General features: G+C 31.8%; 1 protein-coding gene and 1 pseudogene across 1 annotated transcript; one reads left to right on the top strand and one right to left on the bottom strand.

Annotated features, from left to right (window-relative positions):
* The first annotated feature begins 48,562 nt into the window (after window positions 1-48,562).
* LOC121391654 (DNA-directed RNA polymerases I, II, and III subunit RPABC2-like) lies at window positions 48,563-54,651 on the top strand. The gene is made up of 6 exons (XM_041523208.1): window positions 48,563-48,673; window positions 49,054-49,108; window positions 52,542-52,644; window positions 53,881-53,905; window positions 54,310-54,380; window positions 54,564-54,651. Exons 1-6 carry the CDS (start codon window positions 48,563-48,565, stop codon window positions 54,649-54,651), a joined length of 453 nt encoding a protein of 150 aa, XP_041379142.1.
* A 1,887-nt stretch (window positions 54,652-56,538) lies between these two features.
* On the bottom strand, window positions 56,539-61,683 carry LOC121391655 (annotated as a pseudogene).
* Between the last annotated feature and the right edge of the window lie 299 nt (window positions 61,684-61,982).

Raw genomic sequence — 61,982 nt, 5'->3', positions numbered from 1 at the left:
GGAAAAAAATATTTTTGTCTTTTGTTATACCTTCCATTTGATTAGTTTTGCTAAAAACTGTCAATGTTTGTCTCTCCTCTTAATTGTGAAGAATAGGTCATGATCGTATTTTGTTGCTGATCAAAGATTTCAGTAAATATTAAAACTCATTAGTAATAAATCGACATGATTGTAAACAGGGACCACTTCTGTCAAAACATTTGTGACCTGATTTGTGTATAAAAAAACAATGTTAAAAAATACTAAAACACACAGTTTGTACATAATGTAGATAGTCTTATAACATCTATAACAACTGTATGTCATCACAAAACTGTTTTTTGAGATGTTTGAAAGGTTCACAAAGTTTTTGACAGAAGTGGTCCATTTTTGCAAATCAGGTCACAAATACCTTTTATAATACAACCTACATTTACTAGTAAATGACAAGGAGATATCATGATCATTATCAAAGGGATCCTCTAACTCATCCTTCAATTCTGATAATACACTAGTTTATGTTTGTGTTTCCTCTGCAGTCCTTCATTAGTTAATAAATCCTTAATCTTGGTGTAACTGTGTAGATCTAATGCTAGTAACAATACCATATATGAGAAGTACTAATGTATAATGATACCAGTTACCTTTCAAAAGAATGCTCCTGTTGTAAATCCTCACTCGATTGTGTAGACTCTTCTTCTTGTAAATAACAGCATTCATTTGTGTTTTCTCATTTCCTTGATCAGTTGACAAATCCTGAGTCTTTGGTATGACTTCTATTTCTAATCTAGTGCTAGTAATATTACAATGTAAAGTACCAATTATTAATGTATTATATATATAGACGCAAAATCAGTTACCTCTCAAATGTAAGCTTTGTTGTAACTCTCATTCAGTTTGTCTCTCTCATTTAGTTGTAAAATGAAAGATGTAGTTACTGTCTTCTGTAGTGTCTCTATTTCTGACGCTAAACTCCTCTTCTCCAGAAGCAGCTAATGTTTACTTTCTATGTCATTCTCTCTAGTCTTATTTTTGAGTGTATCTTGTCATCTTTAAGACCTTTAAAAAATTAAGATGTTAGGCAGGGAAGAGTGACAGATAAGTCACATGTATGCTAGTATTACCTCAGGTGCACACTTAAAATACCATTTTGTAATTTCAACCATGTTGTTACCAGAAATTCATCATATGATGTAAGCCAATATTTAGTTACCACAAAGCCAAACCTGATTGAATTTAGTATGTATAAAGTCAAACTAGAAGCCAAAAAGTATTCTTTGTACTTGATGTCCAATAGTATATGAGTGAGAAATAGATACTACTTCACCTAATTAACTGAAGTGGGTGTTAAAAAGTAACGTGGTTGTTAGATGGCTTAATGTATATTGAGTTACACTAGTTTTTGGCTTAGAATTGGACTTACATCATATTGATAAGCTGTGGTAACAAAGAACCTCACTTGAAATGACAAAAATGCTTTTTTCAGTGGGCGATAACCCATATTTATAATTAATACATATTTAATACAACTTTCTTACTTTCACAAGTAGGTATAAGATGCTGATGTCATCATTTAACTCTTTGTCATTCACAAAAATGTACTCTTTCATCTTTGATATTAATGAGGCTGTTGATTGGCATATAATGTTTCAATTCCAACAGTATTTTTTTTCAAAATATTTTTTTGATTACCTGATCAGACATAGGTTTGTGTACAGCATAAAGTCTATTATAACAATACAGAGCATAGCCTCTATACAATAGTTCTGCTAAACCAAGGAGCACAATCCCATATTTCTCAATCCTCCAGTCCTTAGAAATACCTCCAATGAAGACAGCAGTTATTGCCATGCACATAAGATGAACAAACATGATGAAGTTAAAAAAATCCACTATTATATAAATGGAAACAAAAATTGTTCTAAGGGTACATTACGTGGACAAACTTCCTTGCCTGCATACTGCATTAAGAACACAACCTGGTGTATGGAGTGTGAGTTATCACAACAAGGAATGACATGGCCCATTGTAAGTTGAATGAGAACAACACAAGATACTGCATATGAAACAAGATAGTAGATAAACATCCAAACTTCATAGCACACTGCGAATATGATAATAAATGAAAGACGGGGATGTTACCAAGCACTGACAAAATGGCGACATTTCTTAATGCTACAGTAATTTTCATGTAGACTTCATTTCATTGAATAATGAATGTGCTATCAAACTCCCTAATACCCAGATGATGAAGCTATAAATATGAGTCATTTGTGTCCTAATATGTATAGAACTGGAAATATCGATTTCATTGCCAGAATTTGGTAGAGTGATATCAATAGTCATATTGTATACGTAATCAAGTTTTTAAGAGAGTGACGATAGTACGAAGAGGTATTGTCAAACACAGTATAAAACGAAATTATTACAATTGGAACTGTCCCTAAGTTTATAAGAACAATTGTCATAATCATATTGAAAATAGTCTAATTAGGACGATATTATTGTCAAAGAACATTTGCTCTGTACAAAATACAGACTAACCTCATAATGTTGTTAAAATACGTCACTAAATAAAGTGAAGAAATTCGGCTACTTCTTACTGACTACGCGAAATTATTGATGTCAGAGCTATGTCTGGATACGTCCAGCACTTATATTTGTACAACACACCGCTAAAAATCGTTTGTAGCAAATCAGATTGCAGTATTCAAGTCACACCCATACACAAAACTTTTTGGAATGGTATATTTGCAATAGTTAGCAGTAGAGACGAGATTGTCTACAGAGATATAGAGTGAACAACTTTGGAATCCACGATTGAAGGGCTCAAATACAAAGTCTAAGATAAAGGACTTCCAACAAATCTTTCCTCTGTTTAGTACTGGAAATAGTATTCATTGTTTTTGTTTATAGTACAACAGATGAGTGTGTGGCCTAATCTATAATACTGACAAGTAGCAAAGTCAACATACCTTACTCAAATAGAAAAATCAGTTGAGGTGCTGTTCCTTTAAACTTAAAAAGATACCTTGTGGCACCATTAGGCATCTATATTGAGATATTGCATAAAAGTTGTATAGTTCAGTGTTAATTGTATCAAAAATTAGTTGAGAATGTCACAATATTGCTGTTTTAGCATGTCACACTCATATAGAATAAAATGGTGGAATGCAAAATACTTCATTGCATTACATAAGTTACTCAGCTATTCAATATCTTCGGCTTTTAAATTATACTTGTTTAAAATTAATGTTAAATCTTTAGTTCAGCATTACTCAACCCAGACAATACTCAAAGGTTTCTTGACGTTAGGTGGTGATTCTGGGGGACGAGACTAAACATTACTAGCAGTGATTGGACAGGAGTTTGTTTACTTTGGGCAGTGTGACATACTCAGTGATGTTGATTTGGGTAGTTACAGAGATATACTCATCACTTTCATATTGAGGAGATTCCATAAGTCACAGACAAAAGCAATACCATTATCTGTGTGTATACCCTTTTCATCTCAAGTACATATCACAGTAAAAAAAATTAATATTCATTTTAACAACTAATTTGTACTTTACATGGGTGGATTACTATGGAGTCTAGAATTTTATGTAAATTATTCATTTATAACTTGTTGGCATGTAAATGTACAACATACCAACCAATTATACAGTGAGGCAATTCACAAGAATTCTATATTCCATAGTAATCCATCTATGTAAAGCATGAATTTTAGTAATTAAAATGACATACTACTTTTCAGTGTTGAATAAGTAATTCAATAATATCATAGAAGCAGAAACAAAGTCTGTAATAAAATATATAATAATTATGATAATGGATTGTCTGTAAATGTAAACTCTATAACATATTAACTGATTACTCAATATTAAATTCCAAATTCACACCAATTGCTCTTTCTATATCAGTAGTCCACTCTTGAGCTATTTTATCAGCAGCTCTTTAAAATGACCACCTTGTTTAGCTAAATATACGTAAAAACAATTTACAATATTCTACTAACTCCTGACAATCACTAATAAACTCCATGCCTGAAGTAAATTCATTCATAACTTTCGATACATTGGTTTCATTTTTGGTGGTTGTGACACTAAACCATCAGAAAAACATATCTGTAGCAATTTGCTGTAAAGATTCTCTCAACAAAATGTCTAATTTTGAGTAGTACTGTTTAAGAACTTTCTGTATCTCTTTCTTAACTTTTTCAACATCACCAGTTGACTGTACATCTTCTGGATAATGCACACATGAACAGATCTATATGTAAAATGTTTCCCTTACTTTTCACCGACATTGAAACAGCACTTGCTAAAGGCCTAAGAGATCGAATAATGCGTATCTGTACTGTGGTTTAATTCCTGATACGGAACTTATAATAGAGTACTCTTCTGTATCGGGTTTTTGATCTGAAAATACATCTACCAAACAAGATGGAGGCTGAGGATGATCAGTACTTCCAAATTGTGTAAATAGAGGCATAGAATAGCTGAAAAAAATTAGTAATATTCTACTAGCAGCTGTTTACTAAGAGAAACTTTCTCACCATGACAGGCTCTATTTGAGGCAAGACTTTCCACCCTTGAGGAGCTCTCTGACTGAAGTCAAATTCAATGCTATCTTGTAACAGTTTTAAATCATTCAGTGTCTGACCTTCCTCAGCATTAGGATGTTTTAATTCTATGTACTGAAATAATTATGTTAAAATATTTAATGTATTAATACACAATAACATTACTTGTAAAAGTGCATTGAGACGTCTCAACAACTGTTTAACATCACCTGCCATGTAACATAGCTTTTCTTCATAGTAACTTTACAGAAATAAGAATGTCAGCCTTTTTAGTTAGATTTAGTAAAGCTGAAATGTGCAATAGTTAATGAAGCTTAATAATGTTATGTACCCTTTGGTGATGCACCAATTATTTTTTAATGGTTTAGGACAGACTTCATCACTTTCCATGTTTCTTGATTCTTTATAGAATTGGAGAGTCCTTGGAAGTGGCTAGGGGGCTTAGGATGAACTTTTATCTTGTACATTTTCTGATTCTAGATATAAAATAATAACATACACAAAATAAAGAGCACATAGTTATAATTTTAGTCAATAGTTTTTGATCAGCTATGATATTTGTTTTCTTAATTATTGTATTATTGAATTCTCACCTCTCTTGTGTTGTAATAAATTCTTGTTCTTCCTCTCCTACTCTCTGACCTTCTAACTGATGTTGATCTCCTTTCATTCTTACTCTTAGGCTCTTCTCCTATACTTTCATTGTGTTCTCCACCTCTGTCTCCTTCTCCATCTCTTCTTGTCCCCCTTCTTCTTCTTCTTCTCTTTTACCATTTTCTCCCATTATTGGTAGGCTGGACTTCATCATTTTCCTCTTTTCTGTTTCTATAGTATAGACAATACATTTCAATTGATGAATCATCACTTCTTATTTTTATAAAATGGCTAGCTATATTTTATAATGGTAGCTAATTGATAGATAACTTCCAGAATGTTCCAGGTCTATTGTCATTTGGTAGTTGATCCCATGTCATTATCTGTTTCACTATCTTCAATTGTTAGAAGGGTCTTCATTCTCCTGAGCTACCATCTTCCTCATCTGATGTGTTATCTCTTCTCCTTCATCTCCTTTCATTACAATACCAAACTCGCAAAAATTGAAGGCAAGAAATAGAGCCATACTGACTTCCTGGTGTAAAATGTCCTCCTGAAAGAATTTTGAACTTATAAGGAGGTATCCCATTATTGAGTGGTGCTCTCACAAATTGAAGAGAATTACATTGTTCTGGTGTCTCTAGTGCTACACAATGTTGTATATTGATAGTGAGTGGTTTTAGTAGTGGCTTTGAAATGAAAAATTACATAAACAGCACTGACAAGCTCGCTACCTTAGGGAATTCAAATCTCCTCCAGCAAGAGCTGTGATAGCCACTTCACATGTCTCTGATGGAGGTAGTATTCCTTCAGGTGCAGATAGAGATAAATCCATATTCTCCCCCAATTAAAAAATTGAGGTCTGACTACTCCCTCGGAGGAGAAAAGAGTGTCTCCAGCTGGAATAACACCTCTAAGATTGCCTATAACATAAAATAATATAATTGATTAGAAGAAGGTATATATATGAATATACATAAATAGTCTATTTGTTATACCTTCCCATTTGATTCAGATATATGCTAAATGTTCAGTTTCATTTGTCTCATTTCTATGTAGAAACATTAAATAGATATACTATACACAGAACTTCATATAATGATAAGTAACAATTATCTATAATATCTGCTACCTTTCAAACTTTGCTTTAAATCCTCAATCTGTTTGTCTCTTTCTCTTAATTGTAAAGTGAATGTGTTATGCTCTGTATTTTTTGATCAACAGACTCTTCAATAACTATTAAAAACTCATTAGTAATAAATGTCCTTTATAATATAACATACTGTTACTAGTAGATGACAAGAAGATATCATGATCATCACCAAATGGATCTTCCTTCAATTCTGATAATTACACTAATAATCACAAGATTAATGTCATCTCTTAATGAACCTTTCTTTTTCTTGTTAGATAGTGTGGACTCTATCTTCTCTAGTCTTTGTCTGTGTTTCGTCTAGTCCTTCATTAGTTAACAAATCCTGAGCCTTTGGTAAGTTAATGCTAGTTACAAAAGAACACTTGTTGTAACTTATCCCAAAATAACAATTAGTTTGTCTCTCTCACTTGATTGTGTAGACTCTTCTTGTAAATGGTCTTCTATAGTAACTTAAGATATACAAGATCAAAGAATGATTAAAACAAATTAGATATATACATTTATACAATGTAATAATTGTTGTCATATACCTTCTCTTTCAGTCAGAAATGAAGAGAAATCTTCAATGTTGCTTTGTTTCATTTCTAGTAGAATAACAAATGACACATATTTTTCTAATACCAGTAATTAATTACCTTTCAATCTTTGCTTTAACTCCTCAATCTGTTTGTCTCTCTCTCTTAATTTCTAATTTCAATGTCTTCTCATAAATGTTGTGTTCACTATTAGACGCTGACAGTAATTCCTTCTCAGTAACTATGAAAACAACATATTAATAATTCATAATGTTTAATATAACCTACTTTGAACAGCTGATAAATTTGACACTTCATCATCGTTTTCAAGGTTACATTCTGTTAAGGTATCCTCAATTATTTTGTCAGTTAATTGTTTATGAACTTTGGTATAAATGCTAGATCTAGTGACAATGTCATATAATGACAATGACAATTATTGATTAATACCATAATTAATTACCTTTCAAACTCTGTTTTAACTCCTCAATCTGTTTTCTCTTTCTCTCTTAGCTGTAAAGTCAATGATGTGACAATTTCCTGTAGAGTATCTAGCTCTCTCTCTCTCTCAGCCGACACTGACAATAACTCTTTCTCAGTAGCTATGACGATAATAGTTGTACATACATATAACAAATATATATGACTCACTTTCCTTTCTTTGATGGTATTTGTCAATTGTTCTAACTGAGCAATCATGCTCTGTTCATTTCAGTAGTACTGCTTGTAATGATTGTTTCAACTCAGACTCTATATACAAGAGAGAACAAGACAATACACAACATGTGTTGTTATGAACTCACCTTTACTTTCTGTGACACTAGACATTTCTAGTATCTTCGTTTTTGAGTGTGTCCCTAGTTCCTCTTTAAGAGCTATTATAGAGTGACACATTATTTATAATATATTATGATTTATCATTCTATCATAGTTTCATTTAGTATAGCTCTGTAGTAGTAGCTACATGTACATGTAAATTAAGTAAGGAACACTATGTGGACTTAGCATATTTTTTGAAATGAAACCAAAAAGTTCATGCACAGCCAATTTTTTAGGAACAATGTCTTTAAAAACAGTGCTCCCATGTTATCATGACCTGGTATAACATATGAAGAACATCAAGAAAAGAAAGCCAATGAAAGGGATAGCTATTCTATAACAATAGTACGTCATTTGTTAGCTAGACTAAATAAACAAAATAATATATCATACATTCATTAATTACAAATAATGGAATTACTTTCACTAAACATAGTACAAAGCTGTATGTTAGTTGAACTGACAAACTACACTTGTCTTGTGAAGTAGTTAAAAATTACCTTCCTTTGTTGATACCAAATCATCAATCTCTCTTTGTTTCTGTTGTAACACTACCTTCAATTCCTCATTAGTAGCTACAATCAATAAATATTATAAATTATTTTTTATTGACTGTTATAGAAGATTCTATACATCAAAATAATTTGGTTAACTTACACTCAAAACTTTCAGGCCAAAGATCAGTGTATTAATGTATTATTGTACACTTAATTAATTAGTATAGTATTTCTTATAGACACACTATTAAGTATGACAGCATATTGGACAGTTAATACATGATTGTTTATATTAACTATAAGTAATTTTGATTGGCCACTTCTGATTGCAGCAAACTATCACTAAAGATGGGCTTTAGCAATGTCATATTATTTATGAGACAACACCATATGTATGAAGGATTGAAGTATTTTTAAAGATAGTTGTTAAGGTAATGCCAGAGTGCAGATTACTACCATACAGCCATATTATACACAGTTAGTTATCTAATTACATACATACATTCTATATAAGTATACACCTTTCTATATATATATATCATATGTATGTATGTAGTATGTACATGTATGTATGTATGTATGGTATACATACTGGGAATATACGGTAGACCTTTGTTTACAGTAATATAGTAAGTATATGAATATGCCTGATACTTGACTACTTTAAAGAACATTACATTAAGGACATGATAGACACTATGAAATAAAAATACATTCTTCTTCTCATGTTATGGGAACAATCTTCCCAACAAGCTAACCTTCAATACTTCTGACTTCTAATTTTGTTGCCTTATCAAAACTATATCCATCTATGGTCCTAACTTGAACAGACTTAGCCATGTCTCTAAATGCTTTTGCTAACAAATCTCTATTATCTTTAAGTGCGTATTTGTCAGTCTCCCACTCCAGAATGAACACAATAGTCTCACTGGTGAGTTGATGAGAAGATGTAAAGATCGTGAAGCTTTTGATTACAACATACATCAGCTTTGATCTTTTCACAAAATTCATCAACTGATGTGTTTTGTAGTTTTGTAATATGTACTTTAGCTTCTGTAATCTTAAAATGATCAACAATTTCCTCCAAACAGCAGATGTTAATAATGGTACATTCATCTTGTACAAGCTCTCCATGACATCCATTCAAGGACTTTGCTATTGCTAAATGAGGTCTAGCTCTCTGAAACACATTCGAAGATATTTTTTAAGGTCTTACAGTGAAGGGATGCCCTTAGCATAAGAGGAGCAAACAGTGTAAAAAAGTGTATCAAATTTCATTCTCATTTGATCAAAATCAATATTGAAAAGTAGGTTGGAGATTGACTTGAGAGGGAAACATTTGATCTATAAATAAAACATTATAACTTGTAGATATATATATAGTGGTACTTACCATACTCTTTGAGTATATCTTTAGCAACAGGTACTGTTTTTGTTCATTCATTTTAATAAGACACTTGCAAACACTTTAATTTGCTGGGATCGTCAGACATATGTAGTACATAGTGCTCTCAATGGACCATCTCTAGTACACCTCCTAATCTATTGACTTCATCTAATGTCTCCTTAGAAATCACTCTCTCATCTGTATATAACATCTGAACAATCTCCACAGGAAGAATGAGAGGTGAGAACCTGTCAGAGTGTGTTTCTCTACATTTGATAAGCTGGAGTGGATAAAGTTAAAAATAAATAATTAATATTAATATTTATATATGTACTATTAACATTAATTTATACCTGTATTCAAATCAGGTTTTTTCATGTTTTTAGTTCTAATTCCTCTTTTCTTAACATCTTGTTTCCTCTTTCTTGAACTTAGTATATCAATGTTCTCTATTAATTATTGATTTATATTTTTATTAGATCTAATGAACCCAATGTTCTATTTACCTCTAGTTAAGTACTCATGTATTTCAGTAGCTTTCTTGATATTATTAACATAGGACTCTTAATAGCATCAATCACGGTTTCCCAGGTAACAAGATGTGACTCAGTAGTAGTTGACCAGTTCGCAATGACTTTCATCAAGTTTTTGAAATATTACTTAACTGACTACTTGTTAAACTATTTAAAGATTCTGAGAAACCTTTAATGATACACCAATCTCATACCAATTGTCATTAATATCAGCTAATAAATTGAGTAGTTCATATTTCCTAGGAACCCTCCTTAAGAGATCTGAAATATCTATATTGAAGAGAAGTAAGATATTAAAAGGACTATCAGTTATATCAAGTCTCATATCTTACTTAGATCTTGAGTTTGAGGCAGTATGTGTGTAATGAGATTGAAAAAATAGTACTTGCTTCAGTACCTGGGGTATCCTATTCCTATAAATAAGAACAATACACATCTATAAACAAACTAGTAATATAAACATTTATAACATGATGTACATGTAAAAGGTTCTTGTACTTACTAGTAGGAAGACTACAGGATTTTCTCACATTTGCTCATACTCATTGGCAACAGTGATTTCTTCAATGACTTTCCTTCCTCAAAGCATTCTATCACTTGTCTTCCTGGTAGCATCAGGTTTGGTATCTAACCACAACTCAAACATTTTGTTGTTTTGTATATGGATCATCTGGTAGTTTGTGAATATCTTCTAACTTCTTAACGTTCAGTTTTAACTGAATTCCAACTGATACCATTTACTACCAATACGAATATGTTCACATAATTCATCAAGTGTTGTTTCTCTTCCAGAATTTCCTCTAAAGATAGGTTTTCTTGTAGCCATTGGTTCTTTGTCACACAATGCCACGCTCAAGAACTTAAATGATGGTTTCTTCCAGCCATTGAGGCTGACACACCCGATATCAAGTATTTATTAAATTGGATTTCGTTCTTTTAAGGAGAGATATTTTGACACACCCCACTGATGTTTATCCACATACAGTTAAGTAGATTCATAAGCCCTAATATACAAATGGTACAAATAATATAATAGACAACCACAATCAACTAAGAATTAAGTAATATTTTGAAATCATAAAAAATACATTAAAAGAATACAAGACATTTAGCTTGTATAAAAATATAACTAATATTAATTTTATCACTCAATATCAAACTTTATTTCTATATCCAGTCTTTCTTTAATGTTGGTAGTCCATTCTTGAGCTATACCACTAGCTGCCCGTTGGTGTGGACCTTTTTGTTTAACTAAACTCTGTAAAAATAGCTCACAATATTTCACTAATTCTTGACCATCATGTATGAAGTTCATGCCTGATTTGAATTCTCTCATTATGTCATTAAAATTTGCTGTATCTTTAGTTGTTTTCAGATATTAGACCATGAGAATACATTTCTTAGCAACTGATTTCAGAGTTGCTTTCAGCAAATTATCCAAAGCAGAATATTGATTAGTAAGAACATCCTGTATGATTTTTCTAACTTCTTTAACTTTATCACTGTAAGAAGCAGCAGTTTTAACTTTGGCTGTAATAATTATAAACTGTTTGTTAGAATTTTTTGTAGAAAAAATTATCTCACTTGGATATCTTGGTCTTAGAGATAATTGATGCAAATCTCAACAGACTCTTCCACTCCTAACACTGGAACTATGTAATGAAGTCTTTTTGCTGTACCAAGTTCTTCTTGATCTGCATACACATCCACCAAACATGATGGAGGCTCTGAATAATTGCCACTTCCAAACATTGTAATGGAGGTATGTTTCAACTAGACAAGAGATTAAAAGTGTTAATGACAATTTTTTTATTAAAAATATCTATCAGTAGTTAGATATTAAATTATGAGAGCATAAGATTACTTCATAAGATATGCTATATATTACACAGACTAATATTTTCATTTGCAATAATATTTCTTACTTTTAGAGGTCGCCTCCGAGGTTTAATTTCCCAACCACAAGGAATTTCATCATGATACTTTTGAATATCAAACTCAACATCATTTTCTGGTTTTTAAAATTATATCAACACACTGATCCTCCTCTAATTGAGGACGATTCTTTTTAATATACTACAAAAAATTTAGTACATGGATGTAATGACATATATATTCTTATGATATAATACCTGCTGAAGTACATCAAGATTTTTTCACAACTGTAAACATACATTGCCATTCTAACATAGCTCTCTCCTCATAATAAACTTTACAGAAAAAAAGAGTGTCTGCCTTTTTTAGTAGATTCAGTACCAACTGAAATGTGTTTTTCTTAGTTATTGCTCTATTAATTGGGTTCTTACCCTTTTCAATTTCTTGTACTTCCTCTCTCACTCTCTGCCCATTTGACTGATGTTGATCTCTTTCTCTCTGGTCCTTAGGTTTTCCTTCTACCTCACCTTCACTTTGATCATGTTCTTCATCTCTTTCACCTTCTCTATCCTCTCCTTGTCCCCCTCCTTCTTCTTGTCTTTTACTATTCCCTCCTATTATTGGTCTAGGGTGGACTTCATCATTTTTCAAGTTTTCTGTTTCTATGGGATTAAAAATGTATTTCAATAAAATGAATATGTAATCATAATAAATATGGAAATAATGTAAACATATAAATAATCAAACATACATGTAGGTACATAGCTATATGGATAGATGTGTACACTGTAAAAATTAAATTGTTATTTTAACAATTACTTTGTAGTTTACATTGGTGGATTACTATGATATATAGAATTTTTGTGAACTACTCATTGTGTAATTTATCGGTATGTTGTACTTTTACATGCCAACAAATTACACAATGAGTAATTCACATAAATTCTATATTCCATAGTAACCGACTGATGTAAACTACAAAGTAATTGTTAAAATAACAATTTAATTTTTACAGTGTATTACTACCTGAACATTGCAGACTATTGTCATTTGGTATTGATCCATGTCATTATCTGTTTCACTATCTTCATTGCTAGAAGGGTCTTTATTCTCCTGTGAGCTGCCATCTTCCTCATCTGATGTGTTATCTTCTTCTCCTTCACCTCCTTTTCTTATAATACCAAACTTACAAAATTGAAGGCAAGAAAATAGAGCCATATTGGCTTCCTGGTGTAAAACACCTCCTGGAAAACATTTGAACTGATAGGGAGGTATTCCATTATTGAGTGGTGTTCTCACAAACTGGAGAGAGTTACATTGTTCTGGTGTCTCCAGTGCTACACAATGTTGTATATTGATAGTGGGAGTGGTTTTAGTAGTGGCTTTGAAATAAAAAATTACATAAACAGCACTAACAAGCTCACTGCCTTTAGGGAATTCAAATTCTCCTCCAGCAAGAGCTGTGATAGCCACTTCACATGTCTCTGATGGAGGTAGTATTCCTTCAGGTGCAGATAGAGATAATCCATATTTCTCCCAATTAAAAAATTGAGGCTGATTACTCCCTCGAAGGAGAAAAAGAGTGTCTCCAGCTGGAATAACACCTCTGGGATTGCCTATAACATAAAATCATATGATTGATTAGAAGAAAGCATATACATAAATATACATTAAAATAATATTTGTCTATTTGTTATACCTTCCATTTGATTCAGATATGATGCTAAATGTTCAAGTTTTATTTGTCTCATTTCTATATTAAACATTAAACAAATATAGTATACACAGAACTTCATATAAAAATAAGTAACAATTATCTAATAATATCTGCTACCTTTCAAGCCTTGTTGTAAGTCCTCAATTTGTTTGTCTCTCTCTCTTAGCTGTGAAGAGAATGTTTTCTCATTTCCTTGAACAGTTGACAAATACTGAGTCTTAGGTATAACTGCCAGATCTAATGCTAGTAACAATACCATACAATGAGAAGTGTAAATGTCATATAATAACACTATTAATTACCTTTTAAAGGAAAGCTCTGTTGGAGATCCTTAACAATTAGTGGGTCTCTCTCACTTGATTGTGTAGACTCTTTTTGAGCAGCCTTCATTTGTGTTTTCTCAAGAACATGATCAGTTGACAAACTATGAGTCTTAGGTATAACTGCTAGATCTAATGCTAGTAACAATACCATATAAAGTGAAACACTGATTATATACCAATATCAGTTACCTTTCAAATGTAAGCTTTGTTGTAACTCAATCAGTTTGTCTCTCACAAATGTTGTATATTGATAGTGAGTGGTTTTAGTAGTGGCTTTGAAATGGAAATAGAATAACAGCACTAACAAGCTCACTGCCTTTAGGGAATTCAAATTCTCCTCCAGCAAGAGCTGTGATAGTCACTTCACATGTCCTCTGATGGAGGTAGTATTCCTTCAGGTGCAGATAGAGATAATCCATATTTCTCCCAATTAAAAAATTGAGGTTGACTACTCCCTTGAAGTAGAAAAAGAGTGTCTCCAGCTAGAATTACAACAGTGCATAAGTTAGCATAAAAGTACATGGTTGAAGCAATTCCAAACTACATGTACACATTGTAATAATTGTTCAGTATCATGTACCTTCTCTTTCAGTCTGAAATGATGAGAAACTTTCAATCTTCCTTTGTTTCATGTCTGTAGAAATATTAAATATAAGCAGGAATACTATGCTTGTTAAGAAAACCCGTATACTAGTATTATGTCAGCCAGTTACCTTTCAAATCAAGCCTTAATTCCTCAATTGGTTTGTTTCTCTCAGTCTCTAGTTGTTTCTCTTTCTCTTGTTGTTCTATATCAGATGCTGAAAGTAACATCTTGGTAGCTATGAAATATATTTATAATTCACACATATTTAATACAACCTATACATATACTTTCACAAGTAGAGTATAAGATGCTGATGTCATCATTTAACTCTTTGTCATTCACAAAATTGTACTCTTTCATCTTTGATATTAATGAGGCTGTTGATTGGCATATAAATATTTCAATTTCAACAGCATTTTCAAAGGCATTTTTTGATTTACCTGGATCAGACATAGGTTTGTATACAGTATAAAGTCTATTATAACAATACAGAGCATATCCTCTATACAATAGTTCTGCTACACCAAGGAGCACAATCCCATATTTCTCAATCCTCCAGTCCTTAGAAATACCTCCACTGAAGACAGTAGTTATTGCCATGCATATAAGATGAACAAACATGATGAAGTTAAAAAATCCATTAATGCATAAATAGAACAGAAATTGTTCTAAAGGTACATTACGAGGACAAACTTCCGTGCGTGCATACTGCATCAAGAACATAGCCTGCTGTATAGAGTGACTTATTACAGCAAAGAAAGGCATGACCATACAAGTCGAACAAAAAAAAGCACAAGATAATGCGTATGAACAAAGATATAACTAAACATCCAAACTTCATAGCACACTACGAATACAGTAACAATGAAAGACAGGACGTTACCAAGCATTGACAAGATGGTCACATTTCTTAACGTTACAATGTTTTTCATGTACGACCTCATTGCAATGAGTAATGAAAGTGGTATTAAACTCCCTAATATCCAGATGATGAAGCTACAGATATGAGTTACTCGTGTCCTAATATGTATAGGACTGGAAATATTGATTTCATTGCCAGGATTCAGTAGAGTGATATCAATAGTCATATTGTATACGTAATCAACATCTAAGAGAGTGACAATAGTACGAAGAGGTATTATCAAACACACTATAAGTGAAATTGTTACAATTGGAACTGTCCTAAAGTTATAAGAACAAATGTCATAATCATTTTTGACAATAGTCTAATTAGGACGATATTATTGTCAAAGAAAGTTTGCTCTGTACAAAATACAGACTAACCTCATATTGTCGTTAAAATACGTCACTAAATAAAGTGAAGAAATTCGGCTACTTCTTTCCCACACGACTGGCTACGTGAAATTATTGATATTAGAAGGGAAAAAAACTATGTCCAGCACTTTATATTCGTACAGCATAGCAAAATCGTTTGCAGCAAATCAGATTGCAGTATTCAAGTCACACCCTACATACAACTTTTTGGAATGTATATTTGCATAGTTAGCACTGAGAGATTGTCTACAGAGATATAGAGTGAACAGCTTTGGAATCCACGATTGAAGGCACAAATACAAAGTCTAAGAAAGGACTTCCAACAAATCTTTCCTCTGTTTAGTACTGGAAATATAATATTCATTGTTTTGTTTATAGTACAACAGATGAGTGTGTGGCCTAATCTATAATACTGACAAGTAGCAAGTCAACATACCTTGTTCAGATAGAAAAATCAGTTGGGGTGATGTTCCTTTAAACTTAAAAAAGATACCTTGTGGCACCATTAGGCATCTATATTGAGATATTGCATAAAGTTGTATAGTTCAGTGTTAATTGTATTAAAATTAGTTGAGAATGTCACAATATTGCTGGTTTAGCATGTCACACACTCACATAGAATAAAATGGTGAATGCAAAATACTTCATTGTATTACATAAGTTACTTAGCTATTCAATATCTTTCTGGCTTTTAAATTATACTTGTTAAAATTAATGTTAAATCTTTAGTTCAGCATTACTTACTGAGTCTTTACCCAGACAATACTCAAAGGTTTCTTGACGGTTAGGTGGCGATTCTGGGGACGAGACTAAACATTGCTAGCAGTGATTGGACAGGAGTTTGTTTACTTGGGCACTGTGACATACTCAGTGATGTTGATTTGGGTAGTTACAGAGATATACTCATCACTTTCATATTGAGAAGATTCATAAGTCACAGACAAAAGCAATACCATTATCTCAAGTGTATATACCCTTTCATCTCAAGATACATATCACAGTAAAAAAAATTAATATATCAATTTATAACAACTAATTTGTACTTTACATGGGTGGATTACTACGGAATCTAGAAGTTTATGTAAATTATTCATTGTATAACTTGTTGGCATGTAAATGTACACTACATACCAACCAATTAATTTATACAATCTTGTGTGTGCAATTCACAAGAATTCTATATGTATATGTTGGCATAGTAATCCATACTCATGTAAGTGCATGAATTATATTCATTAAAATGACATGCTACTTTTTTCAGTGTTTAATAAGTAATTCAATAATATCATAGAAGCAGAACAAAGTCTGTAATAAAATATATAATAATTATGATAATGGTTGTCTGTACATGTAACTCTATAACATATTAACTGATTACTCAATATTAAATTCCAAATTCATACTCAATTGCTCTTTCTATATTAGTAGTCCATTCTTGAGCTATTTTATTAGCAGCTCTTTTAAATGGACCACCTTGTTGAGCTAAAATACATAAAAAACAATTTACAATATTCTACTAATTCCTGACAATCACTAATAAACTCCATGCCTGATGTAAATTCATTCATAACTTTCGATACATTGGTTCATTTTGGGTGGTCTGTGACACTAAACCAACAGAAAACATATCTGTAGCAATTTGTTGTAAAGATTCTCTCAACAAAATGTCTAATTTTGAGTAGCACTGTTTAAGAACTTTCTGTATCTCTTTCTTAACTTTTCAACATCATCAGTTGACTGTACACCTCTGGATAATGCACACATAAATAGATCTATATGTAAAATGTTCCCTTACTTTTCACAGATATTGAAACAGCACTTGCTAAAGGTCTAAGAGATCGAATAATACATATCTCATACTGTGGTTTAATTCCTAATACTGGAACTTCATAATAGAGTACCTCTTCTGTATCGGGTTTATGATCTGCAAACACATCTACCAAACAAGATGGAGGCTGAGGATGATCGGTACTTCCAAATTGTAAATAGAGGTATAAAATAACTGAAAAAAGAAAAATAACTAATTTGAAAATCAAAACTTTTTTTGTAAATTATTAATGTTCTACTAGCAAACTGTTTACTAAAGAGAAACTTTCTCACCTTGGCAGGCTTTATTTGAGGCAAGACTCTCCACCCTTGAGGAGCTCTCTGACTGAAGTCAAATTCAATGCAATCTTGTAACAGTTTTAAATCATTCAGTGTCTGACCTTCCTCAGCATTAGGATGTTTTAATTCTATGTACTAAAATAATTACATTAAATATTTAATGCTCTGATACACAATAACATTACTTGTAAAAGTGCATTGAGACGTCTCACAGCTGTTAACATCACCTGCCAATGTAACATAGCTTTGTCTTCATAGTAAACTTTACAGAAATAAAGAATGTCAGCCTTCTATCAGATTTAGTAGAAGCTGAAATGTGCAATAGTTAATGAAGCTTAATAATGTTATGTACCCTTTGGTGATGCACCAATTATTTTTAATGCTTTGGGATGGACTTCATCACTTTCCACATTTCCCTTCATTCTTTATAGAATTGCGAGTCCTTGGAAGTGGCTTTGGGGGCTTAGGATGAACTTTTGTCTTGTACATTTTTCTGATTCTAGATATAAAATAACAACATACACAAAATAAAGAGCACATAGTTATAATTTTAGTCAATAGTTTGATCAGCTATGATATTTGTTTTCTTAATAATTGTATTATTGAATTCTCACTCTCTTGTGTTGTAATTAACTTCTTGTTCTTTCTCTCTTACTCTCTGATCTTCTAACTGATGTTGATCTCCTTCATTCTTACTCTTAGGCTCTTCTCCTATACTTTCATTGTGTTCTCCACCTCTGTCTCCTTCTCCATCCTCTTCTTGTCCACCTTCTTCTCTTTTACCATTTTCTCCCATTATCAATTTAGGGTGGACTTCATCATTTTCCCTCTTTTCTGTTTCTATAGTATAGACAATACATTTCAATTTGATGAATCATCACTCTTGTTTTTACAATTCTCTAAACATATATTTTATAAATGGGTAGCTATATTGATAGATACCTTCAGAATGTTCCAGACTACTGTCATTTGTAGTTGATCCATGTCATCATCTGTTTCACTATCTTCATTGTTAGGAGGGTCTTCATTCTCCTGTGAGCTACCATCTTCCTCATCTGATGTGTTATTTTTCTTCTCCTTCATCTCTTTTCAGTTACAATACCAAACTCGGAAAATTGAAGGCAAGAAATAGAGCCATATTGGGCTTCCTGTAGTAAAATGTCCTCCTGAAAGAATTTTGAACTTATAAGGAGGTATCCCATTATTGAGTGGTGCTCTCACAAATTGAAGAGAATTACATTGTTCTGGTGTCTCTAGTGCTACACAATGTTGTATATTGATAGTGAGTGGTTTTTGTAGTGGCTTTGAAATAGAAATTACATAAACAGCACTGACAAGCTGACTGCCTTTAGGGAATTCAAATTCACCTCCAGCAAGAGCTGTGATAGCCACTTCACATGTCTCTGATGGAGGTAGTATTCCTTCAGGTGCAGATAGAGATAATCCATATTTCTCCCAATAAAAAAATTGAGGCTGATTACTCCCTCGAAGGAGAAAAAGAGTGTCTCCAGCTGGAATAACACCTCTGAAATTGCCCTATAACATAAAATCATATGATTGATTAGAAGAAAGCATATACATGAATATACATTAAATAATATTTTGTCTATTTGTTATACCTTCCATTTGATTGAGATATGATGCTAAATGCTCAAGTTTTATTTGTCTCATTTCTATATAGAAACATTAAACAAATATAGTATACACAGAACTTTATATAAAAATAAGTAACAATTATCTACTAATGTAGTTTACCTTTCAAAGTTTGCTTTAACTCCTCAATCTGTTTGTCTCTCTCTCTTAATTGTGAAGTGAATGTGCCATGCTCTTTATTGTGTTGTTTATCACAGACTCTTCAGTAACTATTTAAAAATTGTTTCAACTCAGGACCTCTATATGCAAGAGAGAACAAGACAATATAAACATGTGTTGTTATGAACTCACCTTTACTTTCTTGTGACGCTAGACATTCCTAGTATTTTTGTTTTGCGTGCCTGTAGCTCCTCTTCAAGAGCTATTATAGAGTGACACATTATTATAATATATTATAGATTTTATCATTCTATCATAGTTTAATTTAGTATAGCTCTGTAGTAGTAGCTACATGTACATGTAAATTAAGTAAGGAAACTATGTGAACTTAGCAGCTTTTGAAATGAAAACCAAAGTTCATGCACACCAATTTTTTTAGGAACAATGTCTTTAAAAACAGTGCTCCCATGTTATTGTGTGACCTGGTATAACATATGAAGAACATCAAGAAAAAAAGCCAATGAAAGGGAAAGCTATTCTATAACAATAGTACGTCATTTGTTAGCTAGACTAAATAAACAAATATATCAAACATTCAATAATATGAGAGAATGGGATTACTTTCAATGAACATAGTACAAATGTAATGTTGGACTGACATATATACATTTATATATATATATATATATATATATAATATATAATATATATATATATATATATATATATGTATGTATGTATGTATGTATGTATGTATATATATATGTATGTATGTATGGATATATGTATGGTGGATGGATGGATATGTACACGGGTATATACATATGACCTTTGTTTATAGTAATATAGTAAGTATAATGAATATTGGCCTGATACTTGACTACTTTAAAGAACATTATACTATATTAAGGGCATAAGAAGACACTATTGCAATAAATACATTCTTCTCTCAGGTTATGGGAACAATCTTCCCAACAAGACTAACCTTCATTACTTCTGACTTCTAATTTTTGTTGAAATATCTAAATGTAGTAACATGATGTTAAAAGGAACAACAATTATATCAAGTCTTGTATGTTTACCTGTTGTTTGGTTGATGCAGGTATGTGTGTATGAGATTGAAGAATAGCACTTTCTTCATTACCTGGAGTATCTATTCCTATAATAAGAACAGTACACAATTCATAAATAAACTAGTAATATAACATTTATAACATGATGTTACATGTAAAAGGTTATTGTACTTACTAGTAGGAAATATTACTGGATTTTCTCAACATTTGCTCATACTCATTGGCAACAGCGATTTCTTCAATGACTTCATTCCTCAAAGACGTCTAACACTTGTCTTCTGGTAGCATCAGGTTTCATATCTAACCACAACTCAAACATTTTTGTTGTTTCGTATATGGAGTCATCTGGTAATTTGTAAATATCTTCAATTTTCTTAGCATTCAGTTTTAGAAACAAGGTTGCTTTTTCTTCAGACAGAGACTGCAGTTGCAGTATCTTTTATATATATAATTCCCAATACTGTCCGAGAAATGACCCTTTCTCCATAGAGCATAATGTGCTACTCTAATAGGATCTTGAGAGAATGAGAGCCTGCAATGACTCTATCTTATCAAGTGTTTTTCTTCGCTGATACATCTCTCACTAAATAAGAGCTGGGACACTTTAACAGGATTAATCAGACACTGAGATAGTGTGATCATTATGACACGAAGAATATCAGTTGCTTCATTTATAATTAGCCAGAGACTGAGAGTCCATTCCTATAATAAAAACAGTACACAATTCATAAAACAAACTAGTATATAACTTTTTATAACATGATGTACATGTAAAAGGTTCTTGTACGTACTAGTAGGAAGACTACAGGATTTTCTCAACATTTGCTCATAAACTCATGGGCAACAGTGATTTCTTCAATGACTCCTTCCTCAAAGCATCTATCACTTTGTCTTCTGGTAGCATCAGGATTGGTATCTACCCACAACTTAAACATTTTTGTTATTTTGTATGTGGAGTCATCTGATAGCTTGTGAATATCTTCTAACTTCTTAGTGTTCATTTTCAGCATATTCCCATCTGATACCATTTTACTACCAATACGAATATGTTCACATAATTCATCAAGTGTTGGTTTCTCTTCCAGAATTTCCTTTAAAGATAGGTTTTCTTGTAGGACATTGCTTCTTTGTCCCACAATGCACACTCAAGATCTAAGTGTGAGCGTATTACGTTGCTAAATAGAGTTTATTACTGCTATAGAATTTACTAAACTGGATGCTAGGGAACAAGAGTTGGTTCTCTCCCCTCAAACACCCAAATGTGGGCGAGGTCAAATTGGATTCATGAGGAGATAATTTTTTTATGACGCTTAAAATGAGAGAAGAATTTTATGTTGTATTAATTAACCAATGATGATCTGTTAATGAGTCCATCTGATCAATACTCCTATAATCAATATATTAATATTAATTGATATTGTAATAACTAAATAGACCCTTCTTTAGTTTGTGATCGAAGATAGTCAACTTCGAATTCTTTTTATAATTTGAGACATTCTTTTTCAATTTCAAAATTTTTTATAAACTAAAGTAGTTTTAACTAAATAAAATAAAACAAGTATGTTACAACAATAACAAATCCACTTATAATCCATTTCATTCTACCAAATCTCTGTTAAAAACCAATTTCACTGAGATAGCAAAGTTTTAAATGAATTTACTTACATCTTTTATCTCAATTGAATTAAAATAGCACTTACTCAACATATAACTTAATAAAAATTAATATACAAACAATATCTCTACTATTATTAGTTATTAATAAATCATTAGTTTTAATAACTTGTGCATGTTAGAACTTGTTCAGTAATGATTCATCATTTTTCTACCAATATCTTTCCTATTTTTCTATATATAGATGTAACTGACTCATGCAGACATATTGGTCTAATTTACCTATAATCATACTACAAAAACTTTATTAAAAAATACTGGAGAGTTCAAAATATGTTAACATCAGGTTTATGTATACTGTCACTGTAAATCTGGAAACCTTCATGATTAGGACATAAACAAACTTCCTTTGGTTACTTATAATAACAAGAATAAAGTTTGTAATAAAATATATAATAATTATCGTAATAAATTATGTGTAATTCTAAAATGTTGATAATGTTGTAAACTATTGGACACTAGAAAATCATCGTCAGACATAGACTATACTTACCTTATCATAACACATTAAATGTATGTACTAGTACAAATAACTGTTTGTAAAAATGAGAATTAAAAATTTTTCACTTTACTACGAGACAACCTTGATGTCTTTTCATACTCATGGGAACATTGTGTTTTTTTCAATGACTTCCTTTTTCAAATGCTCTAAACTTCTCTTCTGGTAGCATGATGGTTGATACAGTTTAAATATTTTTAATGTTCCTAACTGGTATTATTTGCCACCAATATGATATATTCACAGTTCATGAAAATCAGTTTCCTCCTCTAAATATATCATCTCTTCTTCCAACCATATTGAAAGCTGACGAAACCATAAACATTACTGTTCCCATTTGGGAGGAGTTACTATATACATACTGACACATTCATGTTAAGGAATTCAATAAACCACATCAAGAGATATAAAAGAGCCATTATCTGTGTGCATACTTCCCTTCACTCTAAATATATAATGTTAATTATACATAAATAATAAAAAGTCTTAACAAAATAAGTTGCAGTTTATTACCCTATCATATGAAGTTCATGACTGAAAGAATTTTATAATATAAGAACATTAGAATACATGTCTGGACAATTTTTTGTATAGTCATCATCAATTCAAATTTTATAATACACAATTGTTACATATTAACTGATTACTCAATATTAAATTCCAAATTCATACTCAGTACTCTTTCTATATTAGTAGTCCCATTCTTGAGCTTTTCTATCAGCAGCTCTTTTAAATGGACCATCACTTTTCACATAAAATACGTAAAAAAACAATCTACAACTATTCCCTAATTCGGACAATACACTAATAAACTCCATGCCTAATGTAAATTCACTCATAACTTTCAATACATTTTGGTTCATTTTGGGTGGTCTGTGACACTAAACCAACAGAAAACATATCTGTAGCAATTTGGTGTAGTACGTTCTCTCAACAAAATGTCTAATTTTTTTGAGTAGCACTGTTTTAAGAACTTTCTGTCTCTCTTTCTAACTTTTCCAACATCACCAGTTGGACTGTACACCTTCTGGATAATGCACACATAATAGATCTATATGTAAAATGTTTCCCTTACTTTTCACAGATCTTGAAACCGCACTGCTAAAGTCTAAGAGATCGAATAATACATATCTCATACTGTGGTTCAATTCCTAATACTGGGAACTTTCATAATAGAGTACCTCTTTTGTATCAAGTTTTTTGATCTGCAAACACGTCCACCAAACAAGATGGAGGCTGTGGATAATTGGCACTTCCAAATTTTGTAAATAGAGGTATAGAATAACTGAAAAAAGAAAAATGACTAAATATCAATATCAAAAAACTTGTTTTGTAAATTATTAATGCACTACTAGCAGCTGGTTTACTAAAAAAGAAACTTTCTCTTCACTTGGCAGGTTTTATTTGAGGCAAGACTCTCCCACCCTTGTGGGCTCTCTGACTGAAGTCAATTCAATGCAATCTTGTAAAGTTTTAAATCATTCAGTGTCTGACCTTCCTTAGCATTAGGATGTTTTAATTCTATGTACTAAAATAATTACATTAAATATTTAATGTAATTGATACACAATAACATTACTTGTAAACGTGCATTGAGACGTCTCACAACTGTTTAACATCACCTGCCAATGTAACCCTAGCTTTGTCTTCATAGTAAACTTTGACAGAAATAAAGAATGTCAGCCTTTTTATAGATTTAGTAGCAGCTGAAATGTGCAATAGTTAATGACGCTTAATACTGTTATGTACCCTTTGGTGATGTACCAATTATTTTTAATGTTTAGGACAGACTTCATCACTTTCCACAATTTCCTTTCATTCTTATAGAATTACAAGTCCTTGGAAGTGGCTTAGCACGAACTTTGTCTTGTACAATTTCTGATTCTAGATATAAATATTAATACACATGAAAAGACAGCACATATTTATAATTTTAGTCTTAATCAACTATAATATTTGTTTTTCTTAATTATTCTTCAAGTATTAATTGAATTCTCACCCTCTTGTGTTGTAATAACTTCTTGTTCTTCCTCTCCTACTCTCTGACCTTCTAACTGATGTTGACTTCCTTCTGTCTGACTCTGAGGCTTTTCTCCTACACTTTCATCATGTTCTCCACATCTATATCTGTCTCCCTTCTCCAACCCTCTCCTTCTCCTCCTCCTTCTTGTTCTTCACCATTCCCTAGGTTTTCAATTCTCCTGTGGACTACCCAATCTTCCTCATCTGATGTGCTGTCTTCTTCACTATATGGTGTTATCTTCCATAGAAATACCAAACAGACTAAAGTTAGTATGAGAAATGGAGCCATATTGGCTTTCTGTAGTAAAATGACCTCCTGAAAGAACTTCAAACTGATAGGGAGGTATCCCATTTTTAATTGGCGCTCTCCACAAACTGAAGAGAATTACATTGTTCTGGTGTTTCCAGTTGCACACAATTTGTTATTGATAGTGAGTGGTTTTAGTAGTGGCTTGAAATAGAAATTACATAAACAGCACTGACAGCTCACTGCCTTTAGGGAATTCAAATTCTCCTCCAGCAAGAGCTGTGATAGCCAACTTCACAAGTCCTCTGATGGAGGTAGTATTCCTTCAGTGCAGATAGAGATAATCCATATTTCTCCCAGTTAACAATTTTGAGGCTGACTACTCCCTCGGAGTAGAAAAATAGTGTCTACCCAGCTGGAATAACACCTCTAAGATTGCCTAGAACATAAAATTATATAATTGATTAGAAAAAAGTATATACATAATATACATAAAATAATATTTTGTCCATTTGTTTATACCTTCCTTTTGATTCAGATATTGATGCTAAATTTTGTCAAGTTTCCATTTGTCTCATTTCTAAGTAGAAATAGTAAACAGATATAGTATACACAGAACCTCATATAAGAAAATAAGTAAAAATTATCTACTAGGCATCTGCTACCCTTTCAAACTTTGCTTTAACTCCTTAATTTGTTTGTCTCTCTCTCTTAGCTGTGAAGTGAACGTGTCATGCTTTGTATTCTGTTGTTGATCAACAATACTCTTCAGTAGCTATTAAAAACTCATTAGTAATAAATACACTTTATATACAACCTACATTTACTAATAGATGACAAGGAGGTATCACGATTGTGATCATCCCTCTAACTGATCTTTTCCAACTCTGATATACACAAGTAATCACAAGACTAATGTCATCTCTTAATATACCTATATTTTGCTGTTAGATAGTGTGGATTCTTCTTCTCCAGTCTTTATTTGTGTTTTCTCATTTCCTTCATCAGTTAACAAAATCCTTTATCTTTGGTATGACTGCTAAGATCTAATGCTAGTGACAATACACATATAATGAGAAAGTACTAATGTTATAATGATACCAGTTCACCTTTCAAAAGAATGCTCTGTTGTAAATCTCAATTACTTTGTCTCTCTTATTGATTGTGTAGACTCTTTTTCTTGTAAATAGCCAGCATTCATTTCTGCTCTAAATTTTGCTTCACAACTTCAATTCCTCATCAATAGCTACACGTATGGGAACAAGACTGAGTAAGGTTAGTCAAGAGACTTTCTTTAAGAAAAGGAACACAATCAACTTTCTATGATACACATTACAAGACCAGTCTTAAATAGTAAGAAACAACAAAAGACTATGCCAAGACAAGTAACAATAGTAGAGACAAAAGAAACAAAAAATCCATTCACACATAAGAAAACTAACTCATTGAACTGCTTATTAGCACGAATTAACACATTGAGGTTATAATTACACTAATTAACAGAATCTAGCCACAGTAAACACAAATAAAATAAGATAGACCTTCACACTCCTCCTCCTTAAGAAATACCACCTTCTGTTTGGAGTATCCTGATCTAAACATCTTGGTGATGCATCTGTCCACACCATAACATCTCCTCCATTGTCTTCAAACTCTTCACTATAACAATTATAAGTCGTAAGTTTGTTCCATTTCTGGAGCATATTAATATAAAATACTTTTACGATTTTCCTTCTGTAAGAGACCATTTGAGTGGTCAGTTTAAAGACAGCAAGAACTAAGCTCTTGAATACAATATAATTTGAAGAAAATTAAAATAATTATTGAAAGGAGAAAAGATTAACAAAAATTATAAGAACTTCAGTTATCTTTAATAAACTGATAACCTATTAAAGTTTATACAACTCTCCTCATGTTGTTTTTGGATATAGTCAGTGTTGTAATGTACTGCTTTTAGCAAGTGCAGTGCAAATTGTTTTGATATCATCATCTGTCAATGAAGTATCGTAAGATCGAGTGTAGTCAATGATGTCGTCGTATTTATTAGGTCAACTATTGTACTGGTACTATGTGAAGAGATCTGATGATTATCGCTGATGTTCAACCACGTTAGAGTTTGGTTTTAGTGAGTCCTTCACAGATATATGACACCATTATCAGTGATGTTACAATGGAGAGAGCGAGCTCTTTTAGTGCCTTATTGACACTTAACATTTGAGACAAGTGAGTCATTGTTATATCTTCATCTGTGATAGGAACATTCCATAACACTAATCTCTCAAGTGAATCATTAATAGAAAGAGCATCATCGATTGATCATCTGCTTTGATATCGCCAGTAAGTAGAGATGCCTCAAGTTCCAAATCTCTTGTTATTTTATTGGTTTTAAGCATCTCTGATAATGTTGACACACATTCACTGTCCAATGGAGTGTCCCATACATCGAGTGTCCTCACTTCACACTCATTAAGATTACTAATTAGCACTAAAGCGGCATTCGAGATGATTTAATAAATTAAGCCACCATGGTCTCCTATTTGCCCTCTTTAATCATTTTACTTCAACATCTTGACATTGTTCCAGTGTTGGGAATAGAGTTTAACAATATATTATATATACCATACAACTCTTCTCCCAAGCATCTCCTATTATGAAACACATGTAATAATAGATACATAATATATGTAGTAATAACATACTATATACAGACATATACAGAACTTAAGAAGATATTACAACAGTTTATTAAATGCAAAAAAAGTACTGAAATTGCACACTGATGTCCACTGACGCCCATTATTATATATACTCAAATGGAGGCTAATTATATTCATCGGTTGCTGTGTGTAATTAGCTATTGTTTTGCATTCAATTGTTTCACACAACAATAGAATAAACATTATTAGAGTAGTACTTTTAGAAATATAGTTAATAAATGACCCAAAAAAATGTAGGACTACATAAGATAATAAAAGATATTTGTATGTTACAATATGTAAATGTAAAAGATTAAAAACTAAAATTCTATTATACCTCACTCGAATCATGATCTGATTCTTATCATCTGCTGACTCAGCTATTGATGGCTCTGATATGGAATAGAATCTGTGAAATGGAAAGACTTTTTCACAGGACATCAACTTTTTTACACATATTTTGCCTATTTCTCTAACTATATGATATTTTAATTAATATTGGAACACAAAGGTTTGTATAAATTAAATAAAAGAAGTGAAAGTACTTTTGACCATTTTCTAGAAGAGAATAAAAATTCAACTACATAAACCCAAATCTAACATTTACACAAAAAATATTTTCTAACATACCTCTGCCTGTCTCTTCATGATCTGACTCTTGATCATCAGAGGAATGCTTGACTGATCTTTTAGCTCAGATTTTTGGAGTCCCTATACATTAAGTCACTAATATATTTTGCATATTTGTTACCTTTGCTTTCACTAATAGTCTCTTTTTTGGATAAATGTTGTGTAGGTTTCTTCAAGTCTTGATCAGATAATGTTTTACGAGCCTTTGGTATGAATGCTAGATCTAGGTAACAATGACAATCGTTATTACAATTATCTCATACTATAGTTACCTTTCAAAACTTTGCTTTAACTCCTCAATCTGTTTGTCTCTTCTCTCTTAATTGTAATGTCAATGTTGTTATTATTTCTTGTTGTGTCTCTATTTCTATCTTTCTTTGCAGAAAAATTGATGGTAAATCCTTCTAGTAGCTGTGAAAATTTATGATAAGGCTTTTTGTGGCTTATATTTGTATATAATATACCTGTATTTAGTTTGATAATAGAACTCTTTTTCCATTATTCATTTTTCTACTGATGGTTTTGTTGTAGTTCAAGTTGACTTCTTAACTCCTTTGTGTTCTCATCTACAACAGTTTAATCTCCTATATACAATACAGGTAGTAACTGATTGTCTAACTACTACTACTCATCTCTTACCTCATCTCTCTGATGTTTATCATAAATGGTACAATAACCTACTGTGAGTTTCACTAATCCTTTTCTTTTTATTAATTCAAGAGTCTCCTGAGCTTTGGCAATAAGTACAGTAACAAGATAGAGTGGAAAAAAACAGGTGACAACAATAGACTGGCCCTCTCTTATACAACGGATCTCCACGTTTTCCTCGACTGATTCAGCAAGAACTTCCTAACATCCTGCCACTGTATACCCTTTAGGATCCCCAGTTCAAACGTAGACAGATGTCTCACATCGCAGAAGAGCAGGTGTTTTTGTTACTTTAAAATCTTCATTTAGACAAAGAAAAGTTTTTCGTCTCTTTACAAAATGACTGAACAGCTTCTTTGTATGTTTGTATAAGATCCTCGCTTCTTTGATGTCAAATCGTCCACAATAGCTTCCAGACAAATGGTGTTGATTAGTGTACATGATCTTTCAAAACATCTAATACCTCGTCATAGAGTTAGCAGGAGATATTTCAGGAGTGAGATGAGGATAGCCATCTGCAATAAATCGTTTTAATTTATCCAGAGGTGGGGGATTAGCATAATTGCATCTCGAATTTTACTGAAAAGTTATGGCAAATTTCTTCCTAATAGGTCAAACACAGTAGAAGTCTAATTTTTCGAGGAATTATAACTTCTCTTGATGAATCATCAAATACTAAAAAAATATAACTATTACTTTAAATTGAGTTTTTAAATATATTACCTTGATTAGGTGAAATATCAATATCATGATCATCTGATACTGGTTAAATAGTAGTCATTAGAAATCACCTAATATTTAAACTCAATTTATTTATTGTCAGTTATCTTGTAAACTACCTTCACTAAATCCACTACTTCTAGATTGTACCTTGGAATGTCTTTTTCAGAATAACTTTACTATTAAATATCATTTAATTTAAGTGTCATGCTCAGTTTAATATATATAACCAAGTCTTTTAAGATGGCCTTACCACATCCTACATTGTCAGTAAATCTTAACAATACACTGGCAAACACTACCAAGTTATAGTAATGGTATGTACAGCATGACGTACTGCTCTTAACAGAACAGTTATTGCCTTTTCTTCAGAAGAGGCATGTGCAGTAGTTTAATGGTAGACATTGTTGTCTTGAAAAAGTGCCTCTCATGAAGCACCTGGCCACACTCACAGGATATTGAAGAGACTGAGAAAGAGTGCTATAATGGCAACGTAAAATGTCACTGGCCACTCTATTCTTGTGTAAAAGATTTTCATCTACAAAATATATGACAATAATACAGTTATATATATTTAGGAAACTACACCATATATATTATTTCAGACCATGGCTTCAAATCTTGTTTTTCTTTCTTCTTTCAACTCCTCTTGTGAGCTTCTTCATAATCCTCTTTGTCGCTTTCGTGGATTGAACTCCATTCTGTCACTAGATTGCTAAAAAATTAACCAATGAATGATATTTTTGTACAATGAATGACATTATTGCCACAAAAACCTGATAGGTCATGTCCTCTGTTGTACCCAAAATGTTGATTCAGTAACTTCCATTGAGTTGATACTATAATCTTCATGACCTGGTTGGCATTATGACCTATTACTGTCAGCTGCTCATCTGGAAACTTTGACCTAACACAGTAGACAAGACAAAGTTCATTATTTTTTACAGTATTAAATACTCACAATATTCATTAAGTAATTCTCTCAGCTAAATGTTTTTCTCATCCTCAAACTTGGACAATACTGTAGCTAGCACTTTCAATTTTTCATGTGATCTGAAGACACTGCTGTCTGTATAGCAGATAACAGAAGTTGTCTTCTTCTCATAACTGATCCTTCCAATGTCTCTATCTTATCAAGTGTTGCTTCACTGGTGAATCTCTCACTAAATAGAAAGTGGGACACTTTTACAGGATTGATCAGACATTGTGACAAGGTATCATATAAAGACTGAAGAATACCAGTTGCTTCAGAAGTTAAGGATCTCTTCCTGTCATAATGATGAAATAAAAAACATTTATCGAAACATTTCCATATATATATTATTTTCTATAAATCATTTTACTCTAATATTATATAATATTAGTCTGGTGAGGGCCAGTTCTTTACTTAGAGAGGAAGGGTCTGGTAGGGAGGTTCCTTCATTATTCATGCTGATATAGTCAATGTTATTTTATAGTCGGAGTTATATAGAAAGAAAGGGCTGGGCTGGCTTGCAAGATTGGTCACCTGCTTGTTGACATTAATTAATAACGTACACAAATTTATATTCCCTTTTTTACAAAAGTAAAAAGCATGCCCCTAAACACACCTTTCCTCTTTAAGGAAAGGGACTGGCTATGTCAGACTATATATATAGAGAGAGAGAGATAGAAATATAGTTGATTACTCACCAGTTGGAGATCCACAAGACTTCCTCAATGTTCTTCATACTCATTGGCTATATTATTTGCATTAACTACTTTCTTCTAAGACCTCTTTGTAAAAATGTCCTGTCTGGTGATTTGAGGGTTGGTAGTACCCTCTGTACAATTGAAATCATCTTGTTGGTCTTATAGATGTTGTCTCTCGATTTTTCATTAATGGAATCTAATTCTGTAGCATCTAATACTTCAGTGTATTCCTAATGATGCCATTTACACCCAATACGAACATTTCACCACAACATCATCGAGAGAGGCGGTTTCTCCTGTAAATCTCATCAAAAGACAGATTGTTTAAGACGTTGATTTATAACATTAGTGGTTTGAACTTTCGCTTTACAAAAATAGGGCGGGCAAGTATTTTTAATGAGATACACACCAAAGCGCTCAATTCCATTGGGTTCATTCATTATTTAGTTTTCAAAATGTCTTGTCAAAGTCAACTTAATGTGGCAATAAAGGACTGTAATAGTTAACACCAGATTAACTACTTATGCAGTCTGTTTGCTAAGTAAGGTTACTAATACAATATATGAATATATATTAAATAGGTATGCATTTCTGGCCCACTTATATTGTGTTTATATTCTATTATAATAACTTTAAGCCTGTATTACATTAAAAGTCATCAAAAAACAATAAAAGAAATTGTCATAGTATATTTGCTATCTGTTAATGAGTCCATCTTATCATACTCCTATAGTACACAAATTTATATAAACAGTTATCATACAATGAATAATAAATGTACTTTTCTTTAGTTCTGGTTCGAAGATAGTCAATTTCCTTTGTAATTGAGACATTCTTTTTCAATTTAAAATTTTATAAAACCTAAAGTAGTCCAACTAAAGAAAGAACAACCTTTTTTCCCCCCCAGTATATTATAATAACAATGTCATTTTAGTTTGTCATCATTTGTCAATTAATCGTAATTATTAATATTAATAGCTTATTATTTGTTCACTCTCTATATGGACATTACTATACCTAAGTATCTATACAACCATTAATTATTATCTATCCATTCTTACTGGTATTCAAGTCCAATAGTCGTGTTCCCACGTTGGTTTGTTCATTTTTCGTTGCCAATTCACTTCTTGAAACATGATTCCTATTAGACCAATTCATGACCATCATTCATTAGACATCACTCACTTAAACGATCGTAATACTCTTGTCTCTATCTCCACCACTCATAGGGAAAGAGCCTAAATTCCAATGGGAGTGACCCCCATGGGTGTGGTTAGTTTATATCCTCACCCACTTACTCATTATGTATTTCCATTCATTATTTAATCATATTGAGATAACAATTCCAAATTAATAATCCTAGTCAACTTGATTTCAGCTCATAGGTAAGACAATGATCACAAATCACACCCACCTTCCATTTTGATGTTCCAATTGAGCATAAGAATTAATACACAATCTGCCAGCCCCACATCATCTTCTGAGCGGCACCAGGCTGAGGTAACTCATACCTACAAAGAGACAAGGGTACAATCCCTCCAGAGATAAAGTACTACCTTCTTCATACTAAGGGTCTCCATCTCGTTGCCGTGCACGACAGACGTTCCATCTATTTTTAGTAACGGGGACTCAAATAAGTCATGAGGTATTGACAAATATTCTAATAGTGTCTTGTGTGGACGATTAGCGATTAGTCTCTTCTTCTATTAGTTTGTAAGGCCCTATGGAATCACGTGATATAAGTACAGGTCATTTGATTGTCATGTGACAGTACGCCATCTCTAAGGTTGGGGGATCATATTCATATTCTTGATCTATATAAGGTAGTGCGTCCACTTGAACGGTCACCGAACTCCACCACACTCCTCTGAAGACATTGAGAAAGAAAATTAAATAATGTTAGTATTTTTAACCCTTTTTTTCGAATTAACCACGATCTCAACTACAATTGTTAAAGGGTTAAATATTCATAAGCCACGCCTACTAATGGCTTATCATGGCCAGAAAACAACACTCTATCCTGGTGGTATAGTAAGACCGATGTCTCTCATTCTCTTTCATGTTACTCCTTTCTCTTTTCTTTAGCTCTAAAAGCCTTTAGCTCTAAAGCTCCAATTAAGAGAGTAGAATATAGTCAGTGGGTCCTTCATTGAATCACTGATGATGTAACAGAATTCTCCTCCTCCATCATCATATTGTATTGAGAACAGTTATGATGCTCACTTGTAAAACCTCATGGTATGTTTGAATTAGAGTGGGTGGATGTTTTAATATTAAATTGAAAAATTAACAAATTTCAGAGAAGAGAAACTATGACCTATATATTTGGCGGAGTCCTCCTTCAAATCCGCTTTTAATCCGGTTAGACCTATAATTACAGGAGTATCCTTCTCGATACTTCTAACATAATATTATAAGAACTAGGACCTCTCAATCCTCAAACAATGTCTGTGAATTATTAAACTATAATAAGTCACTATCTTTCCTAATTATTATATTAATTAATATTAATTACAAGGTGCTCCCTCAATCTCTTCCTTCATCAAAAAGACAGATTCTACATTAACTATTATCTCAGACAATGAAGACACTACTTAGTACTATTATTTAATATCATACTACTGTTAATACTATGAGTCACCTAAATGTGTATCCTTGCAGAGAAAGGTGTTTTGAATCAACTGGGACTAGCAGATTGGAGACATTGCAACGTCAAGTGGAACCTAATCTTGGTAACTCCTAGTCTACCTTCTCTGTCTACTTCTGAGCAGTGATACGGAGAGGAAGCAGAGAACCATGGGTATGAATGGATTGAATGGTCATATGAATGGGATGATGGTGATAGAAATGGAATGGCATGGTCATATGACTGGATGAATGGTGATAGAAATGGATGAATGGTTTTATTAATGGGTGAATGGTGATATGAATGGGTGAATTGTTAGGCAAAATGGACAAATGATCATATAAATGGAATTAACAGACTAATTTAAATATATACAATATTATTATTGGTAAATGGTTGAATAAAATGGAATAAAGAAAATGGACAGGATAATAGTAGACCACTCCCTCTATTAATAGAAAAGAAAGTGACGATGACAATGTACTAGTTGATTGTCTGATAGAGGAGGACACGCCCACTGATAAAAGTTCACTTAACCCCAACAACATAGAAAACCTTATATAAAACCATGACAGATGTATTTACTGAAGCTAATAAAAAAGAGACCAATATTACTTACTGCTAGTAAAAGATCTAAACAAATCAGGATAGTGATGAGGAGTTTTGTACCACAACAATCACAGTGGATTAAAAGGTATGGATGGATGATGAGGATGAGTGGATAGATGACATGGATGGATAGATGGCATGGATGAATGGATGGCCCCCTGGATGGAGGACAGGTAATTTTTTTTCTATTATAGAAAAAAATCACAAAATTCATAAGTCATCTACTGGTATCAAGAAAGGTCAGTGAGATCAGATAGTTTTATAATTGGTCATAAATTTTTACTACAGAAAAAATTACGCAGACATCCATTAGGTTTTTATGCAAGTTAGACCATTAATAACACATTATTATATGCCATATATATATATTATATTATGCGATATATTATATAGTATATGGACCATATATATAATATATCTATTTATCAATTTTTCTGTCATCATTTATTCATTCTAGCATTTAGAGTATCATGAGGATTCTACTGAATTTCTTAACAAGCAAAAAAAGCCGCGTTTAAAATATGCTAATGCCCCACCCAAAACCCTGGCTCCTCAATAGAAAGTAAACAAACTACTCACACATATATTATATAATAATATATATATTATATTATTAATATTATCCATACATATATATATATATATAACATGTTCTCTAGATCCAATGTGTCTTGATGATGAAGTAGAATGTGATTCAAGAAGAACCAGTTAGTTCTATCAAACAGTCCTATCTACCCCCCCCAAACTCAAGCGCACCCTACGTTCTAATACAACATCTCATACATTATCAGATCCTCTGACTGGATATGTCATGGACGTTGACTGAATGATACATCTGAAATACAGTTTGAATCTATATAGAATCTATATAACAGTATCATTGTAATAAATAAATGTACTTTAGTTTCTGTTCGAAGATAGTCAATTTCCTTTTGAAGAGACATTCTTTTTTATATTTTAAAAAAAAATTTTATAAACTAAAGTAGTACCAACTAAAGAAAGATACAAAGTATATTATAATAACAAAGTCATTTAGTTTGTCATTTGTCAACTCTAATTATTAATATTAATAAGCTTATTATTTGTTCACTCTCTATATGGACATTACTCTACCCTAAGTATCTATTCATCCATTTAATTATTATCTATCCATTCTTACTGGTGATTCAGTCCAATAGTTGTGTTCTAGTTGGTTTGTTCCATTTTTCGTTGCCAATTCACACTTCTTGAACATGATTCCTATCAGACAATTCATGATGACATCATTATGACATCACTCACTTTAACAATCGTAATACTCTTGTCTCTCTATCCACCATGTGAGAAAGAGCAATAATTAAATGGGAGTTTTCAGTGACAATGGGTGTGGTTAGTTTAATAATGCACCCACACTTACTCATTATGTAATTTCCATTCATTACTCATATTGAGATAAACAATTCCAAATTAATAATCCTAGTCACATGATAGCTCATAAGTCACATGACACAAATCACACCCACCTTCCATTTGATGTTCCAATGGAGCATAAGAACTATTTACACAATCTGCCACGCCCCCACATCATTCTTCTGAGCGGCACCAGGCTGAGGTAAAATCATACCTACAAAAAGACAATGGGTACATCCCCTCAGAGATAAAGTACTACCTCTTCATACTAAGTGTGTCCATCTGTTGCCGTGACGACAGACGTTCCATTCTATTTTTAGTAACGGGGGACTCAAATGAGTCATGAGGTATTGACAAATATTCTAAATAGTTCTTTGTGGACAATAGCGCTTAGTCTCCTCTTCTATTAGTTGTAAGGCCTATGGATCACGTGATATAAGTACATGTCATTTGATTGTCATGTGACAGTACCGCATTCTAAGGTTGGGATCATCATATTCTTGATCTATATAAGGTAGTGCATCCACTTGAACGTCACCTAATCCACCACCTCCTGAAGACATTGAGAAAGAAATTAAATAATGTTAGTATTTTTAACCTTTTCGAATAACCACGATTCTCACTACAATTGTTAAAGGGTTAAATATTCATAAGCCACGCCTACTAATGGCTTATCATGGCCAGAAAACAAACTCTATCTGGTTATAGTAAGAGATTGTCTCTCATTCTCTCTTTCATGTTACTTCTCTTTCTTTTCTTTAGCTCTAAAGCCTCAAATTAAGAGAGTTAGGACTAGTCCATTAGGTCCTTCATTTGAATCACTTGATGATGTAACAGAATCTCCTCCATCATCATCATCTTGTATTGAGACAAGTTATGATGCTCATTGTAAAACCTCATGTATGTTTAATTAGAGTGGGTGGAGTTTAATATTAAATGGCAAATAAATTCTAGAGAAGAAACTATGACTATATATATTTGAGGACTTCCTCCTTCAAATCGCTTTTTAATTGATATTAATTACAGGAGTTTCCTTCTCTTTATTACTTAACTATATTATAAGAACTAGGACCTCTACATCAAACATCTTGTAATTATTTAATTAATAAGTTACTTCCTTCTAATTATTTTTAATTAATTAATATTAATTACAGGTGCTCCCTCAATCTCTTCCTTCATTCAAAAAGACAGATTCTACATTAACTATTATCTCAGACAATGAAGACACTATACTCCAATAACATTACATCTCATAATACTGTTAATACTATGAAGTCACCTAAATTGTGTATTCTTGCAGAGAAAGGTGTTTTTGAATCAACTAGAGTTAGCAGATTGGAGACATTGCAACGTCAAGTTGAACCTAATCTTGGTAACTCTAGTCTACCCCCTTCGTCTACTTCTGGAGTGAGAGGAAAGAGAAATGGGTATGAATGGATGAATGGTGATATGAATGGATGAATGGTGATAGAAAATGGATGAATGATGATATGAATGGATGAATGGTTTTATTAATGGGTGAATGGTGATATGAATGGATGAATTGTTAGGCAAAATGGACAAATGATCATATAAATGGATTAACAGACTTTATTTAAATATATACTTATATTACTTATTGGTAAATGGATGAATAAAATGGAATAAAGAAATGGACAGATATTAGTAGACCACTCCCTCTATTAATAGAAAAGAACGTGACGATGACAATGTACCAGGTTGATTGTCTGATAGAGGAGGACACACCCACTGATAAAAGTCACCTTAACAACAACATAGAAACCCTTATATAAAACCAATGACAGATGTATTTACTGAAGCTAATAAAAAGAGGAGACCAATATTACTTACTGCTAGTAAAGACCTAAACAACAAGATAGTGATGAGGAGTTTGTACCACAACAATCACAGTGGATTAAAAGGTATGGATAGATGGATGGATGGATAGATGGATGGATGGATGGATGGATGGATGGATGGATGGATGGATGAATGGATGGATGAATAGATAGATGAATGGATGGATGGATGGATGGATGGACAGGTAATTTTTTTCTATTATAGAAAAAAATCACAAAATTCAAAGTCATCTACTAGTATCAAGAAAGGTCAGTGAGATCAGAATAGATTTATAATTGTCATAATTTTTACTACAGAAAATTTACGCAGACATCCATTACGTTTTTATGCAAGTTAGACCATTAATAACACATTATTATATGACCATTATATATTATATATATATTATATTATATTATAATATATATTATATACTATTATATATATATCTATTTATCAATTTTTCTGTCCATCATTTATTCATTCATCCATTTAGAGTCTCATGAGGATCCTACTAAATTTCTTCAACAAGCAAAAAAGCCGCGTTTAAAATCTGCTAATGCTCCACCCAAACCTGGCTCCTCAATAGAAAGTATATAACCTACATCACATATACAATATTATAATATTAATATTATATTATCATATTAAACATACATATATATACTATATAACATGTTCTCTAGATCCAATGTGTCTTGATGATGAGGTAGAATGTGATCAAGAAGAACCAGTTAGTTCTATCAAACAAGTCCTACCTAAACTCAAGCGCACTCTACGTTCTAATACAACAGCTCCTACATTATCGGATCCCTCTGACTGGAATGTTATTGATTTACTGAATGATACATCTGAAATACAGTTTGGAAATGTCACTTTGTTACCTGTGAATGTAGAGGTGAGAGAGAGAGAGAGAGAGAGCAGACAATTTACTAACCCTATGTTCTCTCTTTAGGTTGACTCTAAAGGTCTTACATTAGCAGGGAATATAAAAACCAAACAGTTCAACTTGACCTTCGCTACAATGAGCTAACCAGTATTAAATTAAATCTTTCTACAATACCAATGGTCATTGTACTATATCTTAATGTACTTAGTTTTAAAGAACATCAACAAAAGTAGAAGCAGGACTCAAATTGAAAAACCTAATGACCACAGAAGGTATGTATGTCATATTTCTTGTATAAAGTGTTGATATACATTATACATTAATATTAATATTAATATAATATATTATATAATGTATTAATATTAATTAATACATTAAGATTTCATAATGTATTTTATATTAAAATATGATGTAAGTAACTTTAAAATTGTATTAAATATTACTAAATTTATTTTATTTAATGATGTAATGTTTTTTTAGAATCCAGACATTTTGTTTTTATTAAAACTTAACAGAAAGTTAGATGACATTACAATATGTAATATGAAAGAGGTACTTGTAATAATGGATATATAACTTGTAATAATGGATGTATAACTTGTAATAATGGATGTATAACTTGTAATAATGGATGTATAACTTGTAATAATCGATGTATAACTTGTAATATTGGATGTATAACTTGTAATGGACAGATTATGTAACGACATGTTTTTTTTCTTACAGTTTATTGTAAACAAAGGACCACACTTAGAGGAAATAAGGTATTAATTAATAACTACCACACCCACTTAATCCCCCACCCCCCTCAATTATCCATTTAGCTCACAAGAAGCACAAAGTCTACTTGATATAGCAACAACTACACCAGAAGAGAAAGAATATTTGAAGTAGAAGGGGTAAATAATATTGACACGTACATTAATACTATTATAAGTAATGATATACTCTTAACAATAATAACATTATTATTATTATTATTATTATTATTATTATTATTATTATAGATAATGAGAATCCATTAGGTGATCTACCAGTTGATGAAATACATCGTCCTCAGACAAGATCATTGACAAAAAACCATCTAATACTAGACCAGTTACTTTAATACATGTAGTGCCTAAACTTGATATCCCTGGTGATGAACTGTGAGTAGATGGATGAATTAATATCACTCTCTCTCTCTCTTCTCTCTCTCTCTCTCTCTCTCTTCTCTCTCTCTCTCTCTCTCTCTCTCTCTCTCTCTCTCTCTCTCTCTCTTCTCTCTCTCTCTCTCTCTCTCTCTCTCTCTCTCTCTCTCTCCCTCCCCTCCCTCCCTCCTCCCTAGTGTACTATCCTACAAACCAAATGTTAGTCGTACTGTCCTGTCAATAACAGGATCTGATTTAGAATGTTTACAAGATGGAGAGTACCTTAATGATAACATCATTAAATTCTATCTATTGTAAGTACAAGGCTAAACTTAAACAATAATATATTATAATAGTACGAAATCATTTCTACATGTACTATATTTTAGGTATTTATGGAATGATCTAGAAGACAAACGTGATGATGTTCATATTTTTAACTCTTTCTTCTACAGTAGACTACTTGATCCTAGAAAAGATGATGTAAATGTAAAAAAGTAAGTTAATGTCAGAGGATCTTAGTTTGTCCATCCATCTAGCTAGCTCTCATCACTTATCTCTCTAACTATTTCTTTATCCAATCTGTCTATCTACCAGTATTCATCTATCACTTTATATAGTACACCAGAGAGATTACATGTTCGTGTTAAATCATGGACTAAAAGTATTAATATATTTGACAAAAAGATGATTCTCGTACCAGTATGTTACAGGTATGTATCTATTACAGCTAACTAGTAGTACTTCTATTGATTCTATTCTATTCTTCTATTATTTATGATCCATTGGCTTTTCCATGTGTCCATTGAATAATTCATTGATCCATTATTGACTTCATGTGTCCATTTAGGGCTCATTGGTTCTTGGCTGTTATTGTATCTCCAGGTTCTTATGATCCAGATTGTATAATACAAAAACCACCAACTACTAGTAATACAAACAAAAGAAAAAAGAAGAAAACGTCTATCAACAAAGAGAATTAAAAAACCTAACATAGTCACTTTGAATGAAGTGACAGAAGGGGTGGAGCTGAGAAAGAGGTGGAAAGAGGGTGGAGGCAAAAGGGGTGGAGCCAAAGGATGGAGCCACAAGAGAAAGAGGTGGAGCCAAAAGGACTGGATCCTGAAGAAGTGGGAACTATTGCTAAAGCAAGAGAAACCTGAACTAAAAAATGATGTACATACTGTACTTATTGAAGAGGAGGAGTTGCTAGGCAACAGTGATGAATCATCTTTAATGGAAGTTGAAGTGAAAACACCTAACATTGATGTGATAGAGGAGAGTCAACCTTTGGAGGAAGGGGGTGTGGCTTGTGACAATGTCAATTCAGAGGCGAACTTAGTTACTAGTTCTATTCCTGACATTGAACTGATAAATTCAAGCTCCACCCCTTCATTAGATGACTCCACCTGCCTCATTAGTTCATGATGAATCATCAGAACATCAATCTATTAGGTATTTAACATAAACAGTTGATTTTGTAAGTACTTCATATATTACATAGACCCTGTATATTAGTGTTAGATTCTATGTTAGTTAGAAGAAGAGGAGTTGGTGCAAATCTTAAGAAGTATGTCTTGTAATATTGAAAGTATATGACCACTTATATCTCCATTCTTTTATCTATCTTAATCGATCTATTCAATTCAATCTAATCTATCTATCAATCAATCTATTTATCTCAATCAATCAATCTATCTTATCTATTTATCAATCAATTTATCTATCTATCAATCAATCTATCTTATCTATCTATCAATCTATCTTATCTATCTTATCAATATCTTATCTATCTATCCATCATCTATAATCTATCTTATCTATCTATCAATCAATCAATCTTATCTATTTATCATCAATTTATCTATCTATCAATCAATCTATTATTATCTATCATCAATCTATCTATTCATCTATCAATCTATCTTATCTCTATCAATCAATCAATCTATCTATTTATCTATCAATTATCAATCAATCAATTATCTATTATCTATCAATCAATCTATCTATTATCTATCTATCATCTATCTTATCTATCTATCTCAAATCAATCTTATCTATTTATCAATCAATTTATCTATCTATCAATCAATCTATTATCTATCAATCTATATCTATTATCTATCTATCAATCTAGTTATCTATCTATCTCAATCTATCTTATCTATCTATCTATCAATCAATCTATCTTATCTATCTATCTATCTATCAATCAATCTATCTTATCTATCATATTATCTATCTGTCGATCTAACTTATCTATCTATCTTCTATCTATCTATCTTCTATCTATCTATCCATTAGATACCTTACACATGAATATCGCAGTAAATATAGTACAGAGAGAGACTTTAGTAAACTTCCTATTGATTGTCCAGCAGTAAGTTGTATATAGATTATATAATTTATTATTATAATAATAGGCTCCTGGTCAAAATAATAGTTATGACTGTGGAGTATATTTATTAACATATACTGAACAACTCTTTAAGGTAAGGATTAATGGATGGATGGATGAATGGATGGATGGATGGATGGATGGATGATGAATGGATGGATGGATGGATGGATGCTATGGATGGAATAAAACAAATTAGCTAATGGACATTAATTAGATAATTAACAAATGGATAAGTAAATAATGTAGTAAACAATTTTAAATAATATATTATAAACAATTGTTTATTTATTTAGTTTTATAAAGAAAAGAATCGTTTACCTGAAGGTGACCAGTGGGCTCCTGATGATATTATAGCTACCAAACGTCTAGCTATTCAAGAACTTATTACATCACAATCTAAACATCCTCTCTTTCAGTCTACGTCATCATCATCATGAACGTTATTTATATGTCATCCTCTGTCTGTCTACAATTCAGCTGTTGTAATTATCATCAAATAATTAAATGTCCCTGTATTTTATTTAATAAAACAATAATCAAATTAATATACAAATAATAGTAACCAATGGCAACCAATCCAAATGAGGCAATTATATATGTTGCTATGGTAACACAACATTAAATTGAAACAAACAGACAAAATACTTTACAGTCAAAGGGAAGAGTGTTGGACATCATTTGTCTCTCATTTTGTGAAATATATACTTCATAGAAGAAATCCTCATTTATCATGAATATTAGTGCTATATATTATAATATCATAACAACCTCATAGTGTCCATGATATTCTGATAGATAGTTGATAAAAATACTTTTTTCAAAAAATATAATGTATGATCACTTCAATATAATAGGTTATATTAATATAAAAAATATTAATTAATTAATTATTGTATATATTTTGATAAGTAATAAAATAATGTACAATATATACTTAATTAATTAATCATTATTATATTAAAAAGAAAATAATAACAATTTTAATTAATGGGATCACAAACAATAAATACAATTGACATAAATCATTTATTAATAAATATATACTAATTAAAATAAAAATAATTCATTATATTATTTTGAACAGGTTCGATGATTATGAAACATGAAGAATGTGTGGGCGTGGTCAACATGAAGATGGGTGGGTTTAATCAAATACATGAAGGGAGGTTCTCATGAATATTCATATCTAATAAAGCAGCACTGACAGCTGTAGTAAATGGCTGGGGACCACAGACGCAGACGAGGAGATTATCATGTGATGAGTTTGGGAGATGAGTGCGTAAAAGATCAGCAGAGACACGCCCGCGTAATCCTGACCATGACTTGTCAGCAGCTGATAATATGTGTGTTGTAGTGAAACTATAAGAAAGAGGTAACCCCTAGTAATTTACTGATAATTATTATGTTTATAATTTAATAATTTGTGGTGAAGAGGTAACCCCTTAATTATCTATTAATTAATATAGCGATGTAAAGGATCACTTACTTGTCATGTGATTTATGTAAAGTGTCCAATTCATTTTTCCAAAATTATATCTTTTTCTGTTTTATTAGCAAATATCAACTGAGTTTTTCTCTTCTCCTCTGATGTTGAGAGAGATAATAATTGTTGTGCAACACGTACCATTGGAGTAAAACCTGGAGAATAAGAGATTGGTAATATGGTCTAATGGTACATGTTGTATCAATGGGTCTAATGGTACATTGGTGCATCATGTATTGGTATATGGTCTAATGGTACATTGGTCTAATAGTACTATGGTCTAGTGTGGTCGCAATTACCTGATCCAGCTGCAATAAGTACGGCCTCAGTCACACTTTGAAGTCTGTTAACATCAAATGTACCCTCAGGATTACTAACGTTGAGAACATCACCTACAAAATAGATTAACAAATTGATAAAAGAGACGCAATATGTCTTGTCTTGCCAAAAAAAACAGGAAGATCAATCATTATATCGTACTGTACTAAGGTTGCTTGCCTATACAGGGGGATTATACGGGTACGTGTGAACACTGATATGGTATCTATATGTACACACAGTGGGATGTATACACCTACATAATGTATAGGGTACTAACTATATGTACACACAGTGGGATGTATATACTTACATAATGTATAGGGTACTAACTATACACACATTAGAACATTAGATAAATAAGAGGTTGCTATGGTTACCTTCTTTTAATTTTGCTAAATGTTGAGACATGACACCATCAGGATAGAGTTTTATCATTAATTGAATTGGCGAGGAAGGTAACGAGGAGGTGGAGTTTAGTGGCTGTACAGGAGTATAACTTCTTTCAACCTCATGACCTATGAAAATAACATTTAATAAATGTAATTAAGTAAAATAACAATTCAATTAATTAGAGATAATTACAAAGGAATCATGGATTTTCCCACTGTCTTTGAAAATGACAAACATTCTAATTCAATTAATTAAAGAATACAAATTTAATTAAATGTTACCATGACAACAGACCACTACATGTGTTTATGCACACAGGTGTACAATGTATTCAGTTATGGTATGTAGACCACACCCACCTTTATTGCCAGCTTTAATGGTGATATGGTGACCAACAGGCACTGACATATGTGTGGTAGAAGGGAGGGTGAGTGTGTATAGTTTAGTGTCATGGGTAATGTCTTCAATAGAGGAGACTGTGCATTCGCGATAACTTCGTTCTATAAATATGAAAGAAACATATATATATGAATTAAATTTGGGGAGGAATTAATATTTTGATAACAATTATATTCAAATGACAATAACAAAGTATTGTGGGTAATATCCTAAGGTTATTTCTTAATGATACACTCTACTTATCAGTATGTGATAATTATTATAGAGGATGTAACATGTAGGAATACTAATGACATCATATTATTATCTGTATAGTCTGTGCCAAGTGCTGACCTTTGTTACTGACGGCAATCATTTGATCATTGCTTGGTAATGTAATTCCGATGGAATCCCATTGGATGTTCCCATTTCCTTTAGTTAGTTGTATCTCAATTTTTGAAGAATGGATATTAACTAGAGAGAAATAAAAAAAAAACCCGTAGAATCAGACTACATTCTTTAACTAGACAGTTATTTAAAAGTTTGTACAATAATTCATAATTTGCTGTGTCATCCTACATGCACATTCCACATGATCATTCATCCATTATTCATACATGCATCCATTAAAATGCTTTGACTATTACCTTGTGATTTGGTGACAGGATGACGAAGAGCTATATTGAAAAAATAAAAAAAATAAATAAAAATGGACACATAAAAAAGTTTAAATAATTATTAAATGGATGCATATAAATACAAATGGACAATACATGAGATGTAATGGACATACCCATTTCAAGCTGATAGAACCAATTGTCTAAGAGGACAGTGGCCTCTAGTCTTTGTCCTCTGATATCAAGAACAATATCAGTATCTCGTATGGTCTAAGTGTAAACAAACGATGATATTACATCCTTTAACTATTAATAAGATAACTATCATTCCACAGACATATCTACTATTACTTTCTATATCCTGCTGACATGTAATCTAGTCCAATAATAACATCCATTCATTAATCTATGCATCCATTTCTCTATCTATGCATCATTTCTCTATCTATGCATCCATTTCTCCATCTATGCATCCATTCCTCCATCTATGCATCCATTACTTCATTTTATCTATCCATTTTTTACTATACCTTATTATGTGTAAAGACATGAATAAAAATATTCTTCTCCGTCTGATACCAATCCCATCGTGGTACAGATGGACGTTGGGCATCAGAGTTCTTCCTGATGGGAGAGGGAGGTACCACAATGATAGCAGCAGCTGAGTCGGTCTCCTCGGATACATGAAATGGAGGATTGACTGGACTTTGAGGAGAATGGACACTGGCATCTGTGTGGTAAATGTAAGAATTTAAAGATCAATAAAATAGAAAACTACTATGAATAACTACAAGGTATGGTATGAATAATTACACATTACTGAAAAGCCACAAAGAATTCAAAATATCATTTTGATGCTAAATATATCTATAATTCTAACAACATTTGTATAAACCTACTAAATGACCATATATTAAATAAACAAGACAAATATACCCTAAGGGTTTCACACTGGTTCTTTGATGTGGCAAGAAACCCTGTAGCAAACATGTCATGATATCAGACCACTTAATACAAGTACATGATATCAACATCACTTGTATATATATGTATAATAACGTACCATCACTGGATTCTGATTCCCTCTTGGCAACAGCATACCTGTTTATACCTATATGGACAAAAACATGTTATTTCAATTGATAAATATATATAACACATAATAAATACATGTTATTTTAATGGAGAGATACATAACACAAGGAAGCATGCTATTTAGCCAGAATTTACTTATCAATGTAAAAAACATTTACTGTATCTAGATCTCCTGATAGCAGTGATACTTACATTAAGTGCTACACAGTACTCACACATATAAAGGTGCTATTATAGTTATAACAACATCAAACAGATCTTGTGATGGTGTTAAAACACTACCACTATATAATAATCCTATACTAAAAAAGGCTTCTTTATTAGCCTCTTAATTCAAGTTGGCCAAGACCCTTGACAAATATTCTACTAATGTTAGTTCTATAATACGATATACGTCTGCGGTTAACACCATTGGTTACTATGACTAGTATTATATATCATATTATTGAATTATATAAGTATATTTGTAGAAGATAAGGTGATTACAAAAAAAAATTCAGTCAAACAAAAACAAGAAAACAAGGTATTATGTACATTAACATATATTGGTATCAGTATATGTAATGTGTGTATTGGACTTACCATTAAGAACAATGATTGGTTTTGGTACAGTCAGTGAATCTGATCGAGTCCCTAGACAATAGAGGAAAATAATGGTATGTGCAATGAGACATGGTTAACCATAGTTAGTATAGTGGATTAGATGATGTGGGAAATAGTTAACTTACTACTTGTTGTTAAGCTGTCTCTCCTAGGAGATACTGCCATTGTTCCAATATAACATTTCTTTAGCATACTCTCAATATTGACCCACTTATGAACCTGGAGAGATAGAGAGAGCATATTAAAATGAGTGGGTTGGTAGGGAAACAATTATCATATAGTTTACTCTACATCTTTTAAACAGTTATTATACACTACATATTATAGACCACTTGTCCAGAGTGGCTGCTAAACATGTGGAAAGGGTCAATTAATACAAGTGGAGAGACATCTAGCATTTACTACAATATTCATTTCTACTAGTAATATTGATAGTAAATAAAAATTAAAAACCACAGACAGTCACTGAACAGTCCTAGTTCCGTTAATTTCCCGCATAATGTCATAAGTTCAGTTACAATTATAGAGCTTATAATGACCTCAACTGACATGATCTATGCTGGTAGCATTCTTCACATAACATAGCGTAATGGAACTATCTCAGTGCCTAGTGTTTTTATAGATACTTACATCATTGTAGAGGATAGTACAGTCTTTGCCTGCTGCTCTAAGGAGATCACATTTTCCACCAGGATGAAACTTAAAGTAATGAGTGATGTTATAAACCTTGCCTAGGAAAAGGGGAAAAAAGTGAATGGTTGAATGAATAGGAGAGTACATGCGTGGATGCACACACAATATGTTATAAATTTTAGCTACAAACTGATAGCTTATGAATTGTTGCTATGATACCTTGGTAACAAGTCCAGGCATCGTCTTCAGTGCAATGACGTGCCAATTCTTCCTCAGTAACCGATTTTGGGACACCTCCAGTGCCAGCCATGTCGGTGTATTTCTGCAAAGTCGTATCCAATCCAGCATTCCACAACCTGGTCCAAGGTGGACTCTTTTTGAAGTTTTTGTCTTGTTTGGTGCTAGACTAGAGGAACCAATTTTAGCTGGAGTTGGAGGAGTTAGTAGAGACAAAGTGGACGGATGCTGAACTGTGTTACGGCTGTCATTTGCTGGAAGACGCAGCTCCATCGTATTGTTCGCTTGTTTCGCAAACGGACACAATTGAGTGTTAGGAGATAACGTACTTGGCGCAGACATGACGATAACTTGCGGTATTCCTTCGTTTCTTGCGTCTCTAGAGAGCGTTAATTGGTGTCGAGAAAGTTTTGGACTGGGATGGCTTCTCGTGGTTAGCAAAGAAGGCACTGTTAGATTATTATCATCCAGACTACTCCTCTTTATAGCGCTCATCGTCCATCGATCTGAAGTATCCCGATAACAAAACAATAGAAACCACGCCCACAAATGCGTAATCGCGATAAACAATTAACATATACTGTCCACGTGTCTCAAGATGGCAGAGTGAGTTAAGGACCTTTAAATAATTTTTGTATGTTATTTCTTTAATTTTCGTTAGTATGGACGACTTTAGTGGAGGAGAAGATGATCTTATGGACGATATGGAAGAAATAGGAGTAAGATTATGGACGAGTAGTATCTGTCCATTTTTAACACATACATCCATTTATCTAAACTATATCGTGGCTATGCATCTATTTTATATAAGTATATGTCCATTTTTTCTAGGAGGAAGGCGAGGAAGATCATGAACATGAAGAAACGATAGAAATATTGCCTCAAAGTAGGATCTTTAAAAATATATATTTAAAATATTCATTAATTTTATCCAATTAATATTAATATCCTGTTTATTAAATTGTTCAGACACAATAGAGTTCTTAATAATGTTTGTAAACAGGAAAAATAATTTGACAACTCCATTCAGCTAAAACTAAAAACTCCAATGTTTGTGAATCATTGCCTAGCAACACAATTGACTCAACAGTCATTTGCACTATGTATAGGTACTCTATTATAGTTATTGTGTTGTTATAAATATTTATATTGTTTATACAAATTGAAAGACCAGATTGATTGTTAGACTAATTGTTATAATATATTTAGTATACATTAGAGAAATTTACAAATAGGGAGTAAGTTGTCATAACTTCAATTATTAGACACTTTGTCTAATATGGAGATTATAATACACTAAAGTATTAGTATGGGACTAGAACAAGTGTCCTTAATGTATAGAGGTTGTATAATACACTAAAGTATTAGTATGGACTAGAACAAGTGTCCTTAATGTATAGAGGGTTGTATAATACACTAAAGTATTAGTATGGGACTAGAACAAGTGTCCTTAATGTATAGAGGTTGTATAATACACTAAAGTATTAGTATGGGACTAGAACAAGTGTCCTTAATGTATAGAGGTTGTATAATACACTAAAGTATTAGTATGGGACTAGAACAAGTGTCCTTAATGTATAGAGGTTGTATAATACACTAAAGTATTAGTATGGGACTAGAACAAGTGTCTTCAATATAGAGGTTGTATAATACACTAAAGTATTAGTATGGGACTAGAACAAGTGTCCTTAAATGTAGAAGGTTGTATAATACACTAAAGTATTAGTATGGGACTAGAACAAGTGTCCTCAATATAGAGGTTGTATAATACACTAAAGTATTAGTATGGGACTAGAACAAGTGTCTTTAAGGTATAGAGGTTGTATAATACACTAAAGTATTAGTATAGGACTAGAACAAGTGTCCTCAATATAGAGGTTGTATAATACACTAAAGTATTAGTATGGGACTAGAACAAGTGTCCTTAATGTATAGAGGTTGTATAATACACTAAAGTATTAGTATGGGACTAGAACAAGTGTCCTCAATATAGAGGTTGTATAATACACTAAAGTATTAGTATGGGACTAGAACAAGTGTCCTTAATGTATAGAGGTTGTATAATACACTAAAGTATTAGTATGGGACTAGAACAAGTGTCCTCAATATAGAGGTTGTATAATACACTAAAGTATTAGTATGGGACTAGAACAAGTGTCCTTAATGTAGAGGTTGTATAATACACTAAAGTATTAGTATGGGACTAGAACAAGTGTCCTCAATATAGAGGTTGTATAATACACTAAAGTATTAGTATGGGACTAGAACAAGTGTCCTTAATGTATAGAGGTTGTATAATACACTAAAGTATTAGTATGGGACTAGAACAAGTGTCCTCAATATAGAGGTTGTATAATACACTAAAGTATTAGTATGGGACTAGAACAAGTGTCTTTAAGGTATAGAGGTTGTATAATACACTAAAGTATTAGTATGGGACTAGAACAAGTGTCCTCAATATAGAGGTTGTATAATACACTAAAGTATTAGTATGGGACTAGAACAAGTGTCCTTATATAGAGGTTGTATAATACACTAAAGTATTAGTATGGGACTAGAACAAGTGTCCTTAATGTATAGAGGTTGTATAATACACTAAAGTATTAGTATGGGACTAGAACAAGTGTCCTCAATATAGAGGTTGTATAATACACTAAAGTATTAGTATGGGACTAGAACAAGTGTCCTTAAATGTATAGAGGTTGTATAATACACTAAAGTATTAGTATGGGACTAGAACAAGTGTCCTCAATATAGAGGTTGTATAATACACTAAAGTATTAGTATGGGACTAGAACAAGTGTCTTTAAGGTATAGAGGTTGTATAATACACTAAAGTATTAGTATAGGACTAGAACAAGTGTCCTCAATATAGAGGTTGTATAATACACTAAAGTATTAGTATGGGACTAGAACAAGTGTCCTTAATGTATAGAGGTTGTATAATACACTAAAGTATTAGTATAGGACTAGAACAAGTGTCCTCAATATAGAGGTTGTATAATACACTAAAGTATTAGTATGGGACTAGAACAAGTGTCCTTAATGTATAGAGGTTGTATAATACACTAAAGTATTAGTATAGGACTAGAACAAGTGTCCTCAATATAGAGGTTGTATAATACACTAAAGTATTAGTATGGGACTAGAACAAGTGTCCTTAATGTATAGAGGTTGTATAATACACTAAAGTATTAGTATAGGACTAGAACAAGTGTCCTCAATATAGAGGTTGTATAATACACTAAAGTATTAGTATGGGACTAGAACAAGTGTCCTTAATGTATAGAGGTTGTATAATACACTAAAGTATTAGTATAGGACTAGAACAAGTGTCCTCAATATAGAGGTTGTATAATACACTAAAGTATTAGTATGGGACTAGAACAAGTGTCTTCAATATAGAGGTTGTATAATACACTAAAGTATTAGTATGGGACTAGAACAAGTGTCCTTAATGTATAGAGGTTGTATAATACACTAAAGTATTAGTATGGGACTAGAACAAGTGTCCTCAATATAGAGGTTGTATAATACACTAAAGTATTATTATGGGACTAGAACAAGTGTCCTTAATGTATAGAGGTTGTATAATACACTTCAGGTATGTGACTAAAACAATACTAAATCAGTAAGGTATCCCTAAGTGGTTTTATTATAATAACATTCATATTTGTCCTTAATATAGAGGTGTTGTCAATATAGAGGTTAAATAATATAATAAAATAATAAGTATTAGTATGGACTAGAATAAGTGTCCTAAATATGTAAGGTGTTCCTTAATTGGTTCCATTACAGTAACATTCACATAATACATTAAATGTTGTGTATTGTTTTGTAACAATAGAATTTTAGAGTACATGTGTAGGATTGTGTTAATAGTAACAATTTTCTCACAAACTTCAATAAAACAAAATTAATGATATGCTCTAATTATATTGCACATGTAAATTATTCACCTTAAAGGTTAACCAGTGTTACTATTATTGTTTGCATAGACAGAGAGCGTGAGATAATATTTAAAGAATGTTTACATAGTCATGTAATCTATTATATTTAACCCTAAATATACAGACATGTATCTTAATACATGGATATGCACCCTACATGATATCATTCCTTGTAGTAAGAAACAAGACTATTGAGTTACTATGTCTAACAGATAAATGTGGCTGGTAATAAAAACATTGAACTATTTGTTTGTGGGAATTTTAGAGTGATATTCTGAAAAGAATACTTTATATAGCAACTCAATATCACAATTCTAGTTGCTATGGAAACCTCATGGTCTGTGATTATTAATATATTCTTTGTTTTAGCTGAAGAGAGTCGAGCTGTTCCTCCTGATCAACGGACAACCACGCCCTATATGACAAAGTATGAGAGAGCTAGAGTCCTGGGGACAAGAGCACTACAAATTAGGTATCTAATTTAGCAAATAATGGAAAATAATATTGAAATTGAAAGCTACTCTTGGCAATTTCTTTCATAATTTCTATTAATACAAAATAATAGTACTTTCTAATTGATTTAGTTATAGACTTTTAATGTTGACTACATTTTTGTAGTAAAAAGATGTTTGATAGAAGTTGTGAGAAAGCATGTTTATAGTGACAGCATGAGTGAGTGAAATCCTTCTATGTCAGACACTATGGTGCCTCTGAAAATTATCTTAATTAGGAAGGATGTACTCATTATAGAAGCTGAAATAATATTCTTATAGAATTAGAATTATCTTGATATTTCCTTTACACTAGTCATTTTTGGCACATACAGGACATGAGTAGGAAGCCTTTTTTATTTTGGCACTTAAACAGCTTGCTGAGTCACATCACAGCTTCTGTTTTTACAGTAACATCACTACATTATATGCATAAGTACTTGTATTAATACTACTATATTATATTTATAGTAAATGTATTAATACTACTATATTATATATAGAGTACTTGTATTAATACTACTATATTATATATATAGTAAATGTATTATAATACTACTATATTATATATATAGTACTTGTATTAATACTACTATATTATATACAGAGTACATGTATTAATACTACTATATTATATATATAGTAAATGTATTAATACTACTACTATATTATATATATAGTAAATTTGTTATTGTATTAAAGTTGAACAGTGACAGTATTATTGGTGTACCTGAAGACATCTAATACAATTAAAGTTTAACACTGAGGAACTGACGTTTTATGGTTACTGTGAAGTTCTATAAATGTAATACATTTCTAAGAAGATAACGGTGATAATTATGTAAGGGTGTTTTTGTTCCTTACATCATAAATTGTAAGGGTCTGAGAAGTCTGAAGGTCATTGTTAATAAGACGAATTTTAAATGTTTATTATGTAAACATTGACTCGTTAAATGCCTGGTGTTGTAAATATGTCCTTTTAATTAATGGTTTAAAATTAATCCAATCAACTAGCATCCTTGTATTCAACCACCCTTCTGTCAATTCATCCTTCCAAGTAACCAGTCATTCAACATAGTGTCCTATCCTATATTATCATATGCATCTATTCTTTTAGTCATTCATTCTATATGCGTGGAATCATGTATTATTTCAATGTATAGTTTTACTACTAACTAATTTAGACATAATTCTCTCCGACCTGATATCCTTTAAAGGAAATGGGTCAAGGTGATATCAGATGTGAGATAATGTGATAGTTAACACAAGGCACAGGATGAAACCGCTAATATCTTTGAAACTAAACTTGATACGATTTCTTTAATATTATACTAGTCTCTCAATGAAATATGATACTATAATATATTTACTGTCTTATAATAATTTGATAGTAAAGTTACACCATATATGTACTGCAAGTCCCTTATTACTACATTGCCGTGTACCCCTTTACATGATCAAATAGATATCCTATTTAACAATCAATTACTCCATCTCATGTGATTACCAGTAGTATATCCAATAAATGATCGTCCATTTCGTTTTCTCTCCTTTAATATCCATCCATTTTGTATTGCTCTTTACACTGATCATTCATCCATTTCACATGTCCATGCATCCATTTCATACTTCTGTTTATCTTATAGTATGGGGCACCAGTGATGGTAGAGTTGGAGGGAGAAACTGATCCACTTAAAATTGCAATGAAAGAACTCAAGTAAGACTATATAGACTCATACTCATTCTATCAGACTCATACTCATTCTTTATACATTCATTACATTATGAGATACATACCCATTCTTTAACTGAGACCCATACCAGTCAATAAGTTAATGGAATGAGTATGAGACTAATAATAGAGTATAGGAATAAGTCTGTTTTAATCTGTCTGTTTCAGAGCTAAGAAAGTTCCGATAATCATTCGTCGATTTTTACCAGACTCCAGTTATGAAGATTGGGCAGTAGATGAACTAATTATAGATTAATTAACTATTAATTAACTAAGAACACACCCTTTATCTTTACTCTTGACTTTCCTTGACAAAAATGTATTCTTTTTTTTTATATGAACATCTAATATTATTTTTCAAAAGGAAATGCATTAAAGTAATAAGTATTTCATCAGCTAGAACTCATACAAGATCTAATTGTGTTAAAGTTTGTTTATAACGTTGACATTGAAACTCTAAACTTCAAACTTTTAAACATTCCAGACACTGTCAGCCACACAAACTGGTCTTAATGTTGACATAAGAGTTGTATTACTCCAGAAACCATCTTTATTATAATGATGTCATATACTGTAATATGACATCAGAAACTATATTTACAATAATGATGTCATAACTGTAATATGACATAGCGTATAGGTCACTATGGAGGACGTGTACCCTCTATACTGGACACACATATAGTTCCTAATATTTTAGTGTATTATACAACCTCTATACTAAGGACTGCCAGTCCCAAGTTCAAGGAAGTATTCATTAGAGATGTTTATTGCATAGTGTGATAAACCTCTCAGTGGACACTTCTGTGACCTTGGGGACCTGCATTCTTTATATAGAGGTGTCTTCAATATAGAGGTTGTATAATACTGTGATAATGATCTTAAATACCATAACGATCATGTAATTTTTTATTATAATTAGGGGTTATCCGATTAATTATGTCATTTATCATATTGTCATAATTATATGATATCAATGTTGATCATTAAGAAGAAAGGACATTGGTCATAAAGTTTCTTATTGTAATATTTCTTAAAATCGATGATAACGTTGTCCTAATATGTAGACTATGTAAACATACTTTATTGTAATATTATGAGTTAAGTAAGTGTGGAGTCACAACATAACATCACGTTTATTTAATACATATTAATTAATAATGAAATTAGTGTCTGAGATCGTAGGCCATGTAAACAATCCATTGTGTTGTTTATCTATCCATCTGTCCATCCATCTGTCCATCCATCCATCCATCCATCCATCTATCCATTTACCTAATGACATCATTTGTTTTTATCTTTCTTACAAATCTTTACATATACTTCATTGAAAATTAAACCATTCATTACATATAGTATTATAGTTCAATATATATACTAATATAGTACCATATATAATAATATAGTAGTACTATATTAGTAGTAGTAGTTGTTGGATATAGAAGGTGGTAATAGTGGATGTGGTTAGAGATAAGATAACTGATAAAAAGAAATAAGGAAAATCTTTTTTTTCTATTTAGATAACCAATTTAATTATCTGTAGTACTATTTTTATATTTTAATCATGTTTACATCATTTAGTTACAATTATGTCATCATGATAAACTATGGGAATTTACATCTAGTAATATACTATATATATATATATATATATATATATATATATTATATATATATATATATATCTAGTAATACACTCCCTATTATTATTACATCATTATTTGTTTATTGCATTTATTTAAAGTTATGATGACAATACAAGTATGTTTATGACATTATGGAGTCCTCCTATACAACACATGTATGTAAACATGAACATATTATACATGTATTACATGCAAATATGTACATGTTGGTTTGTGGTTATGGGTGGTTCCTTGTTGTGGTAGTGGGTACATTGTTGACATCATTACCTGATAGTAATGGTCATTGTACAAATTGTTTCATGTGTGGTGCAAGTAATGACATTATCTCTAGTTATTTTAGGATTACTATGTTGAGTATTTGTTCCTAACAACAAATTAAACAGCTGAATTAATATTTATTATTCAATTTAAAGGACAATAAATTAACAATAGGTTGTAACTGGTCACATGACATTACCTACAAGTCACATGACTTATATAAAGGAGAAGTGTCCAGTTTATTTTCCGCAGTGTATCATGACTTTAATAGCTCCACCCTCTCCTGTTTTAGCTCGTTGGAACGCCTCGAGGGATTGTTCCAATTCATAATGGTGTGTGATAAGTGGCTTGACATCGACTTTACCAGAGGCTACCATATCCAGAGCAATAGGGTAACTAATGATAGAGAGATGATGATGAATAAGTAGAATATACTGATTATATTTTGTTATATAATTTCTATTGTATTGTACGTTGCTAAGGTAATCAATGAGGGGGTATGAGTTGTCTCTATAGCAAACAAATGATTAATGATAGGATACCTCCTACATTAAAACAATGACTATACTATTATCGAAGTCACAAGACTACAATGACAAGGTAATTCGTTTATAGCTGTTCAACAAGCTTGTTATTTCTTACAATAACAAATAAGTTAATTTGTTAAGAGCCTATTGTCCTAAAATATACTATCATTATGTGCAAGCCTTAAAAAGAATTTTAGTGGTACTGCTAACTAAAATAATTCTAAGAATTTTATTAAACTTTATATCATAAGACCATCAGCCTTTTACCAACTAACTGAGGCCACTAAAACAACTGATATATTATGATAATGACCATAAAAAGGAATATGATCTAATACAATACCAATATAGGTAAATGGATCTATGACTGACTAAAAAAAAAGGAAGAGACATTGACATCTGACAAGGAAGTAATAATATTTATTATAATATGACCTCAAGAGAGATAAATGGATTATTAAATTAATAAATGGATGAATGATATGGTACATTGGTGAATGGATGGATGAATGAATGGTACATTGGTGAATGGATGGATGAATGACATGGTACATTGGTGAATGGATGGATGAATGACATGGTACATTGGTGAATGGATGGATGAATGACATGGTACATTGGTGAATGGATGGATGGATGAATGGTACATTGGTGAATGATGGTAGAATGTGATAGATTGATAAAATATAGATGGACAGATGGATTACCTACCAGTTACAATAGCGGAATATACCTCTGATATCAACCTCTCTGATACTAGCGTCAACTATGGGGATCTCAATTTCAGGAGTTCCGAGACCAACTAACACTAATACACCACCAGAACGAGTGGCCTAAATGGATATATAGTAGTGTAAAATGGACAGATAGTAGTGTAAAATGGACAGATAGTAGTGTAAAATGGACAAATAGTTGTAATAATGAATAAAGAGGTGTGTGTGATAATTTGAAATGGACATATACAAATGGACACATAGTGGTTGTGTTAATGGATGCATATCATCTACACTGTCAAATCATTAAAGATTTAAAATAAAAAAAATGTAGAAAATATAGTGTCTGTCTTCTAAATGAAACACTCTGTTTGTTTAAATATATATATACTGAAGTATCTAAGTCTGTTGAAGAGTGCTCGATGTCGTTTAGACAGAGCGGGGTTAGAACAGAATTAAAGGACAAAAGAACAGGGCTCTCGCTGTGTTGCTGTTACTCCGAGTTTCACGCGTTATGCGATCATCAGACAGACAAAATATATATATATATATATATAACATTTGGAAGACTCATTTAGTAGCTGTTTATAAAAAGTATTATCCATGCTATTCTATACTTAATATATTATTATTACTCTTAATATATTACTGTCTATTATCTTGCACAATTTCAGTTATACAAGTTACAGAAAAAGTCCAAGAGACAATTACAGAATATAAATGATTATAACTTTATTTAGGTCAGCAATTACACACTCTACATTGTCTATATAAACTAGTTTAATTCCAATACTACAATAACAATGAACAGATCAGTAATCCTGACAATATGTGGTAATGGAATGTAACTTGATTCCATTTTTATAATAACTGTTATTATTAGGTATTAGGAATAATTGAATATAAAGTTGATTATAGCTATTGATACAATAAGAACAATCCCAAGCAGTTCAATGTATTATTCTATTGTACTATATTTGTGCCTGTATTATAGGGAGGTCATGAGTCATTTCTAATGTATCATCCGATATGATAGCACATGTTTAACACATGGTATGATCATGCTTGTTTAGCAATCAGTAATTAATGTGGTTTAAATGTATATTAATATGAGAGATAAATGTACAATAAAAGAAATGAATGCTTAATATGAAATGACTCATAGAAATTATGTACAATGGAATACAATGGAATAGTACATTAATATATGAAGAGAAAAAGTGTATGTAATATGAATATTGTAGGAGAGCAGATAGAGTTCAAAGATCAGTAGAGTAAATAAACACTGAAATATGTACCTTTACGATACACACCTGAACACTCACATCTGTTATAACCATTGGATATAAGTACAGTCTATCACATTCCATACTCAAGGATACATTCTTTGGCATCAAAGGAAAATTAATGTAAACTTAACCTGTGGTATGTGACTTACTTTATATCATATTAAATTCTAAAATAACTGTTTAAATGAATTGTACCTTGTGACCTTGTTTAAGAACACAATGGTTTAAAAAAATAGTGTGTATGGTTTGAATGATGACTGCTTTCTCCTATGTATGCAAACAACTGACCAATCAGATTGCTCTATTTGTAGTTATGATTAAACCAGATTATACATTTCCATAGCAACAGCTCCAATCATACAAAAGAAGTACACACATGGATGTCTATTGGACAAGTCATGTGACTACATACACTTAGAATTGAAAAACTAGTTTAATACAATATGCACCATATGAAGTTTACATATATAATGCTGACAATGGTGCTAATTTTCCTGTTTTTATAATCAATGAATATGTTTATCAACTATTATCTACAACTCAATATTCCTGGTAGAGAATAATTATACAACTAACAAAGGGGATATAGAGATATAAACTTATCAAAGTAAAATGTCATATGACAGATGGCTATTGGATACCATAACTCATACTTACTATATCAATGTATAGATCCTTTCAAAACACATTAACTAGTAATTGTGTTGGTAATGTAAGCTATTAATGTGAGTAACATAATTGTTTACATATGACTGTTAGTAAAGTCCCCCACTATTTTCAATAGTGTACTATAAGGTCTTCAATAATTTTAGAAAAAGATATTGTTCCCATTATATATAACTATAGAAGAGGTCCATCCTATGTAATCTTTACTATAATAGAATATAGTATTATTGTTTTAATCTATTGAATAGACAGATGTTAAGGAAATCATTTATCTGTGTTTATTGTAAATACATCACATAACTGTATCTATAGAGATATCTATACATCCATTAAAACACTTATAATATATCCATTTGTTCTTACATAAATGGCTGCAGCAATAGCAGATTGAGCTCCTGAACATTCAATAGTCTGATCCGAACGACATCCTAAGACTTCTTCAATTGACTGGCTAATTGTCTTGAGTCTCTTGCCTTAACTTGTAAAGTGTGAGTGGCTCCAAGTTGCTTTAGCAACCGCCAGTCGTCCTGCATCAAGATCTAAGAAAAGAATAGATTCATATCTTCAAGTACCTCTTTATCAATTCATCCATTTAACCAATCTATCAAAAGATTCATCCATTTGTCCATCCATCTATCCATTATTTTATTCAGTTGGCAATTTTCTAATCCATTTTGTTCATCCATTTCACTCAGTTTATTTTCACAGTTCAAATGTCTACCAGTCAATTGGAGTCATGACACAACACTAACATAGCAGATGTTACACAATACAGGTCAAATACACAAATTAAGTCATGAATATTTTTAACGGCCTCTCCTTCTGCCTCCTACAATATAACACTTAATAAATTATTAGTGGAATTTAATTTGTCTGTCTAGTAAGCTTCCTGTTTTTACTCCATCTTTAACAATATAGTTTGCTTTGTCAGTATTTTATAATAAAATAATGTAATAATGTATTGAGAATTAATAATTAAGTCAAACAATTAGATTAAATTAAGGCTGATTCTGGTAGTTACCAACAGAGCAACTCCTTTATCTGTAAAATGTTCATACATTAATTATATATACTCAGTCATACATACACATATTATATATATGATTTTGTTACATGTCATGTAACATCATGTAAGTATACATGATGCTACATGTAACATCAGGTATACTTACATGATGTTACATGTACTATATGTTACATGTAACATCATGTACGCTTACATGTACATGTACTATATGTTACATGTAACATCAGGTATGCTCACATGTACATGTACATGTACTATATGTTACATGTAACATCATGTACGCTTACATGTACATGTACTATATGTTACATGTAACATCAGGTATGCTCACATGTACATGTACAGTACTATATGTTACATGTAACATCATGTACGCTTACATGTACATGTACTATATGTTACATGTAACATCAGGTATGCTCACATGTACATGTACATGTACTATATGTTACATGTAACATCATGTATGCTCACATGTACATGTACTATATGTTACATGTAACATATAGTACATGTACTATTATATAACAGATGACCTTGTTATATAATTATTATCATAATATATTATATTAATAGTACTACATTGTATACTGACATTAGTACTATTGTATTATCACATATAGTCCTCAATGATAATCAATGATCAGTACAGTTAGTATATTAATGTACCAGTAATAATCACTTCTGATGCACCACAAGCTTTTGCTGTTAACAGACACACAAGGCCAATTGGTCCCGCCCCACATATAAGAACTTTACTCCCAAGACCAATACCAGCACGTTGGCATGCATGGACTCCAACACTAAGAGGCTCTAGTAGAGCTCCCTCATCAAAGGACACATGATCTGGGAGTCTGAAAGAGAAAGAGAGAGAGAGGAAGATAGAGGGTGGAAGGGAGTAAGTGAGAGAGGAATGAAGGAGGAAGTGGAGGATGAAAGGGAGTTAGAGGGAGATGGTTTAATGAAGTCAACAATAATGGATACATATACTGTTCAATGGACACTCAACTTATAACAGAAGTCAGCTGCATGAACATAGAAGTTTGAAAGGGAGCCTTAATTGGGGGTGTGGCACAGAATTTCATCTCAGGACAGAGATTATAACGTCCACTTTTACAATAAAAGCACAAAAACGACAAGGAACACCTGGCTCATAGCAACCCTATCACCTAATGGATGGATGAATAGATGAATTAATGATGGATGTTTGGCAAATGGATCCATAAAGGTCTAGTGTTTCCAATAGATGTATAAGTGTATTCATGATGAATGAGTGTTTCAATGGATGTATAGATATCTCAATAGATAAGTTATGTGATGTATTTACAATAAACACAGATAATATACATTATTGTATTTATCTGTTAAATGATTTCCTTAATATCTATCTATTCAATAGATTAAATAATAATACTATATTCTATATAGTGAAGAGTACAAAGGGTGGACCTCTTCTATAGT

The sequence above is a fragment of the Gigantopelta aegis genome, unplaced genomic scaffold (assembly GCF_016097555.1).
Source record: "Gigantopelta aegis isolate Gae_Host unplaced genomic scaffold, Gae_host_genome ctg2772_pilon_pilon, whole genome shotgun sequence".
NCBI lineage: Eukaryota > Metazoa > Mollusca > Gastropoda > Neomphalida > Peltospiridae > Gigantopelta > Gigantopelta aegis.
The sequence above is the reverse complement of the archived record's forward strand: the minus strand, read 5'-3'. Positions and strand labels throughout refer to the sequence as shown.

Excerpts from the sequence above, each read along its gene's own strand:
- LOC121391654 (XM_041523208.1), top strand. The coding sequence starts at position 48,563 with ATGACGATAACTTGCGGTATTCCTTCGTTTCTTGCGTCTCTAGAGAGC. Across the intron at positions 49,109-52,541 it reads GATAGAAATATTGCCTCAAA|CTGAAGAGAGTCGAGCTGTT; the intron begins GTAGGATCTTTA and ends TCTTTGTTTTAG. Across the intron at positions 53,906-54,309 it reads GGGTCAAGGTGATATCAGAT|TATGGGGCACCAGTGATGGT; the intron begins GTGAGATAATGT and ends TTTATCTTATAG.